The sequence below is a fragment of the Mytilus trossulus genome, chromosome 8 (genome assembly GCF_036588685.1).
Source record: "Mytilus trossulus isolate FHL-02 chromosome 8, PNRI_Mtr1.1.1.hap1, whole genome shotgun sequence".
Classification (NCBI taxonomy): Eukaryota; Metazoa; Mollusca; class Bivalvia; order Mytilida; family Mytilidae; genus Mytilus; species Mytilus trossulus.
The window spans coordinates 5,566,840-5,622,061 of record NC_086380.1 but is presented as its reverse complement, the minus strand read 5'-3'; the positions used below and the strand labels follow the sequence as shown (position 1 = coordinate 5,622,061).

General features: G+C 33.1%; 3 protein-coding genes and 1 pseudogene across 3 annotated transcripts; 2 read left to right on the top strand and 2 right to left on the bottom strand.

Moving 5' to 3' along the window:
• Positions 1–6,499: 6,499 nt before the first annotated feature.
• Positions 6,500–21,706, top strand: LOC134728175 (uncharacterized; annotated as a pseudogene).
• A 2,490-nt stretch (positions 21,707–24,196) lies between these two features.
• Positions 24,197–32,792, top strand: LOC134728174 (serine/threonine-protein kinase MARK2-like). Its single transcript, XM_063592662.1, has 12 exons — positions 24,197–24,487; positions 24,852–24,959; positions 25,530–25,729; positions 25,880–25,935; positions 26,230–26,362; positions 27,219–27,337; positions 28,367–28,500; positions 28,969–29,188; positions 29,900–30,147; positions 30,781–31,245; positions 31,481–31,653; positions 32,442–32,792. Exons 1-12 carry the CDS (start codon positions 24,212–24,214, stop codon positions 32,656–32,658), a joined length of 2,349 nt encoding a protein of 782 aa, XP_063448732.1. The 5' UTR covers positions 24,197–24,211; the 3' UTR covers positions 32,659–32,792.
• A 675-nt stretch (positions 32,793–33,467) lies between these two features.
• Positions 33,468–37,017, bottom strand: LOC134728172 (frizzled-2-like). The gene is made up of 2 exons (XM_063592661.1): positions 36,629–37,017; positions 33,468–34,382 (listed from the first exon to the last, which is right to left on the bottom strand). The coding sequence occupies exons 1-2, from the start codon at positions 37,005–37,007 to the stop codon at positions 34,060–34,062; spliced, it is 702 nt and encodes a 233-aa protein (XP_063448731.1). The 5' UTR covers positions 37,008–37,017; the 3' UTR covers positions 33,468–34,059.
• A 6,742-nt stretch (positions 37,018–43,759) lies between these two features.
• Positions 43,760–52,545, bottom strand: LOC134728171 (uncharacterized). The gene is made up of 5 exons (XM_063592659.1): positions 51,991–52,545; positions 50,079–50,283; positions 48,449–48,561; positions 46,973–47,219; positions 43,760–43,989 (listed from the first exon to the last, which is right to left on the bottom strand). The coding sequence occupies exons 1-5, from the start codon at positions 52,385–52,387 to the stop codon at positions 43,794–43,796; spliced, it is 1,158 nt and encodes a 385-aa protein (XP_063448729.1). The 5' UTR covers positions 52,388–52,545; the 3' UTR covers positions 43,760–43,793.
• Positions 52,546–55,222: the final 2,677 nt, after the last annotated feature.

Sequence of the window (55,222 nt, the reverse complement as noted above, 5' to 3'; positions counted from 1 at the left end):
GAAATAGACATTGATAGTGACAGAATCATAGGCATCCAAGTTAACTTACCTAACGTACAAACTTTCATTATTCTATCAATTTATTTACCAGCTACAACTCAACCTCATCAACTGTACCAGTATAATGTTGAACTTTTGCATGAAATTTGTTCTGTATATAAAGATATGGGATCTATCATACTAATGGGCGACTTCAATACAAAGATTCAAGGCCCGCGTTATAAATTTAACCCCGACGAAAGAAGTAGGCTTATGTATTCCTTAATACAAGAGTACGAATTGTTTTCAGTAAATACGCAAATGTTTTGCCATGGACCAGTAACAACGTTTCAATCATACGATAATGGTCCGTCTACTTGTATCGATCATATTCTTATGCCACTATCAGAAATTGGAAAAGTGTCAAATGCAAAAGTTATAGACAGTCAACCTTTTTCAGTATCTGACCATCGACCAATATTATGTTCAATAACAATAGAAAACTCAGTTCCCACTCATACTGAAGGTGAACAATCAACTCGTTCCGTTTCTTGGGATCGTGCACGCAAGTTTGGTTACATAAATGACTATTCGTTCGCATTATCACAACACTTGTGGACGTCCGAATTTCCAAGACACGAAATTAATAAACTGATTATTGAGGATTACTACGATAAGATAGTGTCAGCAATTAAGCAAGCCGAACAAGAGACATTGCCGTACTCTATATTCAAACCTTATCAAAAGCCATATTGGAATAAAAGTCTTACTCATTTGCGCGACACGATGCGTTTGAAAAGAATCGAATGGTTAAACAACTGTAACTGCCATGATTTAAAATGCGATGCGTTCAATCATTACAAGCAGGCCAAAAAGGCTTTTCGTGATGCTCAAAGATCCGCAATTGACGAATATGAAAGTGCTATTGCTCAGAAAATTGAAAATGACATTGACGTTGACCAAAAGTCAGTATGGATCATTCTTAATAAGCGGAAACAAAAGCCACACACCTGTACAGCTCTAAAGAAAGATGGCACTTTATTTACGGATAGTAACGATCTAATGAATATATGGTATGACCATTTTCAAAACGTTTTTTCGCAATCTGTGTACAGTGAACCAGACCGTGAAACCTACATATCAGACCGCGTATCAACCATTCGTGAAACAAATAGAACTCTCAACGAGAAGGATGATTTACAATTTAGTTACTCTGATGTCATTAACATTTGTTCGCATTTGAAAAACAACAAGGCGTGTGGCCATGATCGTATCGCATATGAACACATCAAATACGGAGGAAAATTACTCTTGAAACATCTACATCATTTGTTCAACATGATAATACAATGCGGATATATACCTGGTGAGTGGCGAAAAAGCATTATTTTCCTCCTTTTTAAGGGTGGAAAAAAACCTCGCACTGATACTAACTCATATCGTGGGATATCTCTAGTGCCAAGTATCGCTAAAATATTTGAAAAACTGCTTGAGAACGAACTTACAAAATTGAGACCCGATTTTCCGAATCACCAGCAAGTTGCTTATCAAAAACAACTGAGTAGCATGAATGCATCATACAATTTACAAGAAGTTAAATTTCATCACATTGAAAAAGGCGGACCCGTCAAAATCGTTCTATTAGACAGTACTAAGGCGTTTGACACTGTCCCACACGACGGCTTGCGCATCAAATTGTACGAATATGGCATTCCCGCAAAATTATGGTGTCTTCTTGATAATATGTATTCTGATCTCACGAGTGCGGTATTCTCTGGTGGAAAGTTGTCAAATTGGTTCAAGTTGCATCGTGGTGTTAGGCAAGGAAGTATACTTTCAGCAAAACTGTACTTAATTTTTATCAACGACCTCATTGACAAATTAGAGTCCAGCCAACAAGGTGCTTTTATACATGACCTCAACGCCAGCACGCCTGTTCAAGCTGACGATATTTCAATAATCGCAACTGATCGCCAATCTTCACAAGTTATGGTAAAAATTTGCGAAGAGTACAGCATCCGTTGGAGCTTTTCGTTCTCAGCAGGAAAAAGTCAGCTCTTACATTTTGGTAAACCTACAACTGGAACCGATGTGCTTCTATATAATGAACCAATATCGACAGTTAAGATGGCGAAACATTGTGGAATTAATCTGTATACGTGCCTTAAGACGATGGATCGTACAATAGACGTTTGCAGAACACTGCGTGCAACCGTCATATCTTTAATCCGTCTAGGTGTTCATCCAGCTATTTTAAACCCTATTGTTTGTTCAAAATTCGTAAAACAAGTGTGTTATCCGAAGGCGTTGTACGGATGTGAACTATGGGGCAAACTTACTTCTACTGAATGGTTAATGTTGGAAAGAACTCAGCACTACATTTGCAAAAACATTCAAGGTTTACCACGGCGCACACGAAGTGATATGTGCCTTCCGATGATCGGTTGGTTTAGCATTGAAAGTTATGTGGACGAAAAGAAACTTTATTTCCTAGGACGGATATGTAATCTTCCGTGCGAAAGTATATCTTTCCGTATATTAATTCGTAGAGTTAACGACTTTAAATACAACGACGGAAGCTATTCAAATTTGGGATTTACTGTTGATATAATAAACATCTTGAGGAAGTATGAGTTATCATCATATTTTAACGATTTCTGTGAAACCGGACTTTTTCCAACACCTCTAATATGGAAGCGCATTGTCAAAACTGCAGTGGCCGCTTTCGAAATTGTTAATTGGACAAGACGTATTAACATTGATGATGATTTTGTTGCTTTTAAAATGATCAAAAAAGATTATACACCTCACCCTGCATGGACTATAGCATTGAAGCGTCCTAACCTAAGAAAACAAGCACACTTCTTCATTTCTGTCTGCTGTATAGTAAAAGACAATAGGCAATACATTCTATGTGACAGATGTGGTAAAATGTTTTTAGATCCAATAGTTCATACTATTTCTTCGTGTGACTATCTTGACGAAACACGTGAGAACTTTTGGTGTGAAATTATAAACATCGATCCAATTACTTTTAGTATCTTCCTATCAAACATGTCGGATGAAGAACTATTTTATTATTTACTTTCTTGTAATTCGGACAATTTTCTACTAGAAACCGACCAACTAGAGACATTCCAAGCTATATGCGTTCGATATATCCATAAATTTGGGACTTTACTACAATATTAATATAACTGTAATATCCGCTACTGACAATTTACTCACTTCAACTGATCATGACATTTTCTGATTTAATTTAATTGTTTATTTTGTTCAATTGTTTAATTATTGTGTTTATCATGTTCATTATTTTCACTCTCCTCCTGGAGGCAATAAAGAATATATATATATATAATCCTGTTGATCGTCCCCCGATAAATCCAAATTGTCCATCACTAAATAGGCCGTATTTGTTCATATGGTCAACAATTCTCTTTCTTATTAATTTTTCCATGATCTTGCAAATAATACTTGTAAGGCTAACAGGTCTGTAGTTCGACGCAAGCTTTTTATCTCCCTTTTTAAACAACGCTGTTAACTTATCTGACCAATTTTCCAACTTCTGGTACAATATGCCGGATGAAAACGAAATATTGAAAATGATACAAAGTGGAATGTCAATTATATCTGCAAGTTCATATAAAAGTTTGTTTGTTTTTGTTGTGTATTTTAGTAACAATCCTATTGTTTGGATTTCAAACTAATAAATTCTTATTCTTATTCTTATTATAAAACTTTAGGATGTACCTGGTCAGGCCCTGGTGACTTTGACGTATTAAAAGTTTCTAAGGTGTCTTCCTCCATTTTGGATTGTAAAAAACAGAGAACCAAAGGTCCAGATTTTCTATCAAATTAGCAAAATTTGATGCAGGAATGCAGATATTTAATGTGAATTTTCAATTAAAAGAACCAATTTATAACAATATAAGTTGTAAATATTAATATTTTTGCAAATGTTGATTATTTTTGGTTGTTTTCATAATTCTTTTAAATTGGCATTTTAAGGGGATATAACTCTAAAACAGTGCATTTTCTGAAGGGTTCTACATGGAATTTCCTATTTTGTATTTTAGCTGGAAAAAACGTACGGTGACCCTATCTTTTCTTTTGATATTCTCAAAGCACTGTCTGAAAGCTATCTTTTCTTTAAGTTTTTAACAATTCTATCCTTTTTATTTTAGACTCCCACACCACCTTAAGTAATTTGTTAACTTAGTTTCTTTTGGTTTAAAGACTTCGTCACTAGACGGTTCATCGTACTTAATATCTTTTAAAAAAAGTTTCATCCTCATCATCTTCTTTAGTGAATACACTTGTGAAAAATTCGGCAAGTATTTCAGCCTTATCAGTATAATTGCTTGCAATAAACGTTTTGCCATCTCTTTTATCGTGAAGTTCAGAAATACCACTTTTCGACTTTCTCTTTGAGTTAACAAATGACCAAAATGTTTTACAATTAGTCTTTGCTGATTCAGCAATGTCTTTTTCACGGTTTTTACGTTCTCTTATTACAGTTGATTTTGCCTTGTTCCTAGCTTTTGTATATTCCCTATAACTATCATTATCGCTATTTTGTGCATTTTTCTTTTGATCTTTTTTTTATGATAATTTTCATATCATGCTTCTCGCTTGATATGAAATAACTATCACTAGAAACTAAGGAGGCCACGTGGCGTTGCTAACAAAATTGACATGAAATTGACAACGTCGTCAAAAGTAAGTAAGTAAGTAAGTAAAACTTTATTTGGATTCGGCATATTGACAAACAATACAAACATAAGCTCTAATGAGCTTTTCACCGAACATAAAAACATATGCAATAACAAATAAAACAAGGCATGCAGCATGCAATAAATAATAAAGAAGCAGCACCAAAAATTAACTCTAAGCAAATAGCATATACATGTATATTGCAAAATACCAAAATATATATGAAGCACTAAAATTTTTAAAAATTTTCTGTTTAAAAAAATAATTTTTAAATAATTTATGATTTTTAAAGTAAAAATTTCAAATCTTTGAAATTTTAAAAGGTAAAAAACAAAATTTCAGTTGCAAAGCAGGCTGTTAATGCAACATAAAAAGCATAAATATTTTAACACAAAGTTATCTACAGGCAGAGCAAAAACATTCTGTTCCACTCCAGGACTGTACAAGACTCTTAAAATGTGAGAAGCTGTTAACAGTCCTGACGTGGTCAGGTAAGCTATTCCATAAAGTAGCAGCAGCAAAACTAAAAGATTTTTTTCCATATGAGGTTGTTCTTACCTGTGGTACATCCAAAATATTGCTGTATCTAAAAGAATATTTAGTGTGTTTAATTTTTATTAAATTTTGTAAACATACAGGAGCCAAATTATTTAAAATTTTATAAGTCTCAAGTGCCATTGTCCTGATGCGTCTTACTTGTAGGGTTGGAACCTTTGCGTTCTCAAGAAGAGTTTCAGAGGATGATAAATATTCGTCATATACAAATCGTAATGCTCTCTCTTGTATTTTTTCAAGTTTTTTAGAATTTTTCTCTGTACAAAAATGCCAAGCCAAAGGGCAAAAATTAAAATTACTCAAAATAAAAGTATGAAAAATTGTAAGTTTATTTAAACTGTTTAAAAATGATCCAATTCTCTTGAGAACATTCAGCTGTTGTGATGCCTTTCTACACAAGTTACTTATATATGTGCATCAAATTTTAGTTGGCAATCAATATCAATTCCAAGTAACTTTACTGTTTCTTCACATGATAAAATATTTTGCTGAATTTGTATAGATGGATTTTTTGCAAAGGTTCTTTTCCCTACAGCAATACCTTGGAATTTATCAGGATTTGCCTGCATCTTATTTTCTTTAAACCAATCAATAAGCACTTGAGACTCAGATTCTAATGTTGATATGAGATGGTCATAATCCGGACTACTAAAAGACAGAGTATTGTCGTCCGCATAATTATATAATGTGCTATGTTTAACAAAATAAAAAATATCATTTATGAAGATATTAAATAAAAGGGGCCCCAATATAGAACCTTGGGGTACTCTTTTTGGATGTCAGCCCAGCTACTCAGAACACCGTTTACTTTAATTTGCTGTTTTCTATCAGAAAGGTATGATTTTAATTTTAATAAAGATACTGAATCTGGAGAAACACCATATGCTAGTAATTTATCTAGTAAAATTTCATGAGGTAAGCAGTCAAAAGCTTTTGATAAATCCATAAGACTGCAGCTATATATATAAGTTTTTGTCTAAAGCTTTACGCCAGTCTTCCAGTAATCTGAGCAACGTAGTCTGACATCCATAGGTAAAATAGCGATAAATAGATTATCATTGGTCATCTCAACTCGATTGCTTTTCTCACTTTCGCTGTACCAGCTCAAGCGAGAAAATCAAGCTCGTTGAGATGATCAACGATAATCTATAAAAACTACCAACCAGTCCTGGTATCTATAATGAGTTTATTTATAAGGACAAATACGGTAGTGAATGGGAGATAATCCATAAGTTTTTATTATTTTTGTTATCTCCCCTAATGGAACGCTTTGAAAACAATGAACAAACCAAAACAAACATGCATTTTCTGAAACTGCCAGTCTTCGTTTAAGATTCAAAACTTCCTAGCTGAACAGGTAAAAATGCATCAAAATAATTTGCACAATGCGAATAAGACTATTAATGAACTGTCAACTCGTAAAGTATGCAGGTGTAACAGCAAGCACTGCCACTGAAACTGTTGTGCAGCCTTACTGTAGAACAAAAACTAAATATATAAATATGATAAAAGCCTTTATGTTTAAATTCGTCAATCTGGGGAGTAGGTGGGTCCTTTTGAAGTGCACGCCAACAAGGGGGGGGGGGGGGGAAATAGGGGAATCAGCTCAAAATTTTTTGTTTTGACTAGACTCAAATACACCTTATGGCTATTTGTCTGCCATTACTGGATTTCACACAGGTTCCTATAACATTTTGACGTCATAAAACAAAATATCTGATGCCACAATATACCTCATAGCCAATCCTGGCTGACCCGGCCGCTTGAACTTTTGATGTCGACAAAAATCACTTTTCCATTGTGGCGTCAGATATTTTGTTTTATGACATCAACATTTTACGGGAAACTGTGTGATATCCAGGAATGGCAGACAAAAAGAGTGATAAGGCGTATGGAAAAGTGATTGTTATTGATGTCAAAAGATTAAGCGGCTGAGTCGGCCAGGATTAGTGATAAGGTGTATTGGTGCGTTCTGCAAGTGTAAAAAATGGTTAAAATAGCAAATACTTCTTTAAAAGACTGTTTATGATCATTTTTTTATTTGAGAAACATAAATAATTTTCAAAAATCTGCCCTTTTTTTTTTAGCTGCAACAAAGACATCTATCATTTTTTCCATGGCCTTGTCTTAATTGACCTCAAACTCGCGGTGGATGTGCATTCATGCCAAAGGCGACAATCTGTCATTTCTTATTGTGAAACAGATGTATGTTTTCAACTGTTTCAGTACGATAAACAACCTTTTAGCTTTAGCACTAGAGCAAAGGGAATTGTTCATGTTGTTAGGAAAACACACAGTATTGTATCAATAGCCAGGTACAATGCAGGATTAACAATAAAGTAAGTATAAGTAAGTAAGTAAATTGTTTATTATAGTAACATGTGTAAGTCAGCATAAATGTATAAATTTGTACAAAATATAATTACTAATAATTAAAATTGACAACAACACTTCAAAAGATCTGCAATTTTATTATCTATGTCTACATGTTTCGCCTGCAAGGCAGGCTTCATCAGGACAATTTTTATACAGAAATTGAGCCCCTGAAGTACTCAAAGTGGTGCATTGAATTTGACGTCGTCATGGTGAGAGAAACAATGAAAAGTGAAAGTAGCAATACAGAGTTATAAATAGATAAGATAAATATAGAAAATTAAAGTTTGTATACAATGTAACTTGAGTTCGTTTTACTATTATATGATACATGAAATTGTTCTAAAGGCTTGGCATCTAATAGGACGAACTTCCCATGGTTCCTACCACTTCGCAAGGCTTCTCTTCCAACCTGGCCATAGTTGGAGGTTACTACTTCCCGGCGCGTCGGCAACAATAGGAAGATTATGATCGCCGCTGTGGATAATAAAATTGTCAAAAACTGTTCCTTTGTTAATTATTTGGTGACTATATAATTTTTGGATCGTCTGCAGTAGTTGGTCTGTATAATGGCATAGTTGTGAATTCCTAGTTCATTTAAGATCGGCGCCCGTGGTACGTTTCTTCTGCAATCATTTATATCTGCTATCATTTATAGATGTATAGGTGGTATCGGACATCTTGGTCATCTTGATTCAGTTGTTATTTCGTTGTAAGTAAATATAATTACATATATAATACACCTGGCCCAATGGACCAATAAGTCACCTTTTACTTTTAGTTCAATATAAATGTTCTAATATCACTTGTCAATTGCCAATTTAATTTAAATACAGATAATTATAGATTAAGAATTAACGATTGTAAAAGTTCATATAATGAAAAATTCATCTAAAGTTTGTAAAAAAGTTTAAGAATGTTAAAAACCAATTTAATTTCTTGTTCTACGGATTTTTGGACTTCAAAAATTGGGGCGAGCGAGCGATTTGAAAATTTTAATAAAAAAATATTTAATTTGCAAATTTTTGAGGCGAAGCTTAAAAAGTAAAGGCGAGCGATTATAATTTTTTTTTGTAAACATAAAATAGCAGGTTTTGACTATATTAAAACTTGATTTATCACTTGTACCTTGACATTTCAGGGGCGTAGCTACCCGGAGGCACGACAGCACATGCATCCACGTCGTTTTCACAAAAAAAAAAAAAAGGAAATGAAGAGAGAGAGAGAGAGAGAAATGAGTTGTCAATCGGAATCGGGCTATGAATTTTTTTTCTGTGCAAACAATTTTTTTCGCCTTCGGCGAAGAACAATCTATATTTTTAGCGACAAACCGAAAACAATTTGTTTCTTTCACTTTTAGCATTACATATAGTGGCAGCTGAGGGTCAAACAAACAATTTTTTTTTCTGAGGGTCCAAAACAAATTATTTTTTTCACCAAAAACTGGAAACAAACTTTTTTTTCTAAAAAAAACCATAGCCCCCCCCCCCCCCCCCCCCCCCAGAAAATCAAATGGTTGCTGCCTAACGACATTTGGTTTCAAAATTAAAAAAATGACAAGATCAGGAGGTAACTTGTATCTTTTACAAGATTTGAATTTATATTCAGTCTAAAACATGTAGTTTTGGAGAATATTTCACAGTGTACAGTTCATCAGTTTGGAATGAGATGTACCAATCGGCATTAATAGAATTATTAGATCCCTTCGATATCGTTGAAAATATGCCGAGGCGAAGTGGTCGACAGACTACCGGAGCCAATCACCCTGCAACCACGCCAAAACAGTATTGGAAATTCTTATTATTTTTTAGACCATATGATAAGGGAACTGGAAAGTTGAGTTGCTTCAAGTATTATCTTCTGTGCGCTGTATCTGCTTCATCATAATGTAGGAAATATCACAAATCTCAATATTGTCTGAGACATACGAAACCGTCACCTGTCATGTAATTTTGACGAATTCAATTGGGAAGGTCACTCGATGCCGGACACGTATGCTGGTTTATAACATCTCGCGAGTGCTACCATACCATGATGGAGATCTTTCAGTCACGGTACTACATAAGTAATTGAAAACAAATGTACGATCAACAATGAACGACAGTTACATAGCATTACTGCATATTCATCGGGATTTCAGTGTGAATATTGACAAAGTATTAGAGAAGTTTCTTTCTTCCAAGACCCAAAGAGCAGATTTTGGACAGTTTTGAGTAAATTATTATCAAAAATATGAGTTGTTTATTTGTTACTCTATTCAGAAGATTTATTAATAGTTTTACATTCATCAATTTTTATCTACATATACATGTAGCTCCTCTTTTAGCCGTCCTATGACAAAAAACGAAAAAAAACATTTTTCTGCAAAATAGGGTCACAAAAATTTTTCGCCTCTCTCCGCTCGGCAGAACTTGCTTCCACGTCGTTTCTTTCTAGCTACGCCCCTGCATTTCTTTAATTTATGAAGTATTTTTTCCCTGTTCAACAAGAAATAATTGAATAATTAAATCTGGTCTATGTACAAATGTATGTGTGACTGACAATGAGACAATTCTCCATCCAAGTCATAATCAGGTTCAGAACAACCCCTTAATGTTATGAATATCCCTTTTATGAGGGGTCAAAATAAGTTATAATATATTTTTTTTGTAAAAACACTTCAAGTACAAAAGGGCTTATATTTTCCCAAAGAACTATAATATTTGGTATTTACATTTGTATAAGGATGTCTGCTGCTCTAATTTAAAATAACAAGGATTTCATGTGGTTGCTTAAAATGAAAACAACTTTGATATTTAAACAAAATAAAGTAATAAAATCATTAGTCTCGTGTGTAGTTTTCAAAATACGAGACATTTAGAAAATGGCGGGAAAAGGGTTTTCTTCAGACTTTACTATTTGTTAACATTGGAATTGTTTTTTACCCTTTAAACCAAGAAAAAATAACAAGGATTTCATGCCGCCGGATCACTAAATCTGAAATGATCTATTGAACAGATTTATGAAGACAAAAGTGGGGTGTCGTGTAAATTTTTTTTTAATACATTTGGATGGATAAAACCTGAGAAAATCGAAAATATGACAAGAATTCAAAAACAGGACCAGCAGACTTCCTTAAATGGCCAAAACATGTCCAAGAACTTTGTAATATTCCTGGACTTTAACCATGTTAACACATTTACTTTAACAGTTTGATATTATTCAAAATAAGTGGACCCATCCCTCCTTTAGAAAAGTTGTTTAAAATATAATGTATTTCTCCTCTTTTTGAGTAAAAAATTCTATGTTGTCAAAGGTTTTGTATAGTAGCACTGTACAAATCCTTAGTATTTCTATTTTCTTTTCCACAACAGTAAACATGGTAAAATGACCCCTTCAAGGCCCTTGTCTGAGGGAGGGTTGGTCCCAACCTGATAATAACAAACATAGGTCAAAGTACGGCCTTTTACACAGAGCTTTGATCAAGACCAACCAGCAAGCTATAAGGGACCACAACTTAGTATTGTACACAATTATAACAGGAAAACCAACGATCTAAATTATATTTCCAAACGGGAAAATACCAATGAACCACATCAACAAACGATAACTGCTGAACGACAGGTCCGTGAATCAACAATGACAGGTGCACAAACCTGCAGCGGGTATGACCGTAACCATACATTATAATTGCAGTTGAAGGCAAATCCTTTAGAAGTTCTTTGTACTTTATTTTAACAACGAACATTTATTTAAAGGGAATATAAGTTAGGGGGAAAAAATCTGTACTGGTATTTCTATTTATATCGGAGCACTCCCGCTTGGAATAAATTGGTTTCATGCTGAAACAAATATTCTCACAGATATTTACAGTGTTGTGGGGTGCTGATAGGTTTAAAATCGTTATATAAAGGCTAGACTGTGATTTAAAAAAACAAATGTTGAGATCTTTATATAATATTTACAAAAAAACGGTGCGGGAAATGGACAAGATTTTATTTCCGGATGCGGGAAGCGGGAATATAATAAAAATAAAAAAAATCTGTTTTGAAAAAAATAGGTGTGGGCAGGTCCGTCGAACAAGGAATCAAATTGGTGTGGCCCAACTAGAGTAAACTGTTTGTTTTCTACGGAAAAGTGACGCTGCTAAGTATTTAGCTATTTTCCTTGGATGATTCACCATTAGAAATGTTAATTTTCCCTGGTCATCTAGTTGCGTATAGTCAGGCACCATTAATATCTCGCTAAAAACAGTTTGTCTGATATCATTATAAAATGTGCAGTTTATAAGAAAATGTAGCTCACTTTCAACATTTTGAGAATTACATAAACGACATAGTCTGTTTTCTACTGGTTTCCCAATATATCTACCAGTCTCAATTCTGATCAGTAATATCCCGCATCAATATTAAGAGTTTGTTGTAAGAATAAAAATCAACAGGACACTTTACATGTCTGGGTCTGAGTCAACCATTAAATGCATAATATATTTCGGAACATCACATTATGGTTCACACACACAAAAATTGTAGAGACTTATTTGTCAAATTTGCCATTTAGGAAATACAAATTTTTTAAATGTATTAATCACTACCACTACATGCAAATAGAGTATATGTGCATTTTTTAAAAAGGGGAATATGTCAGAGACAAAAATCTTACCAACATGACCAAAGAGGAATGGAACTAGCCAAAAATCTAGCATCCGAATATAGACGCAGCTAACCCCCAAACAACAATATGTGGTAGTTAGCTCAAAGGACGCAGACACAAAAAAAGGTAGTACTGCAGCTGCTGAATTGGATGGAGTCCTGGAAAGCTATATATTTTATTTTATTTTTAATGCGTAGACACCTTATTTCTACAGGAAGATGTCAACATGGTCAAAGCAGAACCATATAACATGTATAACGTAGCCTTTCAAATTATCACAATAATCATGATAATTTTAAGGGGGAATTTCATATTACCATTATTGTAACTTACAAAAGAGGGACGAAAGCTACAACTCATACATGTATAAGAGTTTCTGCAATTCATTAAATTGTTAAAAAAATGTATATTTCAAAAACTTAATTAAAAAGATTAGATTTATCATACTGGAATTTACACATGTTGCATTAGGATTAAATATCATGAATATCAAAGTACATTTGTATCATGGATAATAAATTTAGAAAATTGTCTAAACTGTAATGAAAGCTGCTGAATGCAAAACAAAGGGATTACAATCCAGCAATGCTGTACAAACTATTTATTTAAAGATTTATCATGTTTATATTTCAGAAGAAAGAAGACGCTATTCAGACTGTGTTTGATCACTATTTTTTATTGCGAAACACATTTTATTTTCAAAAATCTGCCAAATGTTTTTTTAGTTGCAACAAAAACATCCATGGCCTTGTCAAAATTGAACTCTAAAACCCAAAACTGACAATCTGTTTTTTCTCAAATTGTGAAACAGATGTACATTTTCAACTGTTTCAGAAAGCTGAACAACTTTTTAGCAAAGGGAATTTTTTTACTTGCAAAAATATTTGCTTGCAAAAATTAGTTGGTTTACAGTATGTCTATCTGGCTGGGTACATATGAATTCATTTTAATGATTCATTGAACAATGTTAAGATTTTGTGGTTTATTCTACATTTGTACATGTATTTCTCAGGATCTTTAATTGACAGGACCACTAAATTTGGCGTATGGAATGATTATAAGGTGTACATGAGTCTCTAACAGTGTTCATATGACCTTGCCAACATTTTCATACGAACTTGCCTACATTTTCATACCATTTCTTCAAATGACCAGTTTTTCCAGATGACATAAAATTATATTTTTTCTCTTTTCAGGGTGCTCACTATGGAGGATTTGGTATCTATCATGGTAACTAGACCAGTTTACAACCAGTTCCAGACAATTCTGATAGAGGCACAATTCACATCAGATGGTTTAATGAAACATTTCTTTCACCTTTATAATAGGTAAACAATTTTAATTGTGTAATGCTAAGAATAAGTAAAGCCACACAATATTTTGGTTTGTCCAAATCCTGCTAAACGTTGAGACAGTGGGTAGGTAGGTAGGTAGGTATTTTTTTTTTGGCAAAGAGAAATTTTAATTAGTCTGCATGCATATTTGAATTTTTTTTTTTGGGGGTAGGAAGGGTTAGGGCAAACAAATCTATTCTTTTTTTATGGCCTAAATCAGCATATTTCTTTTAATACCACATTAATGAAAGCTTTAAATTTTACAAAAAAGTTTAAATAAAATTGTCAAGTTTAAGATGCAAGGATAAAGTATATGTATTGCCTTAAAAATTAATTGATTATTATAACTACTATGATGTAAAATTTTAAGGTCACAACACACAACTTGTCTATCTATTACAGAAGTTTAAATCAGAAGTCAAGGGAAGACATTGCAGACCATCAAATTACCCTAAAGCAGTCAGGGGGAGATAATTTCAGTAGATTGGTTGTCAACATCCCCAAAGCTGTGTTATGTAGAGACATATCTGTCAATGTTACGGTTCCAGACACAGACTGCTGTGACATCACTGACCATAACAATAGTTCTGATGACAGTCCAACCGCTGGATCTATTGTCTCAGATACAGGTGAAAAATACTTTTTAAAAGAGCTTCAGGTGGTACATAACACTACAGGGAGATAACTCTGTAAAAATCTTCTGGACTGTTTAATCACTTCTATTGTTTAGGAAATATTAGCTACTACTCAGTGATCAAAATTAGTGTCTGTCTGTGTCAAAAGGCTATACATCCAATAGAATTATTCCTGTAAAGCTGATTCAAGGTTTTAGAAATTTCTATATTTTTCCAAAGGTTTTGTCAAAATGTCATGAAAATTAAACAAGCCAAACTTAATTTTGGTCAAGGTGTTTAATTCCATCTTGAATTGAACTTCAATTTAGTATGGACATATTCTTTATGATAACATTGTATAATTTCTTTCTGCAAAGGTGACTGGGGAATTGTATATGGTCACTTTGGTCTATTTCTGACCAGTAGTTAAACTGATTGACTGCAGGATGTAAAGAAAACAAACTTGTCCAGTCAGAATTGGGACATTAAAAGCACACATCAATCAATAAATTAATATACTTTTCTTTGATAGTAGAACATACTTTGTTTTCAGTTTCCTTTTTTCCGTGTCATATGACAAAATTATGTCTATGAACTGCTAAACCAAAAACTCTCAGCCAATCTGAAGACATGTTACATTTTAGATTCATTCTCAACTTTTTCAATTGCTTATGATAAAAACATAGTAATGGCATATATTATGTTAAAAATGCAAGACAGGTTCATTTTAATTACTTTTGTATTAATATTTTATATAAATTTGGATATTTTTTTCTGTTTCAGTACTTACCGAAAATGGACACACAGACAAGATCAACCCAAGTTACAAAGTGTCAGCACAGCAGCAGACTTTGGTTTGTAATGTCTGCCAGTTTAAAACAAAAGGTATAAAGAAATTCAAAAATCATATCAGAAAACATTCAGAAAAACAGATCAGCTCTCCATGTCAAGGGGAAACAACTCTGGACAATTCAAACCAGAAATTCAATATTCAAAGTAAACATGAGACAAATAATGGAAACAGAAATAAGAATTTGATTAATGGAGATGAAGAAATGCATGAAAAAAATAGTGAGCATCTATCATTTCAAAAAGAAAATGGGTCAGGAGATGATAACAGCAACCATTTTAACCTTGAAACAACCTTGAATATGCATAGTGATAATGCAGTAAATTGTGGTATGGAGGAAAACTTGAAACAAATGATGCTAATCAAGGGAGATAATCGAACCAACAGACTTCAAGACACAGAATCTTCTGAAAGTGCTTTTGATTTACAAGATGACACAATGAAAGTTTGTGTAGACATAAAACAATTATATTCTTCAAATGTCAACATGAAAAGAAAAGGATTCTTCTGCAATCTTTGTTTTAAAACATTTCCTAGATTTGGAATATTTTTGGAACATAGAAACTTGTGTAAGCAAAGGTGTTTGATTTTATGTTGTAATTGCCAGATGAAATTTAGGTGGAAAAGTAAATACCTGCATCACAGAATTAAATGCAAATTATCAATGCATGGTCAAATTGGTCAAGGAATGAACAAATTTTGTCTCAAAACTATAAATGGTTTTCATCAGCTTGACAATATAGGAAATGTAGAAAGCAATGAAGGTGCACCCAGGTTCTCAGGTTTGATTTCAAATGTTGGTTTACAGGAAGATTTACCCACCAACAGTATATCTACTGAAAGAAATGGTAGTTCCATACACCATTCACTTGTTGAAAGTCAGGATCGCTCACCAAACATGATAGATAAAACTGCTGAATTGAACACAGAGAATGAAATCAACACAACTTCATCAGATTTTCATTACTTATCCTCCAACCATGAAACTCATCAAACCAGTCAAACATTTCAAGATATTTCAAAACCATCTGAAAAAGAGAAAGGTGAATATAGTACTTCAGATCTGAACAAACATGAAAACAGCAAAGAAAGACTTTTAAGTAACAATGATCAAAACTCATCATTGAAAACCCAAACAGAAAATCAGAATTTGAATGTGCAAAAAAGACATATAACTGCAGACAAAAGTATAGAGACATCTGTAACGAAAAATTGCATCGATCTCTCGTGTGTGAAAGAAGAGCCCTTAGATTCAATAGAACAACCGACACCAGTGGAACCGGTATCACCAGTTTTGGGATTAAACCGAGGTTCTTCATTGACATTACCTGCACAACCAGTACATCTTGAGAAATCAGTGATAGACATTCAGAGTCTTACTAACACTTTGACACATGGTAAAGATTTCTTCAACAGTTTCCTTGATGATGGTGAAACTACTGTCAAATGTGAAGAATGTGGAGAAATCTTTAAAAGGAAGGCTTATCTAAAAGAACATATCGAAGGAAAACATGGAGGTGATATGCGATACTCTTGTGACTGTGGTAAGAAATTCAAATGGAGGAGTTCCCTTGGTAACCATAGGAAACATTGTTATGAAGCCTTGATGTCTGTTCTGCCAAATGAAGGACAAGTTCAAGGTCAAAATGTGTCTGTCATAGACTTTAGTCAGTGTGGTATTCCTCACTTTAACATGCAAAATGAGTGGTTACAAGAAATAGAAAAACTAAGTCAATCAGATATGTTTGCTCGAAAAGCAGTGGCAGAATTTGGACAAGGATGTAGGCAGCGAAGTCTATCAACACCAGAGAAAACACCTTCAGAAAATCAAAATGAGTACTTAACAGCGAAGAAAATCAGAAAGCATTTGTAAGACCGATGGGACTGTAGAACAAAATTCATCTTTACGTATTAATACCTCATTAGTAAAACCACTGGCTGATGCTCTGTATAAATACAAACTAAAACCACCAGTGCTGCCCTCTGGTGTTAATCATAAAGAAATAGTTACATCAACATTTGTTAAGGACCAAAATAGAGAATCAATACATAAAAATTCAGAAAGCAGTATCAATTCTAATGGAGTCATTGATTTAACTTTTGACCTAAACAGTAGCAGAAAATTAGGCTCAGATTTAACTTCAAAAGATAACATCATAAGCAGTAGTAGAAACGTGGGTGGTATTCCTGCAGATATCAGCAGAATCAATTCACAAACAAAAAGTTCTGAACAAGTCCAGCAGAATTACCCCCAACAAAGACGAAAAAGTTTGAATAATCAACAATCTGACAATCTAGCTTGCAATTTTTGTAAAGAGAATTTTGAAAGTACAAGTGAATTAGAAAGACACAAGTTATTTTGCAAACACTTACAAGATACATGTAGTGTATGTGGAAAAACGTTTCAACATCGAGCTGAATTAGTGAATCATCTCCTTACCTATCATGGAAATGATGAAATTTACACATGCTTTTGTAGATTTCGTTCCTCTAATTGGAATTCATTTGAAAAACATTGCGGAAAATGTGAGGAATTTAAAAATCAAAGTGCTAACTTGTTATCTATAGACAAAAATACAAAACTTGGAAAGGACACCAGTTTGTCAACACATCAACTTGTTAAAGATTATTCTGAAAATAAAAACAGATCAAGCTTAGATGTTCAACCACTTTCCAATCAAAACCTACCAGTGAATGGAGGGCAGGAGATGAACACATTTCACCAAATTATTCACCCTTTACTAAATCAGCATAAATCACTGTCTGGGACTGGATCATCAAGGAACCAGCATATCAACCTCTCACAAAATCAGCAGATGATAAACAAAAAAATATCCTCTGACAAGTCAACTCAAGGTCAGGAATCGTTAAAATTAGATAGACAATCATCAGACCATCTTTTGAATACATCGTTGGGAAATATCTCAAAAGGTCAACCAAGACCTAGTGGTAACACATGGTCAACAAATAAAGCATATCTACCAACCACAAATCAGCATATCTCAGTTGCCAACTCAGAAGCTTTTCTACATTCTCAGATTGAGGAGGTACTAGAACATCAGTTTGGGTCAAGGTCAAATACACATGAATCAAGGTCAAGTTCACATTCATCATCTAAGAAACAAAAGATAGCACAAAACCCACCACAAAATACCCATGATGTGAGTCACATGACACAGATGTTACCAACCATTTCCAGTTTTGTAAATTCAAATGAAAAGCAAAAGATACAAACTATTCCTAGCAGGGTGGTGTCACAAATGGATCTTAACCATTCTACGAAAACAAACAGTAATGAACAAACAAGTAAGAGCAAAAAAGATGTGTATGTGTGTACTTTCTGTGGTAATATTTACAACAATATTGAGAAATTTTCTGAACACAATCAAATTCACCATGGAAACAAGTGGATTTTACAAGAAAACCAAAATATAGAATCAAAACCTGTCTGGATTCCACCGGAAGAGACGACCATGTCAAAAACTGCTGTAGACATTGCCATGGATAAAGCAAGGCAACTGCCAATCAAAATGGGAGAGTTTGTCTGCCATCTTTGTGGGGATAAATTTGCAGCAAAAGCTTACTTGAAGGAACATATAGGAGGAAAACATGGAACGGTGGATAGATACAAATGTCCATGTGGATTAAGATTTAAATGGAGGAGCTCATTAGGCATCCACCAAAAGAAATGCCCTAAGTCTAACCGAAGAACATACAATCGTTGGAATAGTAGCTAAGGCAGATATTAGTAACAGTAGTCTTACTTGACCATATTGACAAAGTGCCATGTATATTTTTTGAATTAATTAACATATCTTTCCATATTTGTATTTTCTTTTAAATGTTAATGATATATTTTAAAAACCATCAGTTTATGCAAAAATTATATAAATTCAATTGGTCAGACATGTCAGATGGCTTATTAAAGCTTTTTTCAATAGATATACAAAGATGTGGTATAAGTGCCAATGAGATAACTCTCTATCCATGTCTGAATTAATAAAATTAAACCATTATGGGACAAAGTATGCCCTTCAACACAGAGCATTGCACTAAAATAACCTTTTTTTCATCAGACAAAACCAGTGACTAATGTTGACTTAGACAAAGGACTGTTTAAAACCATTATGGCGCAAAGCATGCCCTTCAACACAGAGTATTGCACTAAACTAAACTTTTTTTCATCAGACAAAACCAGTGAAAGTACTTATGTTGACTTAGACAAAAGGACTGTTGCTTTTTCATCAAATGATAATTTATTTTCCAAATTTTAATAAAAAATTCCCATGATGTAAGCTATGTTAGCAGTAATATGAGGACTTAACTTATTGAAAATATTAAATCACATTTGGTTGTTCAATGGAATAGAATGATGACTAGTTTATAACTAGTAGTTATATAAATGTTACTTTTTAGTTGTTGTTTATAATCTTGAACCAATGCTGATATCAGAGGCGGATTTAGGGGGGGGCCGCCTTTTTCTGGGGAAAATTTGTTTGATTATATAGGGAATTACTGAAGCATGACCAGAGAAGGCCTCTACTTATGAAATTTCTGGATCTGCCACTGTATATCAGGTATTTAAAAAATGTTACTTGTGTTGATAACCCAGAAACAGACGTTTCTATAATCTGCTGTTTAATATATTGTTATCCATTCATATTATGTATGAAAAGATATTTTTTGTCAGTTTACAATTGTTACTGCAGATCATTTTATCTGTCTCATCTTTACTAGTTAGTCCAATTTCATGTCACTTATAGCCTGTCATATTCTTATCTTATGCATATCAAAAGTTGATTCATAAAAGTGTTTCAAACAAAAAGTGTAAATTCAGATATTATTGTGGTGTTTTTATTAATTTAAAAAAATGTGTAAGTATAGTATAAAATCTGGCATTCTGAAAGAATAGAGAATAATGGACAAAAAAAATAATAAGAATCAAGAATAACAGACAAAAAGTATGAAAAAAAGAGAATAATTGTTATGAGAGGAGGGATATAGTGTATTCCTTGCAGTTTAAACTTTGATTGATCTCTAGGACTAATTTGTACAATTTCAAATATCTGTTTGCTAGCTGCTGTATTTAAGAGTCCAAAATCTTTTTCACAATTTTCAATTCAACAATTGACATTTGGTTTTGTTAAAAACAGTCATGTTAAAACTGAACTATTATTTTCTCATGTCCATGCCAATCACGACATATTTGCAATTAACATATGGTTTATTATGAACTGAATTAATATCAAAGTTTTATTTGATATTCAATTTATTTATGATAATTTTGATGTACTTGAAAATAAGATTTTTTTATGTACCATGTGAGATTATAATTATTTCTGCAATTATTTTTTTTTATTAGAAATACAGCTCATTAAAGTTATCTATGATAGGTAAACAAGGAATCATTTGAATCTGGAACAATTTTGAATTCTGAAAAATTGCTAAGAAATGTACAATGAAAACAAACCCAACTAAACCTAAACTGAAAAGGGATAGGGTAATTTTACTGTCAATTACATAACATTATGATATAACATACCCCACCCCCTTTTTTTTAGCCGTTCATTTATACTTGGCTTACTCTTCTAAAGTGTGTAAGTTTTCTTTATACAGATATTTCTCATCATTTTTTCGGAATTCAAATTATTATAGATTTTTTTTTGGCAGCTTGATTTTAGGGTTCATTGCATTAAAGTTTGAATTCTATAATTTCTAGAGTTTATTTCATGTTTCCATATATGTTTCTGATCTTCTAGAAAAAGATCAGTTCCCGCAGAAGGGTATTTTCCTTATTTGATTTTTTTGTGAAATTTAAGAAAATTAACATCTTATAATTTTTCATATAGCTTAGTTAGAAGAATTTCTTTACATATATCTTTTAGAATTTTGTATGTCATAGTTTAAAACTTTTTAGTGTTGTTGATTTCAATTTGTTGTATTTCATATATATTGATTTTGATATATTTTACTTGAATTTTTGAAGTCTTGAATTGATTTAAATTTGTGAAAATTTATACAAGAATATAAATTACATTAGAGCATTTTAAAAATTACATTGTATTATTATATGACCATGCTTACTACTTTAAGAAAGATATTGCCAGGATTATGTCAATGTTTCCATATAAAAATACAGTGACAGGCGCAGATCCAGGGGGTTGTTACCCCCCTTTTTTTATGATCAATGCTTTCTCAAATGGTGACATGTAGTTGGAACCCCCCTTTTTGTCCTGGGTTAGGAATCCCCTTTTTTAAATGTCTGGATCCGCCCCTGAGTGAAACCTGTGTAAGCCTAACCTCTTCGAGACACAAGTTTTTGTTAGGCTTTGGCAGATGTTTGGTTAAATTAGGTTTACAGCACATTCAATTTGATATGACTGGACTTGAGATCAAGTTTGGTTTAGACTGGTTTTCGTTTTAAAAAAAATAGACAGTTTTCAAAATCATACACCTATGCTACATATGAGTCTCATAGTCATACATAAAGAATATGAAAATTATAAAACTGTTGTCTTTTAATAAGAACATATATATTTTTAGATACTGTAGTACTAGTAATATAAATCTTTGCTTTTATGTAACAAAGTAAGCACTTTTTGGTGCTTTTAATGACCATTATTGATATGAGCTATCAAAAGTTTAGTTGAATTATATTTACATGTTGTTGAATTTCTTGTGTTTTATAGAAATGAAATAATAAAAAAAATATTTATGGTACTTTTAAGTGTAAATGTAAAAGTTAATAGTCTATTCACCAATTCCTGATTCGATTCTGTTATAAGATTGAGAAGGGAAATGGGGAATGAGTCAAAGAGACAACAACCCTACCAAAGAGCAGACAACAGCAGAAGGCATTACACACTTTTGACACATATTGTTCCCCTTTGTCAATTGTAAATCTATACAAGACAAAATGATTATATGAATATTTGGAAACATTATGAGATATATCAATGCTGAGACATAACATATTAACAGTATAATTGTCTAAGATTAATGAGACACACACAAAAAAACGAATCAATTACAGACAATAAAAACAAATATACAAATAGAAATCACCACACTGTCATCAGAAGTTTAATGTGTCATTTTCAATATTCTCCTCTAAAACCATGAAATGGAATAAGAGCAATTTTGATTAAATTTGTTCTGTTTATAAATTGTTCCCAAATATTCCATTGGTCAGCAAACCACAATTGAGAAGAAAGAGAACAATAGGTCACTACTGAAGTTATTGGGTTATATCTCAACAAATTAAGAAGTTGAAACCAACTGTCATTTTTAAATGATCAGCAGGACACATCTACCTTGACAATTTAAGAAAAAAAACCAGGAATACCCATTTTAAAGTTACTGCCACTTGAATGCCAATTTTAGTTCCTATGTTTTTTAATTCTTTAGAAATATGGCTTCATGGAATAAGATTCATTTGTCATTTAGTTATGTTTTGGCGATTATTTTCATTCTTAAAACAATCTTTTAAGAATCAAGATAATTGATAAAAATCATTGTAGCTTGAGGGTTTTCTCAGTGCACTGTAATAGCTGTCCTAACCAATAGAAACTGACCTTCAATGATAGCCAAATAGTGCTGAATGTGGCAATAAACACAAAAACAAAACCCAATCAATCCTTTATAGCATGACATAAAAATAATATGATATATATCTGCCATTAAAACTCAGAAAAAAAAATGGACAACCAATTTAATATGAAGTTATGGTCCCTGGAATATCAACTTTAGTGTATTTCATTTTTGGGGATTCTGTCAGGGAAACCATAGAAGCAAGATTGAAATTACTGATGATAAAACTGCAGCAGCAACACAAGATGTATACCTTGAAATTTAAAAATAATAGTTTCCTATATTTGAGCTGTTATTCCTTGAATATCTTCCATCGCTGTTAACATTTTCCAAAACCTAAAAGTATTTGTGTCCATGCTCATTATATACCTACCTAAGGCTCCTCTCGCTTCTGTCCGGGCAAATCTTATTTATAAATTGTATCCCAATTTCTGATTGATAAAGAATAAATTGAGAATGGAGATGGGGAATGTGTCAAACTCATAGCGACAATAACCCAACAATAGAGCAGACAAAAAGATGTAGTTGCGTTACCAAATGTAAGTGTACATATATTAAGCCACAAATTTCGTCTTACCACTACGATGTGCTGACCTTCGTTTAAATTTTAAAATTTAGGACGAAATACACTTACAGCAGACATTAATCATGTTAATATTAACATACATTTATTTTCAGATATTCTAAAATGCTTTACTGTTAATTCCGATTTTTCGTTTGCCTCGCAATTTGCTTTTTGTGTCCTTCAGCATTAATCTCGTGAGCACTCACAGTCAGTTCTATAACTTGCTTGTGTGTAGACGCCTAATGTAATAGTATGGTCAGTGATTGATTTTGATCTACAGCTATTAAACCAATTGGACCCTTCTGATTTGAAAAGGTCAAATGGTAATACGTACAGATTCAGGCTTGGTCGAAATGAGCTATCTCTTTTTATTCTGGTTCTTCCGCTTGTCAGTCGATATGAATACCAATCGTCGACTTTTTTTTGTGAACGATTATTTTTAAAAAACAACTGATCCAGTCCGAGCTTCAAATATGACACGGTAAAATATAAGATCACATTGAAAATACAATAAATAAATCTCGGCTTTTCTTTACAAAATCAGAGACCATGCATTTACTTTTTTATAATTTGACATTATTAGATGTATACTAGGGCCTCCATATACTAGTAATGTAAGTTAGAGTACTTGGACCGGCTTTTGCATAAATAAGGCCGTTAGTTTTCTCGTTTGAATTGTTTTACATTGTCTTATCGGGGCCTTTTATAGCTGACTATGCGGTATGGACTTTGCTCATTGTTGAAGCCGGTACGATGACCTATATTTGTTAATGTTTGTGTCATTTTGGTCTTTTGTGGATAGTTGTCTCATTGGCAATCATACCACATCTTCTTTTTATAGACTACATTATCATATCTACTTCTACAAGGAAAATCGTATATTTTACCGAACCGTTAACGTTATCGAAACTTTTATTAACGTCACAGTACGTTGATCGCGGTAGATACGGGGGTGGCAACGTCTCAGAGGGTATTAGATTTACAACGGGGTTGCAACGCGGCAAAAATGAAGGAGCGAAGATCAAAAGGAACGAGTTCAACAGAACAAAGACAGAAGACGAGGTCGAAGTCGATATTTGAATCTGGGCCAAATATTACCAAACCAAAAGAACGTTCTTCAGAAGACGTCAAAAAGGAATGCATGACCCATGGGTACCGAATTATCAGAACCTTGGGAGAAGGTGCATACGCAAAGGTCAAACTTGCAGAGGTGATGGCAAGAAGATTGGCACGAAATGAAGCTATGTCCATTCAGTCAGAATATTCCGACGGAGAACTGCAGGTAAACAATAATATTGGAAGCTTATAATTCATGTTTTCGTCTTTCGCATGATAATGTCTATTTAAAATTTCCGGATCAGAAGGTTAAGTGAGTGCATATTTAACAAATTTAGATAATTAACATTTTTAAAATAAATATTTACACTTCTGCATGGTATTTTAGTCTAGTACATATAACATATTTTTCAGATTTCCGTAGAACATATGTTTGCATCTGGAGAGGATAACATATAAAATTACATATGTATACCATTCATTTTCATTTTCTGACCTTTATCGTTTTTATTTTGTGATACATTTTCAGTATGATTTCTACGGGATTAATAAAAAGTATTTATTTGTATACATGTACTTTTAATTGGCAGGTTGCAATCAAAGTAATATCTAAAACTGCTGTTCCTAAAGAATTCCTGGTTAAATTTTTACCACGTGAGGTTGAGAATCATACACAGATGCCAGAACATCCTCATGTTGTAAGTTATTTATATTTGAACATGCATGACATACTTGCCACTGGACGTTAAGCGACCAACAATCATTATGTGATTGCTAAACTTGCCGATGATTGTTTTATTGATTTTCCCTTTCCTCTCAAACCTGTCAAAAAAGTATCTCCTATCAACTATATGGATAAAATCTGGATAAGGTTTAAAACGGAATAAAAATTAAAGGACAAAAGAATTAATAATTAAAACAAATGAGCAAAACCAAAAAGAAGACGCGCCTATCCACATTCTTATTGGTAAAAAAATAGGAAAAGGGAAAAATGAAAGATTTTTTTTATCGAAGACCGGTGCGGCCTTTATAATTTTAAAGGCGAAATAGCTAAATCGCAAAAATTCGAAATAAACCTTAAAAGCAATTACGAAAAACGCGAAATAGTCAAATTCGTTTCGCGATCTTGTTTTAAGATAAAGGCCGCATCTTGCCTCCATTATGAAAACAGCTTTTAATTTGAACGATATCAAAAATAAAAACCCATATTAAGACGCACACGTATTGTCTAGATTTAGATTTCTCATTTCTTTGTCTTTTCGTTTTAGGTTAGAGTATTTGATCATTATCACACCAATGATCATGTTTACTTAATAATGGAATACTGCTGTAATGGGGATCTCTTGGATCTTATCAATAAACATATAGGTACCAATCAGAAAGGAATCGGAGAGGAACTGTCTCGGAAACTATTCAGGCAACTGTGTGAAGCGCTACAGCATATTCATATGAATGGAGTTGTTCACAGGTACGTAATCTATTGCTGTGGTCTCAATTATAAAGCACTCGTTTTTTGATTAACTCTTTCTGCAAAGTTTGCATTCCAGACGAAATTTCAAACAATTAAACTATGATCTAAAAAAGTATTTTGAAATCCATTTTTTTCCTTTTATTTCAGGGATTTGAAGTGTGAGAATGTTTTATTAGACGAAAACATGAACGCTAAGCTTACAGGTAAGTGTTTATATATAAGAACATATAGACATTTGCCAAGACAAATTATTGGGAAGAAGAATTATCCATTCTATTTTGCTCGTGTAATATAATTATTCATCATGTCAACATGTTTAAACCAGACGAATTTTGGCGCCTGTCTCAAGTCAGGAGCCTCTGGCCTTTGTAATTCTTGTATTATTTTAACTTTAAGTTTCTTGGGTACACATTTTTTTTTGGGGGGGGGGGGGGGGGGGCCGGGACATAAAATTTAAATTTAAAAAAAAGTACAGGACATTTTTTTTTCTTCTTCAGATTTTGGATTTTCTGCAGCAGTTGATGACCCCAGGGCACTGCTAAGAACATCATGTGGATCTTATGCTTACACGGCACCCGAAGTTATTAAGAACAAACCATATGAGGGCTTTAAATCAGATGTTTGGAGTTTGTAAGTTATTAAGAACAAACCGTATAAGGGCTTTAAATCAGATGTTTGGAGTTTGTAAATTTTCCCTTTATAGTATAAATGATTTTCATGTTAAGTGGATATAAACTCTTTATCCTGGTCACATTTTATAGTAAGACAATCGTTTCAGATAAAAGAAGTGATGAAAATGTATCTTTGTAAGAGAGGGGTCGGAGGGGCCATGATCCCGAAATCCCGTGCTTAAAAACATGAAATCCCGATGCCTCGAATTTAAAGAAATTTAAATCCCGACAACCTGGAATTTTAAAAAAGAATTCCCAGATCCCAAAAAGGATCAATACCGAGCTTAAAACACCCGACCCCGACGTCCTGAAAAAGTTCCTCCCCTCTTCCCCTCTTGTGACAAGAGCTATATAATTCGGCAATAGAGCATGCGAATTTTACATGATTAAATCAAGTATAAAATATGAAGTCGAAACAATATGAAGCCTTGGTAGGCTATTTTATTTTTGTGAATTGACGCCCTCACCAATAACAATCAAAACAGACACAAGCCCTAGCAGATTATTTGGACTAGTAAACATGATCCCGCTGCATTGAAGACCTGTTGGTGACCTTCTGCTGTTGTATTTTCTATGTTCGGGTTGTTGTCTCTTTGACATATTCCCCATTTCCATTCTCAATTTTATGATGAATATTTTCATGATTCCTGTTGCCCGATAAACTTGAGTATATAAATTTTTAAGATAATTTAATTTCTTCGAATGATATCATAGAAATACAATGTACTGTCTGACATGTCTCTGAAAGTCAATCAGAACATATAATATGATATTTCCAAATTAGCTTATTTTAATGTAATCAATTTTGATTTTAGAGGTATTATTTTGTTCGCCATGATAAACGGTCGTCTGCCTTTTAACGATGCTCAGATGTTAGAGATGGATGAAGATATGAAAATGCAGAGACTTCGGTTTGAACGCTCATCGTCATTTGGTAAGGACCAATAATGTTTGATGGTTTGGATTGAGTTTACATGAAGGCGAACAATTGTCTAAAAAGAAAAGAAAATAATTGGCAAAAAATGAAGAATAGAACCCAACCAGACCCTCGTGTAATTTGTGTAACATAAGTTCGCTTTAACATTAAAGTTTGAAGCAGGGGTTATTAATTCTGCCAAAGTTTTGAAGGAGAATTTATCCGAATTTTGGCATAAACCCTCTTATGGACTTTCACACAAAAATCGTTTCCCATTTACACGGAGATTATTTTTCCCTACACATGTAACAAGTAAAATCACAAAAATACTGAACTTAGAGGAAAATCAATTCGGGAGGTCCATAATCACATGGCAAAATCAAATAACAAAACGCATCAAAAACGAAGGAACAAGAACTGTCATATTCCTGACTTGGTACAGGCATTTTCAAATGTAGAAAATGGCGGATTAAACCAGGTTTTATAGCGCTAACCCTCTCACTTTGATGACAGTCTCATCAAATTCATTGATGCATTATACTATCGAAATGATGCACAGGCGAGACATGTCCATGTGTCAACAGTTTATCTTGTAATGTAACTTGTTGACTTACATTTGTGTATTGCAACAGCTATCGTTATATGCTTGCAGAAGTGAATAAACTAAGTAATGCGATTAACACGATTGTAATCTTGGTAGTTTATGTTTTAGTATTGTACTGTAATTTACGGAGATATAAAACGTAATCTTACAAAATAACACTTCAGATGCAAACTTTTAAATTGTTGGTATATTCTCGAAGTACTTTATAAAATCTGTTAATGTGTATTGAACAGATTAACGCCTGTGGTTTAAAGGTAGTTACTTTATACAAACACGGGATTAATATCATATTATTATTTCTCAAGGTGCAATCAAATGGTATTAAAAAATTAACCCATGCATATATCTACTATATCTTTAATACTAACAGATTTATGTCTATATTTTTCCATTACATATTAGATAAATATACAACTGTTTCACTATTATAATTGTTCGAACAGATTGCATGGTTCTGATACGGAAGTTGTTGCAGTATCACCCAACAGAACGTCCACTACTGGAAGACGTACTAAATGATCCATGGATAACAGGAAAGAAACCTATTCCACGACAGTTACAGAGACCTAAATGGATTGTAAGTTTTTTCGATCGTTTGAATTGTTGTATATTTGTCATTTTGAAGCTTTTGATAGATTATTATGCGGTAGGAGTTTGGCTAAATCCGTACGGTGTCTTATAGCACAGACATTTGTTTCACATTTATTTTTCTATATATGTTATAATAGGTATACATAATAAAATAAAAAATCTGAGACAATTGCTCCTATAGTTTTAAATTTCTGCTTCATTAAGTCTCTAGTGAAGAGTTGTCTCATCAATTATACCGCATCTTCTTATTGTCATATTGGTCTCAATTAAATCTTAATGAAAATTTATCGAAGGTTCTTGATAATGTTGATAGAGGGACTACTTTAAAAAAAATAGTAGTTTTTAATTTATCACAGTTTTTCACAATGCACGAACACCAGTCGCCGCAACTTCTCGATTGTTTTTTTTGAACTATTTTCAATGGTATTTTTAGTCTATCCTTATTTATATTTAGAATCCATACCAAGCGAAGAAACCGGATGCAGTGGAGGTGCCAACAATAATTCAAACGCCAAAGAAAGTTATAGAATTTTCACCGAGAATGCGGAACAATACCATCTGTTACCGACCCGACGCCTCTCCAAAAACTTACACAGAATCATTAAGAGGAACAGTAACCCTCAATCACAATGTCGGAGAAACTGTTACCCTTAAAAGTCGTTCTGGCGGCAGAGGTATGTTAACCAATGTTTAGCTTGTCTATTCTGTAACTATGTTGTAACATCAAGCCCGTCCTCCTTTTCTCCAATTTGACCTACCGATTATGACTTTTTATCGAAAGATTTCCTAGCATGACCAACACGACGGATAACACATGCGAAGCAGGATCTATTTACCCTTCCAGAACAACTTAGATAGCCCCCATTCTTTTTTTTTGGGGTTTGTGTTTTCCAGTCTTTGTTTTTCTGTGTTGTTTTATGTTCTGTTTGTCTGTTTGTCTTTGTTTTTTTTGGCCAAGGAGTTGTCGACTTATGAGTTTGGATATCCCGTTGGAATCTTTCTCCTTTATTTTGTATCGTTGCACATGAAAGGGAAAACAAAAAGTAAATAACGGACCGACATGTGCACTTATTGATTTTTGGAAATATTTATTGTTAATATCTAAATTTTTGCACTTTCTATTTTTTTTGGATAAGCCAAGAATGCAGAGTCGGAGAGGTTCATATCTATATACCAACTAGAAAGTCTTTTCAATTACCAACTCGGGCAAGGGAGAATTGTTATTTACCAAATGAAATACATTTATTAATCATTCAATTGTTTTAACAATCAATTAAAAACATGATTTATTTTTGAATTGCTCCGTTTCTATGACCTTTTATTTTTAATTTTAGATAACGATTTTCTAGATCAAAAATTGTAAAACCTTTTTTTTTTTAAATTAGCCTTTAAAAAAAGGATGGATGTTACGACAGTACAATCCAGACCAAACACGTGGCCTCGAAGTAAGGATGGATCGCCGTTACCAACGAAACCAGGAAATAAGCCCAGATCTTCTGCTGCACAACAGAAACACCAGACCCATGGTCCAGATATCAGGACTATCGCTAAAATAATTACAGAGAGATACCGGCAAGGAGAAATGGGGTCAAAGGACATTTCAAAGCAAGTGCCACTTTGGCTTGTTAATCAGGTAAGCCTTTCTTGATTAAGCAAACTCTAAATCATTATTGAAATTTGCAACACTTCTGCTTTATTCATTTAAGGTAAATATACTTCATTATTTTGTTTCATTAGTGAATCTTTTATATAAAAGGGAAATAATTTGGCTCGTTTATTTTTCTTTAAATTTTGACAAAATATTTACTTTGATCCTTTGACAAAAATATAAAATTTTCAAAACATTTGAACCAACCATTTAATAATTTTTTTACACTAGTTATATTGCAGTTTAACGAACACTTATTTTGATCACTGAGATGCTTTATATTCCCTTAACAACACAACGTCATTAAAACGTTCTCCTGATTTTACAGAGTTATCTCCCTATAGTGTTAACTAGGTACCCCTTAAATTTTTGCATCTTTACAAGACTCTCCAGTGACGTGCAATGAAAATATGGTGATCTTGAAATGAAAGCTTTAGTTTGTATTTGTTACTGTCAGACTCAAACTAGTTTTAGTTTCAAAAATACATACGAATGTGAGTTATCACGTGATGTACAGTTCCCACGTGATGTACAGTTATACACAAGAGTATGACCATAAAGTCGATATAATATATGCGAATTTCTCATTGGATAATATTTTTCAAATTATTTTTAAAGATTCTAAACTCAGAGGGAGAACAGAGCGAACAGGAGAAAGCTAGGCTATTGAATGGAATTGACGCATTAACACAACAAGACGAACATGAACATAGACAACGCAGTGTGTCACCCGGATGTCCAGCATGCGCAATGTCGTCTCTCTCAAACACTTTAGAAACTGAGAAACTAACAGACAATGTTACGGTTTCACAAAAAAAGAAACAGAATCATAATGGTAAACCAAGCTGTCGGTCTAATTTAACTAAAACATCGGCATCAAGTAAATCCACAGCAAAATCGTCTGCTTCAAAGACAAAAACGGAACCATGTGCATCACCAAAACCTGTTACCACATGCTCTAAATCACAAACGGCTCAGAAAAAACAGATGGTCAATTATTCGAGTCCGTTGCCAATGAAAAAGTCATCAAAAAGTGCGGATGGGAGGATAGTCGTTAAACAAAGTGTCGCAACATTTAACCAGGTATGATTTAATATTTTGAAAAAATATTTAGAAAATTCACAAAAATAAATTATAAAGGACAAAGACAAATATACGTGCTTATTTATATGATTTTATTTATATTTCTGATTATGTAGAATTTTACATCAATATTTAAAGCTATTGCAATATTGCTATAGATACATGTTCTAGCACACGTTTAAAGGCTGATTTTTTTTAGAGATGAGATTAAAAGTTATGTTTTAAATTATCACAGGAGAAAAAAATACCAAAGAATTCACCTGCACCAAATATAAAAATCAGTCCACCTTCAACAAAAGTAAGCAGAGGATTCAAGTTCAAGATAATGACACCTGCATGTCGTGCTAAAATGTGCAGGGAGAGAAAAATGCATGCTTACACCAACATGCATGCATTTCAAGATGTTGTGTAAGTATAAGATAATACAGTTTTGTATTTTTATATGTGACTGATATCTTTCGGCACCGAAATCAACACTGGTTTTGGTAGGGTACGTGTTGCTCAGTCTTCGGTTTTCTGCATGGTTTATTTTTGACAAACAGATCAATGATCGGCTAGTTGTGTAAAATGATTAAAAAAAAATGCTTGAAAGCTTGAAAGACATAACAGGTACGGTTCCGTAGCTATTGTATTTTGTTGTTGTATTTTGTATTTTGTGTTCTGTTTTTTTTCTTCAACTACTGATATTGTATTGCATTGCTTATTTTTATACTGAATTTTGAGTGTGATTTGTTCACAACCCCTTACGGATTTATAGAACTATAATCTGCCTTTATTTTTTTAATTTGATTTATTTCCCTTGTCGTTTGTTTAATGTAAGGCGAAGTAATCTATTGCCGCGACTGTCCTTAACTGTTAAGCACATGCACTTGTTTCTATCCATATAAATTTATATGGATAGTCTACCTTCCTATGGATAGAAACAAGTGCCTGTGCTGTAAACGTCAATTGTGAATATAACGTTAAATAAACTGATTAATTAAGCATTCATGATGTTGTATATTTCAAAAGGATACTATATATGTACAATGAAATTTGTACCATTTGTTTATTAATTTTAAACATGACAATTCAGTCTCTAGTAATTGCTATTTCATAATCTATGTTTTAGTCTGTATTTGTCATTGTTTGAATCTTTAATGCTTTGATTATCCTGTGTTTGAAATATTAATTGTATACTATTTACTATTTATCAGGTGGCCTTTACCATTAGTGCATGGACAAGGTGTTTCCAGTAGTGCAAATCGCACATCAAATGCCTCCCCCTCAGGTCAACTCATCACCACACCACGCGACATATGGAGATCCGACACAAGCCGGGTATCGGAATATACAGAGGAGAGCCGAATAGCTTTAAATGATGTCACAGATATGGCGCCTAAACATAAACTTGTAGTGCATGTGTGTTCATAGGATTGCTCTAAATCAGATATATTATCTGGTGAAATTCAAGTTCAAGAGGACTTGACAATGATTGATTGTGATATAGTTATCATACAGATATGCCACACATTTGAATAATTGAATAGTAAAAGTTTTAAAACATACTAAGTAATTGTCAGATTTCTTTCGGATGATTCAATTTTAATACACAATGAAAGTGTGATTGGTATTGTTATTATAATACTAAATGTATATATAATTATCTATATTTACTGTTCATTAAATGGAAAAATAGAATTTCATATTCAAAGGTCCAACAAGGCATTGAAGACCTGTTGGTGACCTTCTGCTGTTGTCTGTTTTATGGTCGTTGTCTCTTTGACACATTCCCCATTTCCATTCTCAATTCTATAGAAAGTCTGAGCCAGATTTGGCTCTACAATTTTGAACTTTCTATTTTAAATGCTCTCCATCTCATATCAATTAACGTACAACTTAAACTTGTTTTGATTCGTAAGTCACTTATGAATCTTGCGAAACGAAATATGCGTCCAGCGTACTAATTTGAATGCCTGGTATCTTTTAATAGAATGAACATTGCGTTTGGGTATTTACCTCTCCTTTAATGGGACATTGTTTGAGCTAACTCAGTCTGGTACAAAGTCGCAGAATTCAGCAACTGTTAATTTAGAAGCTCATATAACGAACATGTCTTTGCTTTGTTCATTTTCGATTGCAGTTAATGATATGTATGACGAATAGATCTGAATTGGGGTTTCAATATTAAGTAAATAATTTATTGTTTTTGTAACACAATTATGACCATTGTTCAAATAATCTAAATAGCCCCGAAAAAAGAGTTTGGTAATGATCTAATGAAGTCAGTGCGGTAAGGGACATGTTTTGTACGATTATAAAGTTCATTGTATCAAGATATACATATTTGTTATCTGGTCTAAGAAAACATGGTAGTATATTACTGAATAATCGGTTAGTGTTTGATTCACGCCATATAAGAGCAAAAATGGCGGGATTATGCGAATAAGTAAACATGAATCCGATCACAGTTGCTTGCTTATGGAATATTGTTTACGCAAAGAGACATTTTACAGATAAAACTTAAGAGAACGCATATGTAACCATTACACGAGGACTCTTTTGTGCATTGGTCGTTTAATTTAACTGTTGCTAAGCATACGCATGCTTATCTGGGCTTGTCCTTGTGAAAAATATATTTCACTCTTGTACACATTAAAATGTTGTTTTCTGCATTCTGTTTTTCAAAATATTTATTTCTATGCTGTCTTGTCTAAAGTTATCTATGTGTCTGTCCATTTGTTTTAGCAAATATTTTTATATTATTGCAACCAATTTTCGTCTTAAAAGCAATTATTCTCCCAACTGAAATAAACTTATTGATAAACTTCTACATTAATCACTGGTAAACTGTTCACAGTTAAGTTCGTTCGGCCAGTTCATACCAATCTCGTTCATAATTGGTTCACATTCTGCACGAACAGTATTGCACAATAATAGGTTCCAACGTTCACTACCAACTTGTGGGTTACATTCTGGAAAATACACTGAACAGAGGAAGTCTTGAAAAAAATCACTACAACCTGCTTCCACAAATATATAAAACTTGTTCACTTCAAGACCTGCTTCGTGTTGGTTTTTGTGACCGAACCGGTTGGGAAATTTGGTCTTTTTCAACTTTTGTGCACACATAGGTATAGTTGTTGGTTCACAGCCACCTAGAACATAACATATATAAATAGATGAAAATAAATATTATAAGATAAATATGAATTCGTTAAGAAAAATGGATATACACTAATGGATCACATTTGATAGGATCTGAATGTTAATTCAAATATTAACTTTAATGGAAGTATTTAATGTACGCTTTTTTCATAACACATTGAAGTAAAAGATGCAGTAAATACATTTTATACTCTAAAAATTTATACTACTGATTATGCTCATACCTGGGAACTTATTACATTCAAAGATTGATGACCAAGAGAAAACCAATGGATAAATAACATTTGATACAATAAAAGTTCACCATTATGATTAAGCTCATACCTGGAAACTTATTACATTCATAGTTAGATGTCTAAGGAAATAGTTATCAAAGGTACCATGATTATAATTTGATACGCCAAACGCGCGTTTCATCTACATAAGACTCATCAGTGACGCCCCTCGTATCAAAATATTTATAAAGCCAAACAAGTACAAATAGTTATCAAAGGTACCAGGATTATAATTTAGTACGCCAGACGCGCGTTTCGTCTGCATAAGACTCATCAGTGACGCTCATATCGAAATAGTAATAAACCAAACAAATACAAAGTTGAAGAGCATTGAGGATCCAAAATTCCAAAAAAGTTGTGCCAAATACGGCTAAGGTAATCTATGCCTGGGATAAGAAAATCCTTAGTTTTTGAAAAATTCAAAGTTTTGTAAACAGGAAATTTATAAAAATGACCACATAATTGATATTCATGTCAACACCGAAGTGCTGACTACTGGGCTGGTGATACCCTCGGGGACGAAACGTCCACCAGCAGAGGCATCGACCCAGTGGTGTAAATAGTTATCAAAGGTACCAGGATTATAATTTAGTACGCCAGACGCGCGTTTCGTCTGCATAAGACTCATCAGTGACGCTCATATCGAAATAGTAATAAACCAAACAAATACAAAGTTGAAGAGCATTGAGGATCCAAAATTCCAAAAAGTTGTGCCAAATACGGCTAAGGTAATCTATGCCTGGGATAAGAAAATCCTTAGTTTTTGAAAAATTCAAAGTTTTGTAAACAGGAAATTTATAAAAATGACCACATAATTGATATTCATGTCAACACCGAAGTGCTGACTACTGGGCTGGTGATACCCTCGGGGACGAAACGTCCACCAGCAGAGGCATCGACCCAGTGGTGTAAATAGTTATCAAAGGTACCAGGATTATAATTTAGTACGCCAGACGCGCGTTTCGTCTGCATAAGACTCATCAGTGACGCTCATATCGAAATAGTAATAAACCAAACAAATACAAAGTTGAAGAGCATTGAGGATCCAAAATTCCAAAAAGTTGTGCCAAATACGGCTAAGGTAATCTATGCCTGGGATAAGAAAATCCTTAGTTTTTGAAAAATTCAAAGTTTTGTAAACAGGAAATTTATAAAAATGACCACATAATTGATATTCATGTCAACACCGAAGTGCTGACTACTGGGCTGGTGATACCCTCGGGGACGAAACGTCCACCAGCAGAGGCATCGACCCAGTGGTGTAAATAGTTATCAAAGGTACCAGGATTATAATTTAGTACGCCAGACGCGCGTTTCGTCTGCATAAGACTCATCAGTGACGCTCATATCGAAATAGTAATAAACCAAACAAATACAAAGTTGAAGAGCATTGAGGATCCAAAATTCCAAAAAGTTGTGCCAAATACGGCTAAGGTAATCTATGCCTGGGATAAGAAAATCCTTAGTTTTTGAAAAATTCAAAGTTTTGTAAACAGGAAATTTATAAAAAATGACCACATAATTGATATTCATGTCAACACCGAAGTGCTGACTACTGGGCTGGTGATACCCTCGGGGACGAAACGTCCACCAGCAGAGGCATCGACCCAGTGGTGTAAATAGTTATCAAAGGTACCAGGATTATAATTTAGTACGCCAGACGCGCGTTTCGTCTGCATAAGACTCATCAGTGACGCTCATATCGAAATAGTAATAAACCAAACAAATACAAAGTTGAAGAGCATTGAGGATCCAAAATTCCAAAAAGTTGTGCCAAATACGGCTAAGGTAATCTATGCCTGAGAAAAACCAATAGATAATTAACATACGATAAAAATATATTATTATGGTTATGTTCATACCTGGAAACTTATTACATTCAGAGGTAGGTGTCCAAGGAAAACCAGTGGATAAGTAAATAATTAACAATAAAAAAAATATCATTATAATTACGCTCATACCTGGAAACTTATTGCATTCAAAGTAAGATGGCCAAGGAAAACCAAACTTGTTCATCACAGGCTCACATCCCTTTCGAGAATTTTCACAAAGATATCGACTTGGTAATGTTTGAGATATTTCTTTCACAGCTGGATCGCATTTTGGGAAATAGTAACTGCACAAAAATCCCCTTAAAGACGCACTACATCCAATTTCTACCAATGGCCAAATAGCATTCAAATCTTGTTTTGCCTCCGTTTGTGATCTATGTCCTAGAGTATTTGGAAACGTTGTCATTGTGTATCCTATATTCATGCACTTTGGCGCTGTTATGAGCTCACATGAATACACAGATGACAAAATATATGCAAAAATAGCACCAAAAAGATAGCAAAACATGAAGTCTATATTGGTATGTTTAACAAAGTGTAAACTGACAATTGCAATTCGAAAAAAAATATGATAAGGCCTATTAAAAGTTATCAAAGGTGGCAGGCTTATAATTTAATACGCCTGACGCGTTATTGAAACACATGATAAATTTACATTATTAATGAATTGTTAGATTTGACATTTTATCCCTTGACTAATAAAGTATAATTGTAAATGGTAAAAAGAGATTGATATTTAATGTCCGTACACGACGGTATTTACCAATTGAACTGACAGCAACAGCTGTGAAATGATTGACAATTTAGTCTAAACTTTAATGCGTGATTTTTTAATAGCTTTTATAAGCTTTGAACTAGCTGTCAATGCTAAATGTAACTGCGAGTACTCTCAGATCTATACTTCAAAGTATGTCAAACGTTCTAATATTTGATACTCGAGTACTCGGTCATGATAGTCGCAAGTACTCGCGTATCGGATAAATTTAGATTCATGTTTGATGTGGTATTTTGGTTATTACTTTCAAAAACCTAATTAGAATATGAAGACATCAGTAGACAAATAAGCGAAGGATATATGTATTGTTGCAGAACTCAAACTGTATGACTGCAAACTATAACTTGCTCCTTGGTAATGTATATCGCTAGTCCTCTCTGTGTAAAGGAAAAAAGAATCTCTGAACACAATTTATAAAAAGCTATCATAATAGCAAATACTAGTAGTTATCAAAGATACCGGAATTATAATTTAATACACAAGACGACGCGGATTTCGTTGACATAAGACTCACCAGTGAGGCTCAGATTACAATAGCCTTTATAAAACCAAACAACTACAAAGTTGAAGAGCATTTAGAACCCAAAATTGCCCCCAAAAAATGTGCCAAATACGGCTTATGGTAGCACTCCACAGTTAGAAAATAAAATTAAAAATGAGCCCCAAAATGTTTTATCATCTCCTATTCCTGGATTTCTAATACATTAACCTAACTGTTTGTGCTGTACATGTACATATGTATGTAATCAGTATCTTCCATAGATTCAATTTTCCAAAGTTAAAAGGGTGAAAATTAATTCCTTTTATGTGTATCCATGGCAACATTCAGCATTTATTTACCATAAAATATTGCAAAAAGGGGGGTGAACATGTCATATATCCCCCCAAAATTTGGATCAAACTAGAATTTCAATGCCTTTGAGTGATACCTTTTTAGAAACTGTTTCCTTAAATCTGCCTAATGATCAAATAAAAAATGGGTGTCTTTCGCCTCATTTTTTCGTAAAATCCAATCACAAAGTTCGTGCGATAAAAAGTTGGAAAAAAACATTACAATAATTGCCGGACCAATGTATGGTATGGACATGCAAATACGGACTGTCATACAGAAAACAGCCTATATTACATACATTACATAACCTTGATGTTCATATAAACCCAATACAAAGGCTATTTTAATACTCAGCTATCCAAAAATGAATTTTATTGCACACTAGCTCTCATATTTAATAAATCCACAGGGGCCAAAATGCGAAACTACACACCTAACTGTGGAGTGCTACCTATTGTTGTGTGGGTGTTTCGGAAATATATGTACTTTAACGAAACGATATTTCGGTATTCTTATCTTTCATTTTTGCTCATATGCCCGTCTATATGAATATGGTAACATATGACGTGAACTAAAAGATCCCGTTATTGTGTTATTGTGCAATGGAAAAATCCTTTTTATATATTTCTTTGTTTTTATAACGATTAAGATAATGACACAATGTTGACTGCTGCACCTCTTTTTGACATTTGTACCTATTATGTCAGTTTGCTTTTATTCACACATTCTTGTCAATATAATATAATTATATGCGACTGTACCAAGTTTGGAATATGGCAGTTGTTATCTATTCGGTTGATGTGTTTGAGCTTTTAATTTGGCTTTTTGATAAAAGGCTTTTTGAATTTTCCTCTGAGTTCAATATGTTTGTGATTTTCTTTTTTTCATCATACATTAAACACAAAAAAAGTTTCAAATACATTGTTGTATATCTAATAGCAGTCACGTTTACAGAGAAGTCTTAAAGAACAAACAAAAGTAAGCTTACGGTTTGTGAATTGTTAATTCACATAAGAATTAATACGTGTACGAACACCGTCACAGATGTCACCAAACTCCGAAACAGTGGTGACATCTGGCTACGTAGAGAAAGGGAAGTATGACCCGAACGATAACGCTGTATGGAGTTTGAGATGTCACATTACGTTATAAGATGCAGAGGGTTCACCGCAGAGCACTTCTTTTATTTTGATCTAGTTCATAAATATGATCTGACAAACAACATCAGATGCAAGTCTGTTTCTAAGTTTTGTTACAAGTCCTGCACATGAAAAATCTTCTCGGATGAACGGATTATTCTGGTTCTGATAAAAGACTTTTTTCGATGATAGATTAACTAATGCAATGTCTTCTTTATTTTTGTCGATGGGTTGCTGTATTATTTATTGGTATGATTGCCAATGAGACAACTCTCTACAATAACCCAAAATGACACAGAAATTAATTACAGCTCTTTGTAAGAACCAGGCAGGGTGCCATGTACATATGATTTATGAGGGTTTCAGATGTTATCTGTACATGACCTAAAAGAAGCAGTAACTGAATACTGCTCAAAACATAAATATGAATGGGAAAATACGAGTGGTTGCCATGGTAACGGGTACTCTATTTATTGGTTGTGAAACAAAGTAAAATCTTTCAAAAACCAGATAAATTACTACAATTCAGAACCTGATAAGCATTTTTCATTAATTTTCATATGTAACATTGATACAACTTAGTTTTAGCCTCATTTAAGTTAAGATTGCATGTAAACTAAATTTGTAAATGTTTTGAAAAATTTTGCTATTTTCGAATTTTCTGAATTTTGGATTTTTGCGAAATCATCAAATTTTCGATGGTGTTTCCAAGAGCAACTGTGTATACATAGTTAGCACTTTAGTTATGAAGTTTGGATACTACTTTTCCAAATCAAATAGAAAAGTTAAAACAGGTTAAGTTTGAATTGCGCATTCGATATACAGAATGAAATAAGGAAATAACTATATTGTATTTTAAGCTTGGCCTTCGTAAAGGGAAAATTAAAGGGAAAATTTTACTGTCGTATTTGTACTTTTCGTATGCTCCATAATGGTTTCATTATAGACAAAAAGGAAATTTTGAGGCCAAAAATGTGACAATCGTGTTTATTTATTGAGAAAAAACATACCACAAAAACATCGGAACTCAAAATGGTGGCTTTCTTAGTTACGGAATGGTAGAACGTGGAATATAACCCTTAAAAATATTTGTCAACGTCCAATGAAAAATTATTGTTACAAACTAATTGCATTAGAATATTACCTAGCTTTGCTTCGTTCAGTGTACACATCTGGTTTTGCATCCGTTCGGATCAATCTTTTTGTTCAAATGTATTTTTGTTTTTTAAAAAGGCAGGTTACAACCAACGACGACTTAAATACACCATGACCAACAGCATCTAAGGTTATATCGCAAAAGATGTATTTACACGTTTAGAGGTTTAGCTAGCTATAAAATAAGGTTTAATCCACAATGTTTCTATATAAGAAAAGCCTGTACTAAACCAAGAATATGACTGTTGTTATCGATTAGTATAATGTATTGGAGCTTTTGATTTTGCCATTTGAATTGGGAATATCAGTTGTGAATTTTCTCGACGTTTGGTATTTTCGTGGTTTTACTTTGAAGTGTGTGTGCAATATACATTGATTCAATGACAACTATTTCCCTCTTTACACAGCTTTAAAAGAGAGAATACGACACCATACCTTTTAAAATGCAGGGGATATAACAGAGAAAATGTGGTATAATAGCAATCAGACACTCTTCAAAAGGATGCTAAATGACACAAGAATTAATAACTGTAGGTCACCACAGGGCCTTCAACAATGAGAAAAGCCTGTGCAGCATAGTCAGCTATAAAATGCCCCAAAATTAAAAAATCCAATCAATCTAAACGTGAAAACTGACGGCTCAAATTATGTACAAAACAATGAACGAAAAACAAATATGTAACACAGCAACTAACGACAACCACTGAACTACAATAACTCCATTACAAAACAAAAGGTCTACAAAACAACAAACTAAAGATTGTGACCTAACCAAATATTTTCAATTAGAGATATATTTAAGCATACCTTTCTCTTTGATATCTGTATATTGTTTTCTCCCACAGAGTGAAATCGCCAAACGCCTTACAAAACAGTAAAACATTAATTTCGTACAATCCTCAATTATTAACAATTTTAAGTCTCTATACCATAAACATATATTTCACCAACCTGAGCTACGTTATATTTTAACAGACTACCACAGGTCTTCCATGAATTTCAAAATCAAAAAGTGGACAAACAAGTTTGAGAAGAAAACAAACAGAATATTTGACGAGCTTCCAGAAATGACCCCAGGAGTAGATTACCTTAGCCGTATTTGGCACAACTTTTTGGAATTTTGGATCCTCAATGCTCTTCAACTTTATATTTATTTGGCTTTTTAACTATTTTGATCTGAGCGTCACTGATGAGTCTTATTTAGACGAAACGCGCGTCTGGCGTATAAAATTATAATCCTGGTACTTTTGATAACTATTTACACCACTAGGTCGATGCCACTGCTGGTGGACGTTTCGTCCCCGAGGGTATCACCAGCCCAGTAGTCAGCACTCAGTGTTGACTTGAATATCAATTATATGGTCATTTTTATAGTTTTTCTGTTTACAAAACTTTGAATTTTTCGAAAAACTAAGGATTTTCTTACCCAAGGAGTAGATTACCTTAGCCGTATTTGGCACAACTTTTTGGAATTTTGGATCCCCAATGCTCTTCAACTTTGTATTTTATTTGGCTTTTTAACTATTTTGATATGAGCGTTACTGATGAGTCTTATGTAGACGAAACGCGCGTCTGGCGTATAAAATTATAATCCTGGTACTTTTGATAACTATTTACACCACTAGGTCGATGTCACTGCTGGTGGACGTTTCGTCCCTGAGGGTATCACCAGCCCAGTAGTCAGCACTTCGGTGTTGACATGAATATCAATTATATGGTCATTTTTATAGATTTTCTGTTTACAAAACTTTGAATTTTTCAAAAAAATAAGGATTTTCTTACCCCAGGAGTAGATTACCTTAGCCGTATTTGGCACAACTTTTTGGAATTTTGGATCCTCAATGCTCTTCAATTTTGTATTTATTTGGCTTTTTAACTATTTTGATCTGAGCGTCACTGGTGAGTCTTATGTAGACGAAACGCGCGTCTGGCGTATAAAATTATAATCCTGGTACTTTTGATAACTATTTACACCACTGGGTCGATGCCACTGCTGGTGGACGTTTCGTCCCCGAGGGTATCACCAGCCCAGAAGTCAGCACTTCGGTGTTGACATGAATATCAATTATATGGTCATTTTTATAGATTTTCTGTTTACAAAACTTTGAATTTTTCGAAAAACTAAGGATTTTCTTACCCAAGGAGTAGATTACCTTAGCCGTATTTGGCACAACTTTTTGGAATTTTGGATCCTCAATGCTCTTCAACTTTGTATTTATTTTGCTTTTTAACTATTTTGATCTGAGCGTCACTGATGAGTCTTATGTAGGCGAAACGCGCGTCTGGCGTATAAAATTATAATCCTTGTACTTTTGATAACTATTTACACCACTGGGTCGATGCCACTGCTGGTGGACGTTTCGTCCCCGAGGGTATCACCAGCCCAGTAGTCAGCATTTCGGTGTTGACATGAATATCAATTATATGGTCATTTTTATAGATTTTCTGTTTACAAAACTTTGAATTTTTCGAAAAACTAAGGATTTTCTTACCCCAGGAGTAGATTACCTTAGCCGTATTTGGCACAACTTTTTGGAATTTTGGATCCTCAATGCTCTTCAACTTTGTATTTATTTGGCTTTTTAACTATTTTGATCTGAGCGTCACTGATGAGTCTTATGTAGACGAAACGCGCGTCTGGCGTATAAAATTATAATCCTTGTACTTTTGATAACTATTTACACCACTGGGTCGATGCCACTGCTGGTGGACGTTTCGTCCCCGAGGGTATCACCAGCCCAGTAGTCAGCACTTCGGTGTTGACATGAATATCAATTATATGGTCATTTTTATAGATTTTCTGTTTACAAAACTTTGAATTTTTCGAAAAACTAAGGATTTTCTTACCCCAGGAGTAGATTACCTTAGCCGTATTTGGCACAACTTTTTGGAATTTTGGATCCTCAATGCTCTTCAACTTTGTATTTATTTGGCTTTTTAACTATTTTGATCTGAGCGTCACTGATGAGTCTTATGTAGACGAAACGCGTGTCTTGCGTATAAAATTATAATCCTGGTACTTTTGATAACTATTGGGACTAACATTATTTTTTTCCTTTCTTTTTTATTCATACTTTTACAGGTGGTATGAGTAATACGAGTTAACATTGCACATGTGAAAGTTAGTTTAACAGTGTCAGTTTTAAAATGTTCGTTGCATTAATTCGTTGACATAACTCAAAAATCTTTATATATATATTCCATGAATGAACGTTATAAATTATAATCCTAGTATCTTTGATAACTGGTTATAAATGAAACAGCGTTTTTGCATTGATTTGATGCAGACGAGAAACGGTGTTGTACAATTGAAAGTTACGGAAGAAAACGTTAAACTAAAATGAAAAGAACAATTAAAATACATGCTAGAACTTGTATTTCATTTTTAAAATATTACAGCAGAGAAACGTGTTCATTTGTTTCCTGAGTATTGCAGTTTTCGGGATAGCCTTTGGTGTCTTTACATACACTCGAGTCTGATTCGGCCGATTTCTCAACCCATTTGAATCTAGCATATTCATCTTCCTCAATCGCTATCGATTTTGATGCAACTTTAGAGTCAGTAAAAAAGCTACTGTGCACCAACATCCTACAATGAAATATACTAAATAAATAAAAATCAATAATGTGGTATTTTTTTCCTGTTTACAAAACTTTGAATTTTTCGAAAAACTAAGGATTTTCTGATCCCAGACATAGATGACCGTAGCCGTATTTGGCACAACTTTTTGGAATTTTGGATCCTCAATGCTCTTCAACTTTGTTCTTTATATATTTATAAATATTTTGATATGAGCGTCACTGATGCGTCTTATGTTGACGAAACGCGCGTCTGGCGTAATAAATTATTAGTTATCCTGGTACCTTTGATAACTATAGACGTCAAACACAAATTGTTCGAAGTTCTGCAATCGACGATTTGTCTGTAGCAATATATCACGTCACAGGAAAGTTTGTTATATATTCTTTTTGTTTACACGATTTTCTCATTTGGCACTAATTTCCTACTCTTCCAAATTCCTCAATATTGACAGTACACGTTCAAAACCTTTTTTTCGGTTTTTGAAGACACATACAAATTATCTTTTGAAAAGTAAGATAAAGATACCAACCGAGGAATATTCAAAACGGAATTTTCTTATTCAATTGCAAAAGCAAAAGCCTAAACACATGAAATCAATGGATAACAACTGCCATATTTCTGATTTAGTACAGGTATTTTTTTATGTAGAAAATGGTTGATAAACCTGGTTTTAATGTCAGCTTAACCTCTTGCTTGTATGACCATTGCATAAAATTCCATCATATTGACTACGATTCGTTTTATCAAAACAAACAGACATTTTAGGTCAACGTGTAAAAAAGGGATACAGCAGTGATCATGATGTTATAATCTTAAAAAATATAAACACAATCAAATATTTAACAAAGAAACACAATATCGTACATTTACCATACTGGATATAAATAACCTGTTAGTTACTCTTTCGCTTGGTCTATTTCGAATATATATAGAAATATAGGTAGTTAAGTTTTTGATACTGACTATATCATGTTGAATATCTAGTCGAGCCCGTTAGGGCGAGTAAAGATATTAAACATGATATAGTCAGTATCAAAAACGAAACTACCTATTATTCTGTTTATCTGTAACTATGACGTCACGCAATGTTATGACGTCATGCAATGCATTGCCTAATATTTCCAGTGATACAGCCAGGACGTTGTTACTCGAAAATATTAGGTAGCGAGATCAAAGGGAAAATATACGAATTACCGATAAAAGAACATAGGGTAAGCAACTCTTGATTTGAATTCATTACCAGCCATGATATTTCCCACTCAGTCAATATGTTATATCAGAAATAGGAATAAATCGGTTAATTAGTAGATCAGACAATTAAATTTGTATCTGAACATCTAAGTACGCATGTCGTAAGTGAGTCTCGATGTCGTTAAAATCGTTCTCTTATTTTTTTGATAAACCATCATTCGAAAGAGTTTAATTTTTTGTCTATCTGATGAGTTAAGCGTTTTCCAACTGATTTTTATAGTTCGTTCTTATGTTGTACTGTTATACCACTGTCCCAGGTTAGGGGGAGGGTTGGGATCCCGCTAATATGTTTAACCCCGCCACACTATTCACGTATGTGCCTGTCCCAAGTCAGGAGCCTGTAATTCATTGGTTGTCGTTTGTTTATGTGTTACATATTTGTTTTTCGTTCATTTTTTTTTATATAAATAAGGCCTTTAGTTTTCTCGTTTGAATTGTTCTACATTGTCTTATCGGGGCCTTTTATAGCTGACTATGCGGTATGGGCTTTGCTCATTGCTGAAGGCCGTACGGTGACCTATAGTTGTTAATATTTGTGTCATTTTAATCTTTTGTGGATAGTTGTCTCATTTGCAATCATACTACATCTTCTTTTTTAAATTGTCAGAAAATTTATCTTATATTTGAAAGCGTGTGACATATAAATAAACAAATATTGATAAACACATATCTTGTAAAGGAAAATAGTCTCCGCATTGAAAATGTATATGTCTGTTGGCGTTAAGACATTAAAATAATATGAAACGATGTTGCAATCGATAAAAAAGAAAACAAAACGTTTAAAGCTGCATGCGACCGAAGCGCTTTTTCTGGATCTACCTTCATCAGAAACATCAAAAGGCGAACCATACTATTTGGTTTACTGCGAGTTGGTCAGTTTTCACTGATACTTCTAAATGTTGGGCACTGGGAACACCAAATAGTTCTCAATTATTTATCTCAAACGCTAACCTTATATAAGAGATTGAAATCAACTTATTTGATTCCGGTTTCAATAGTTTTTTTTTTGATAGATGCACAACCTTAAAGTTTCAGGATACTGTTATCCCATGTGACGTCGAATATGTTTCATAAAAAAAAGAACGACTTCTTCTTTACATTATTCATTTTGTAATTAAAAATGATTTGATATATTTCGTGTTATTTATTTATAACTAAGAATGATTGTTATCAGAGCCCTGTTTACATCAGTGTTTACAGGTATCCCTCTTTTCGCCCCTTTTCTATTTTTGATATTTTGATCAACAATTATTAAAATCAAACTTTCAAAAAGTGAAATAATCAAAATTGCACGTAAGGTTAAGTATTTTAAAAGTTTGATCAAATTCCTAAACTATCAAATTTATAAACTATATTTAGAATTTTAATATTTTGATAATTTGGTTAAAATTTCAAAATTTCAAAACTTTAACACAATTTGAAATTTTGATATTTTAAAACTTTGATCAAAATTCCAAAAATCTAAAATTTCAAAACTTTTTAAAATTTTGAATTGATAAGTGTTACACGGACCACATTGTTGGAACAAAACAGTGTTATAAAGCCAAAACAAGATATCAGTTTTTAATCCTGAGTTTTTTTTACTAGTAATATGTTAAACTCGACTCGAAACAAGAGTAAAGGCTTGCTGAAGCCCGCATTACACCTGTTTCTTGGCCTCGTACAAATACAGCCGACATTTGAAGTCAATAAACAGTTATTGTCTATAATATAAACACATATTAAGTTCTGTATTTACCGGCTGTTCAATGGATCTGGATGGTTGTACAACATAAAGTAGACTACCGTGTTCTCATTCAGAAAGTCAACGTCAGTGTTCGTATTCTGAGGTGGAAGTGGCCCTTCATATTCCTTCAGCGTTACTCCACCCGATACCTCTCTACCTCGTATGTTAGTTACCATCCAATTAATGTACCCATTTTCATTAGGTTCGTCATTAGATCTGTTGGCTTGTTTGGTAACCATTAACAACGTGAAATATTTCCCTAGAAAAGAAATATGTTTATTCAAAACTATTTCGCCAAAAACAGAAAGTACGGATATCAAAATCAGAAGCTCAAACATATCAAACGAATGGATAACAACTGTCGTATTATTTATCAAATGTTGGATTAAATCTGGTTTGAAAGCTGTCACGGGAGGCTTATAATTGTGCATGCTGGAAGATAATGTCAAAGAGAGACGAAAGATAACAGAGGGTAGCCAGAGTAGCCAGTTACGCTGACGTCATACATCAGGCGAAAAGGTCAAATGTAGTTCAGAACACGTCACATTTTCATTGTCTTATGTACTCGATGTTGGTTAAAAGGAAGTATGGAAATAAAAGTATTAATCTTACTACAAGCTAAATAGTCATAGAAACAACTAACTACGTAATATGGGACTGATAGGGAACGAGACACATGCAAAAATCACCGTCTAATGTAAACTGCCGTTGGTTGCTGTCTGCCTTATTTAACTTTTCTTTTATTTCTTTAGCATACATTGGGCAATTGGTTTTCTTGATTAATTATTTAAAATGTTGTCGTGTTGGGGACCTTCATAACTTAATATTCTCTGGTTCTTTGGTGTGTTCGACATTGTTAAATTCCGTGCAATGATGTATAGTTGCTTTCATCAAAGTCATTTGCACTCCGTATACTTGTGCCATTTGCAATAATTATACATCACAATATTGTATATGAATCCTTTTGTCTGTTTCAATTACAAACTTAGTTTCATGTTCTAAGGTGCAGGCTTATCCAAACTGGCGACTCGGCGTCTGATGCATCTTTTCGTTTGATATTCTTAGGTCATAACTGTTCTCAAAATTCCATAACGTTGCATTGGACACACAATTTTATAGATATTGTCAAAAAGTTATCTGTAGTCCGATTATGGTCAAACTTTGAATGTTAAACTTAATACTAAGTAAAAGTATTTTTATTAGTATTGTGAAATACTTTTATAGAATGTAACCAATGAGAAATCATTATTTGTTTACGAAAATATTGAAAATATTGATATAAAATGTGGCCTCTGAGAAATGAACGTAAACCAACAAATCATCACATACGGTTGCATATCAAAATGGTTTTAAAAAAATATTCCCGTGAATTTGACAGTTGTAGGAAATTAATCCTTCATTTCATTGCAGTTGTTGCATTGTTTCGGGCACAAACAATAAAGAATATAAAATTGAATGACCTGCAACATCCAGATCTTCATATATTACCTATTTTGTCTGTTGAAGTGCTTTCCCACGAAACAGTAGGTTTATTTAAGGACCTGACGTCTGCTGTTTTCAAGAGTATTCCCTCGTCGTCAGGAAGTGTAAACTCTTTCTTGCTAAATTAATAAAAACACTTATACTATTATGACAGCTTGCTTTTTGGTTTAAATTTATGAATGAAAATAAGCAGAAGCATTTATGTGTATATTGTATCGACATCTGATGATAAAATATTCTTGCATAGGTAAACAATACAAGTCAACAAAAGAAACGATACACGACTGTTTTTCAAATCACAGATGAAGTTTTCTGTTTATAGGACTAATATTGAAGGTAGTAATATTTAATGACCATGACCATATAAATCCATTAAAAAAAATATGTTTTGCTCTCATGACATCATTTCGCGAAATTTATTTTTTGGACAAAATTTACATAAAACGACAATTTATAGAACAGAAGTTCCAAATAATGATGCCAAATTCTCATTAAAAGATAAAGACAATGTTTGTCATCAATTTTTTTTAAAAATCGTACAGTTTCTTTGTTTATTTGTAAAGTAAAGATCGGCCCTACAAGAAATCGTTAAAATGTAAACATTTTCAATTGATTTACCCTTGACAGTATGTGTATAGTGAATTATAATACACATTTGAAGATTTCAAATTTACAGTGTGTTGTTTTCATATCTGAAACACTGATTTGAGACGAAAAACAATTTTTCCTTTTTTTTGCATTTTTTGAGATTTAACATAAAAAGAAAAAAAGTTTCAAACCATTAGTGACAATATGAACATTATTTGAGTAGCATATTGTTTAAACAAATTTAAAAATTCACTTAGTACTTAGGAAGTTATGTGTAGATTTTGTTTCTAACTATCCACAAACATAATTTGCACCCTATGATTGTTTACATTGAATTTAGTTACTTTCCGATTGCAGATGAAAGCCTTTTAAAAGAGTGTATCTCAGTTTGTTTTAGTTTTAATACTTTTAGATAAATTTTATTCTAAAGTCGTGTATCGTTTCTTTTGTTGACTAGTATATGTCTAAGTAAGCAGAAACTAATTATTTTGCGCAATGAAATACCATATTTATAACTATATACAATATCAGTTAATGCTATCAAAACAGTACAGAGAAATAACACATGTACAGGAGTGAGCGGTTTCCTGAAGCTATTAAAGAATATTGCATAAACTATTACCACAGGAAGATGATTCCACTGTAATAGTGTTATTGTATACGGAAAGTATAAATATCTATATCGTTTCATCTCGAGCTCATATGGAAAAATGGGTAACAAATTTAAGCAAAGGCCCGCCTATGGTTTCATCTTAGTGCATATTGCTCATATTTATATGGTTTTCTTTATGTGATCTTGTTTTGTTAGTTTAAGTTTTTGTTTTTGTTGGTCGAAATTGTTGTTCGTCTATTCTATGTCCTGATGTTTTTGGAGTTCCATTTTTATTTTTTCATGTTTGTTGCAGCTTTTGAAAACAAATATTTTCTATTACAGTCATCCAATCGTATATGAACAAAATAAACTCATCGTGGATACGATATGTGACCAAATGTGACAAAAATAAAACCAAAAAGTACGTAGAAAAAATTAATGTATTTGCAAACTTACGCGTAGGTGAACACATTGCAACATGACTCAAACGTAATGGCTGAGGTTGTATATCTTATACTGAGCTTAAATGGAAACGAAGTCTTTACTATGTTTTTGACTGTTGAAGATTGTGACTTTGAAATGATAGGTTTGACTGTTGAAGGTTTGATCACAGGCCTGACTGTTTGAGGTTTCTGTAATGGTTGTGTAGTCTCACTTTCGTCTGTAAATAATAAGAGGTACAATCTAACACAATGTACTATTTCTAAGATAGTAGAGTAATTGAATGTGATTTTTTTTAGTCATGAAATCAACGTCTTTCACTCTCCATGCGATGTATTAAAATGTTATTCAATCGTTTATGTCTAAATGGATTTTTGTTTATATCATCTGTATTGTATTGTCTTCTTTGAAGTAGTTAAAAGAAACTTTAACTGTTTTTTTTTATATTGTTATTTACATAAAAAGACAAACATCAGTAATGACGATAAGATGAACACCCACATTATATTAGTAATATATCTACATGCGTATTAATATTTGGCGAAAGACGTATATCTTCCTGAAATATGTTTTTTTCCTTTCTAGTTTGTATAAACAAATAAATTGGGATATATATAGTACGACAATGACAAATCAAATCAAGGACAAAGATACTAGTAATCAAAATACATCAAGAGGGCAGCATACAGACACTTGAAAACAGAAAGAACAAAACTGTACGGCCAAATTGTTGAAAACTATTATTATTTATTTAAGGATGTATTCTTCTGACTTTTCAGTCTCGTTCAGTCTCGTTGAAATCTCGTTCTTGAACTATTTCCAAAACATGTGATACAAGTGGAAAATATCAAAGAATTTTGAAAATATTATAATCAAACATAACTCTGTGAAAAAATTGTGTATTTACAATGAACGGTTTTTGAGTAATCCAGTTTTCAAATTTTACGATCAAATAAGTCAGTATATTTATCAAAATTTTTGAGAAAATGGGTGAGGGATACAAAAAATGATTTAACAAGAATCATGTACGTCCCATATCATTTTGGTCTTTTCAAAGTTCTTAGATATGTATTTTTCCAATCATTTATAACAAAAAAGTTGAAATAACATGTATTTTGTTCTTAAAACTGAGAAAAATCACAAAAATACAAATTTGACAGCATGGTAAATTTTACACCAAAAAACGTCAAAATATGATAAAACTTTCTTATATTAACACCTACCTATGATTTTTTAAGTAAAATTTATTCAGATTGGTCCCCTTCATCTTTCTAGAAAGTATAAAAAAAAGTTTAATTGTGGAACTGTGATTTTTTTCACAATAATAGCCCAAAAATAGGTGAAAATCGATGAAAAATGGGAAAATCATCAAAATTGGGCATTTTCAAAGGACCGTAGCAAAAAAAGAAGTGCACCACCATATGATTTTTTCTTCACCAATTATTTCGTTACAGTCTTTTAAACCCAAAAACCAGGTTAAGAACAAAAGTTTAATTCTAGAATTTTTTGGCTCCTCAGAGGTGTACATCCTTAATAGTAGGTCTTGTATTTTCAACAACTTTAGAGTTTAAGTTTCAATTCACCCTTTGATAAAGATATGATCCACTGCGACAAGTCTATAAAACAGACATGGATTAGAGAAGCCAAAAACATCGAGCGTCGACGATTTGAGAACAACAAAAAGACGTCGATTAGAGGAACAGCAAAATTAGCCGTCAATTTGGATTATTATTTAATTGTGCCGTCAGATGTGGAAGTTGATTTGTGGAACGAACGTCGATCAGAGACCGAACAACGATCTGAGTCTTTATATGCTCATCTGGGAACAATGGTTAGACTGTATTCAATTTACTTTGAATAAAATTGCGTGTTGTTTAATCATAAAACATTTAATTTGAATGAGCATGCTGTGAAAAAGACAACTTACCTGAAAACTTCTCACATCTCATGTACTCAGGCCAAAAAAATCCAAATCTATTCATTAGAGGTTGGCAATCATTTCTAGCCTTTTCACAAAGATGTCGTGAAGGTAAAAGTGGCAACAACGGATCTACTCGATTACATCTAGGAAAAAACAATTCACATAAAAACTGCTTAAAGTGTGGACTACATTTAACCTTGACTATCGGAAAGAACACGTGTACTTCTAAACCGCTCTCAGCTTGAGTTATATGTCCCAATCTGTTTGGAAACTGTGTAAATTTATATCCAATGCCCTCTCTACACATTGGAATAGCGATTCGTTCACAATTTCGCGCAGCATCACATTTTACAATTAGACATGCTATGAACAAAACGAAATAGGCTACACGATTTAACATCATTCTTACACTTGTAAAACGATGCAAAATATATTCCCAAACTCAGCTAGAGTGCTTGTTTTTCTTAATGATTTCCATTATAAATGTAAATTGCATTCAACATTATTCTTTTATAAGATCACTTAAATGTCAGTGCCACTTGTAATTTTCAATTGTATGACTAATCTACTCATTATTAAAGGTCACATATAATATACTTATCTTCAAAACACTTACACGCTAAGGTCGATATTAAATCTATAAATAAGTGTAAGAAGATATAGTACGAGTGTCCATTATCCAAGTCTCAATTTCTCAAAAGTAAACCATTACAGACTTCAACAATCTTTACATATAATTTGCTTGAAATTATCTAGACTTTAATCTGATATGCAACTAGGCAACGACATTACATAAGAAATTTGTAGGTCATAAAAGAGGGGGATGGTGGGGGCCTGATCCCAAAATCCAGGGCTATAAAACATGAAATCTCGAGGACCCGGATTTAAAAAATATTTAATCCTGACATCCCGAAATTCGAAGAAAAGAATTCCCGGATCCCAAAAAGATCACCATGAGCATAACAAACGACATCACATTGATATTTTTTTATTGTTATTTGTTGGAATTTGTGTTAAATGTTTGGATTTCTTGTTTCTTATGAAAAATATTTTGCCCCATAACATTTAATTATCTTTTCATATAAGACTTAATAGGCCATAAAGGGTAATTTTCTAAAAACTAAGTAGATTTTTTATTTTTCCTTTCGATTTTGGACTCAACTTATACCAATGAAAATATGAGGTGAAAGTCCGAGTCGGATTTTCCCCTCCAAATTTTATCATATGTACAAATCATATATATGTCGTGTACAAGTTGCGATTTTGTACAGGTTATAACATGTACAAAAATATTGTACATGTTATAACTTGTATAATGCAAAAATACAAGTCATAACATGTACAAAAGTACCTCATACATGTTATAACCTGTACAAAATATTGCTTAAAAATGGTTTTAACTTGTACAAAATTCAAAATAAATCTTAATGAAGTAAAATATACATTTAAATTTACCAATGCATAAAGAACAAAAATAAATAGGTCAGAACGTGTCTTTTTCTGTAGAGGACAATGATCACAAAGTTTCAGAAATATATGTTTCATGACTTGTGTTGGCAAAATGTGTTTTCATGTAATTGTATGTTTTATGCAGTCCATCATGGCTTAAATAAGTGTGAAACTATCTATACTGAAAACTTGCATTCCTCAATGACAATTACATTAGATACTAGTAACTAAATTCTTTTAAATTTTTTAAGAACGATTCCTAATAATTTTGAGAAATACTCCTCCCTCTCGTTTTTATAGCATGCAAAGACTAAAACAATGTCTTATATGCTTACTCTGTAAAAGCAAGAGAGAGCTGAAATAGTTTTCATTGGACCAGGCTTCATTATCAATTTCTTTGAATCTACTCTTCAACATTTTTGACCTTCAGCATGACTTATGTAAATTTATAACTCAATTTTTGTTTATAAACTATAAGATAATTGCATGAGGCGAATGTCATTTTGATGTTTTAAATATATATCCTCTAATTTGAAAGCATGTATTTGTGGCCTTTGGATGTTGTCTGCTCCATGGGCGGGTTGTTGTCTTTTAGACACATACCCCATTTCAATTCCCAATTTTACTTGTAGACACATCTATCCTGGCTATCCTCTTCTGTCTTTTAGTGTCAACTAGAAAGAAAGTATTTAACTATTGCCTTCAAAGTTGACCGTCACAATTATAATTCATCAAATAAAGATATGTCCATAGATAGTCATAAGGGGATCGATCATAAGACATGTCCTAAGATATATCTTATGACAGGTCTTAGGAATGCTTCGTAATACCAACCCCTGGACATTAACTGTATCAAAAAGGACAAAACACAATAACATGAAGGAATAATACAAAAGCTATGAAATGTTATCGAGGTCAATATCATCTGTTGCGATAATAGAAAAATATCCTTACTTTTCGATTTTGTACAAGTTAAAACCATTTTTAAGCAATATTTTGTACAGGTTATTACATGGATGAGGTACTTTTGTACATGTTATAACTTGTATTTTTGCATTATACAAGTTATAATATGTACACTATTTTTGTACATGTTATAACCTGTACAAAATCGCAACTTGAACACGACATATATATATTAGACTAGTCCATACTAATTTCATTCATAATTGGTTCACATCCTGTACGAACAGTATCATTACATAATAATTGGTTCACATCCTGCACAAACAGTATCATTGCATAATAATTGGTTCACAAACTGCACGAACAGTATCATTACACAATTATTGGTTCTCATCCTGCACAAACAGTATCATTACACAATTATTGGTTCTCATCCTGCACAAACAGTATCATTACACAATTATTGGTTCTCATCCTGCACAAACAGTATCATTACACAATTATTGGTTCTCATCCTGCACAAACAGTATCATTACACAAGTATTGGTTCACATCCTGCACAAACAGTAACATTACACAATAATTGGTGTACATCCTGCACGAACAGTATCATTACACAAGTATTGGTTCTCATCCTGCACAAACAGTATCATTACACAATTATTGGTTCACATCCTGCACAAACAGTATCATTGTATAATGATACTGTTTGTACAGGATGTGAACCAAACAATAATCAATTATTAATTAGTGGTTACGTTTAGTGAACTTAACATAATAACTTCCAAAGCAAGGTTGTCGGTTCTCCGAACATTCCGGAAGTCCCGTGTTTTATTATCGAGTTTATGAGATTCGGGTCTTGTTGTTAACAGAAAAGGTCTTG

Excerpts from the sequence above, each read along its gene's own strand:
- LOC134728174 (XM_063592662.1), top strand. The coding sequence starts at position 24,212 with ATGAAGGAGCGAAGATCAAAAGGAACGAGTTCAACAGAACAAAGACAG. Across the intron at positions 24,960-25,529 it reads TGCCAGAACATCCTCATGTT|GTTAGAGTATTTGATCATTA; the intron begins GTAAGTTATTTA and ends TTTTCGTTTTAG. Across the intron at positions 28,501-28,968 it reads TACAGAGACCTAAATGGATT|AATCCATACCAAGCGAAGAA; the intron begins GTAAGTTTTTTC and ends ATTTATATTTAG.
- LOC134728172 (XM_063592661.1), bottom strand. The coding sequence starts at position 37,007 with ATGTTTTGCTATCTTTTTGGTGCTATTTTTGCATATATTTTGTCATCT. Across the intron at positions 34,383-36,628 it reads TGAATGCAATAAGTTTCCAG|GTGGCTGTGAACCAACAACT; the intron begins GTATGAGCGTAA and ends GTTATGTTCTAG.
- LOC134728171 (XM_063592659.1), bottom strand. The coding sequence starts at position 52,387 with ATGATGTTAAATCGTGTAGCCTATTTCGTTTTGTTCATAGCATGTCTA. Across the intron at positions 50,284-51,990 it reads GAGATGTGAGAAGTTTTCAG|ACGAAAGTGAGACTACACAA; the intron begins GTAAGTTGTCTT and ends TATTATTTACAG. Across the intron at positions 43,990-46,972 it reads CCAGATCCATTGAACAGCCG|GATGTTGGTGCACAGTAGCT; the intron begins GTAAATACAGAA and ends ATTTCATTGTAG.